Source organism: Nicotiana tabacum, chromosome 3 (genome assembly GCF_000715075.1).
Source record: "Nicotiana tabacum cultivar K326 chromosome 3, ASM71507v2, whole genome shotgun sequence".
Classification (NCBI taxonomy): Eukaryota; Viridiplantae; Streptophyta; class Magnoliopsida; order Solanales; family Solanaceae; genus Nicotiana; species Nicotiana tabacum.
The window spans coordinates 162,149,159-162,221,247 of record NC_134082.1 but is presented as its reverse complement, the minus strand read 5'-3'; the positions used below and the strand labels follow the sequence as shown (position 1 = coordinate 162,221,247).

The window sequence follows — 72,089 nt, the reverse complement described above, 5'->3', positions numbered from 1 at the left end:
GCAATTCTCCGTAAAACAATAACAATAAATATGATAATAAAAGCGGTAAAGAGTTAAAAATTTGCACATGAGCTCATAATTGTATACAAATCAGATATTTAAGCCAAATATGACAGTTGAGCGACCATGCTAGAACCACGGAACTCGGGAATGCCTAACACCTTCTCCCGGGTTAACAGAATTCCTTATCCGGATTTCTGGTTCGCAGACTGTAATATAGAGTCATTCTTTTCCTCGATTCGGAATTAAAATTGGTGACTTGGGACACCCTAAATCTCCCAAGTGGCGACTCTGAAATAAATAAACAAATCCCGTTTCGATTGTCCTTTAATTGGAAAAAACTCCTTCACCCCTCGCGGGGGCGGAAAAAGGAGGTGTGACAGCTCTGGCGACTCTGCTGGGGAATTTACCCAGAATCTCTGGTTCAGGGTTCAGAATTCGAGCTTAGATGAATTGTTATATTTGGCTTTATTTATTATTTGATCTTATTACATGTTTTGGCCTAAATGTGCAAAATGATATTTTTTTACTGCTTTGATATTATTTGAACTGTACATATAAACTGTGCCGAAACCTTCTCTTCTTACCTCCGGGGATGTGCTTACTAGTTAAGACTCCCTATTCTGTTAGTGTCATACCCTGAAATAAAAGAGGCTCGGAAAGTTTCTAAGCCGGCTGGCCTTTTGGTTCCCGGAAAGGAGCTCCTTCCTCAACTCGAGTTGTCCGCTCGGGTACACTGTCTAGAACACCGACACAGGTTTTGAACATAGAATAACGTGACTTCATGCTGTATCCCTAGTAGGAACGCTTATTTGCATCACGTTGCATTTGACTTAGGGGACTCAACACAGGGGTTGGGTCCGTCTAGGACTAGCAACCTGATATGAAAAGACCATCATGATGCATCCTATTTGTTTTCCGTGCATTTATTTGTCTTGCGCCCGCATGCTGACCAGTTTTTGAATATTAGAATATTGTGAAATTGAAAAAAAAAAAAGAAAAATAAATAGCGGTTAGGGAGTTAATTGGTTATTTTTTAAAAAACCAATGCCCAAATACCGTCGAACTCTGCCGAAATTTTGAGAAAACAAAAAAAAATGTTGTATTAATTTGTTTTACTAAAAGCAAAGGAAAAATAGAAAAAAAAGTCGTTGTTCTGTCTTGTTTTCAAAAAATAGAAAAGTAAAATAGTTTGTCTTGCCATGGAAAATGAAAATGAGAAAAAATGGTCTTATTTTTAAAATGGTTTTTTTAAATTTTTATGAAAATGCCCAAAATCGAAAAGGAAAAGAGTCGTGCTTTGAAAGTGGTTTTGATATTTGCTGCCAAAAATGAAAAAAAAAGAGTTTAAAATAGTTTAGTTAATTGCCCGAACTACGCGGGTCTGATTCTCACCGGATGTGAGATACGTAGGCAAACCTGTTCGGTTCTGGCCCACCATATTCCAAAAAATCAAAAAAAAAATATTTTTCATTACTCAGTCTTGTAGACCTCAAATTAAAAAAAAATATAATACAAAAATATTTCTTTTTAATTTCTCTCAAAATTCAAAATATTTGTTTAAAAGTTCAAAAGAAAAATCAAAATTCAAAAATATTTTTTCTTTTCTTTTGTAGTATTTCTTTCAGAAATCCAGGGTAATAGTCCAAAAATATTTCCTTTTTTCTTTAGAAGATTTTTTGAAATTTCCAAAAACAAAAAAAAAGGGGGAAAAGAAGTTATTATATTTTTTTTAGCCGTCGTTTTTTTTTTCAAAAAAAAAAATAAAATATATAAAAAATAAAAAAAAAACAACAAAAAATCAAAATCCAGAAATATTTTCTCTCTTCTTTGTAAGTATTTTTTCGAGAAAAAAAAAAAGTTAGCTTATTTGCTTTATTTCCGAGGCCCGAACTACGCTGGTTTGATTCTTACCGGATGTGAGATACGTAGGCAACCCTCATCGGGTCCAACCTCCCCTTTTGCTAAAATAACCAAAAATAAATAAATAAACAAAAAATATGTCAAAATTTTAATTTTGTCATAACCCTCATCGGGTTCAACCCACCTTTTGCTAAAATAGCCAAAAATAAATAAATAAAAAAAATGTCAAAATTTTAATTTTTGTCATAAAGAAGTCGGGTGACGCTGTTTTATCAAGACATAGCCGAATGTTCCAGAAGGGGAAGCCGGAAGGCTGACTTTGCATAAACAACCACTTTTGGGTCATATTTAAGATTTGGTCCAGTTGACCCACACAGCCTTAAAAATCTTCGTCCCCGAGGCGTTGAAAGGCCGTGTTTGCAATATTGAGTTTTCTATTTTGAAAAACGATAAAAAGAGTCATAAATAATCGGGTGATGTTGTTTTTGTCAAAAATAGCCGAATGTTCCCGAAAGGGACGCCGGAGGGCTAACTTTGTATAAACAGCCACTTTGGGTCATTTTTTTAGGATTTTGGTCCAGTTGACCCACACAGCCTTAAAAATCTTCGTCCCCGAGACGCTGAAGGGTCGTGATTGCAACACCAGGTTTTTATTGTAATTTGAAAAAAAAAAGAGTCAGCGGTCAGGTGAATACTATTTGGATTTTTAGTCAAAAATAAGCCGAGCCAGCTTCGGCCGCGTCTTAAACCGTTCTTGCCGAAATAGCCTTAGAGTATCTTTCAGTTGTCGAAAGGCTATTTTCGTAAAAGAACGGACGAGTTTGTAAAGTGTCATAAAATAATCCTCCCCGGCCTCAAAATTCATGTGAAATTTGGAAGGGGCCACATTTGCAAAAATAACCGTTTGGTTGCATTTGTCAAACGGAGAAAGGAAGCTGGCCATTTGTTTTGGAGTTTGTAAATCTTTTGATTAGAATATGTGGGCTGTTTGATTTTCGAGTTTGTAGGTCATCTTCAAACCTTTGAAACCCAGTTTGTTTTAATATGAAAATTGTGAAAAAAAATGTTTATTATTGTTTATCTTTTATTGGTCCGAACTACGCAAGGTCTGATTCATGCGGGGTCATGATACGTAGGCAATCTCCATAAGATTCGACCACAACAAAAAAAATGAAAAATGAAAAAGATGAGAAAAAAATCGAAAAAAAGAAAGAAAAAAAAAGGGAAAAAAATGTTGTTAATAATGAGGACCGACTGAGTCCATTCTAACCTGTTTTGCTTTGAATCACAAAGAAAGTTAAGGTGGTTGGTTTGTGGTAAGCCAGAAATACAAGACCCAGAAGCACACTTTGCGGGGATCGGGCCTGATAACAGAAGCACTCGAATCCTATTGGGACTTGTTGACTAAGGTTGATGATATTGAAGTTGGCAATGGTCTGGGCAATACTGACGCGAAGCTCAGTGGCTGAGATGCCAGTTTTGATAAAATGGGAGGACGCTCCGTTCCTTGGTTAGCAAGAGAGAAGCTTTTGGTGGCTTATTTTGTTGTTATTTCTGTTGTCCGGATTATTCTTAGGGTTGTAATCTGGATATTGTCTTGTGTCAAACTTTCTTATCTTTCCATTTTGTCATAGCGGTTTGGTTTAAGTTTTGTCCAGGCTATTTTAGGATTTTATTCTAGTTTGTTTCGTTTGTTTTGTTATTCAAACCATTTCACCGGTAGTCTAATACAAAATCCGATCTTTTATTATTTCCATTCTTCTTTTTGTTTGATCCTTTTATCATTTTGTTCAGCGCCGATTCTAGTGACATGACATGTGCGCACAGTTGGGCCTAATCTTAAAAGTTAATCATAAAACCCTGGAAAGGTGATCAAAACATTTAAAGGAAATAAGGACGGTTTGAAATTATTCGGAGCTCGAGTCATATGGAACTAGGGCAAGTAAAACACAAAGAAAACCGTTAAAAGCAAGATTCGCCTTTCATGATAATGAGAGTGAGAGTGTCGCCCAACGGTGCTTTAGAAATGACAAATGAAAAGCAAATGTTGAATATAATTATCAAGTCCAACACCATCAGAAGAGACTATAAATCTATGTTCAATTGTGTTGTTTGCACTTGGCATGTTTTGAAGACTGGAATGACGAAAGCATTTCGTTCTGCTACCTAAACACTTTATCCTTCGTTACCCCTTTTGAGCCTTGTTTATTTTTTTTTCTTCTTTCATACCCCTCTTTCGGAATCAGTAGCAAAGAGTAGAAACACAAACATAAAAAGATAAGAAAAGAAAAAGAAAAAGAAAAAAAACACAAAAAGAAAAAGAAAAAAATCAACAAAAACGAAAAAAATGATGAAAAGAAAAGAGAAAAATGATAACAAAAAAAACAAAAGAAAGTCAGAAGAAAACAGAGGAATTGGGAACTACGTTCGACCTGATTCTTCAAAGAGGATACGTAGGCGCCTCACGGCTCAGTCATGGTGTAATAAAAATTAAAAAAAAAATAAATAATCCCCAAGCAAGAAATTGGGGCAAGGGTTGCGCTTATTGTAAACAAATATGGTTCCGAAGGTTGTAATTTTGAACCTCAAATTGATTTGTTTTTGAGCCTTTAATATCCTTTCTTTCTAGCCTATCCAAAAACCCACATTACGGTCCAAAGAAAGACCTTCTGATCAGTCTGCAAAAGACGCCAAGTCAGACAAATGAGAGTCTTACCGGTGAACATAACACTCTGTTCCACAGCAGAAGGGATTCTAATCCCCAGCAGAGAGAATCATACCGGCAACACTCCAAATCCCCAGCTGGAAAGTGATACAAATGAGAGAGTCTTATCGGTGAAAATTTTCACGGGCACCATAAGGCGATGAAAGCTGAGAGAAAAAACAAAATGAGAGAGGCTTGATAGTGAAAACCCTTCGGGCACTACAAGTGGAATAAGATTGAGAATCAGATGGGGAATCGCCAAATGAAGATCTTGAAAGACGATTGACGGTAGAGGATAGGCCACATACGCATGTCATGACCATTAGAGTCGGTATCTGCGTTTGATAGGGTTTTATTTATAGTTTCTCTGGATGAAGAGTCATCTTTTCCTTTGTCTTTTATTCTGTTCCTTTTTATCTTTCTCCTTTCATAGAAAAATTCCCTAGTAAAGTCTGTTTGGTCAGAACAAGTGAGAAATGACTTCAAAATATGTCATCAGCTTTCCAATTATGCAAGATGAGATCTGACTAGTACATCCAAGTGGTATAGTCAGCAAGGAACAAGCGCGAGGCGAGTGTCAAGAAAGATATCCCCAGCAAAAGGGAATTGACAAAAGGATTGACGAGTGTCAAGAGGGATATCCTTGCCGAAATCAAAGGTTATAAACCTCAAGGCCAAGGCCGTGGACAAATCAAGAAGAGCAATGGGCATGATTTCGGAAATTCATACGAGACTAAAAGGTTGGGAAAATGACAGTTTCCGAACTATGCCACAAAAGAAGAGGGATATCCCCAGCAGAAAGGGATCATTCCCAGCAAATAATATCATCCCCAGCTAGGGCTGTATTTTGTCCCGGGCCCGGGCCTTAGTGGGCCTAACGGGCCGGGCCTCGCGGTCCCGGGCTTCGTGGTCCCGGGCTCTGGCGGTCCCGGGCCTGGCGGTCCCGGTCTTCGTGGGCCTAATGGGTGGAACCGGCCCGTGACGGGCCTAAGCCCACATGGTCCTGTGCTTAACGGGCCGGGCTCGTGGGCTTCGCGGGCCTAGCGGGTTTTTTTTTTTTTTTTTAAAGACAATTTCTTGTAGTATCATGGCTATATTAATATGTAGTATATATGTATATCTAATTATTAAAGTGCTTGACGAAAAAGAAAATAACAAAACAATAGTAAAACACTAAATTGTCATGCATAAATATCACTTCTTGATATTATATTGTATCTTATGTATATATATTCTCTTATATATTTTCTTTTAGTATATATATTGTATCTTATGTATATATTGTAGCTTATAAATATATTTTCTTGTAGTATATATATTGTATATTATGTATATATTGTAGCATAATATATTTTCTTGTAGTATATTATATTGTATCTTATGTATATATATTCTCTTATATATTTTCTTGTAGTATATATATTGTATATTATGTATATATTGTAGCATAATATATTTTCTTGTAGTATATATATTGTATCTTATGTATATATATTCTCTTATATATTTTCTTGTAGTATATATATTGTATATTATGTATATATTGTAGCTTATAAATATATTTTCTTGTAGTATATATATTGTATATTATGTATATATTGTAGCATAATATATTTGCTTGTAGTATATTATATTGTATCTTATGTATATATATTCTCTTATATATTTGCTTGTAGTATATTATATTGTATCTTATGTATATATATTCTCTTATATATTTTCTTGTAGTATATATATTGTATCTTATGTATATATTGTAGCTTATAAATATATTTTCTTGTAGTATATATATTGTATATTATGTATATATTGTAGCATAATATATTTTCTTGTAGTATATTATATTGTATCTTATGTATATATATTCTCTTATATATTTTCTTGTAGTATATATATTGTATATTATGTATATATTGTAGCATAATATATTTTCTTGTAGTATATTATATTGTATCTTATGTATATATATTCTCTTATATATTTTCTTGTAGTATATATATTGTATCTTATGTATATATTGTATCTTATAAATATATTTTCTTGTAGTATATATATTGTATATTATGTATATATTGTAGCATATAAATAATTCTAAGTATAGACAAAGAAATATTGCGAAAAGAAGCTCATGGGTAGAAGCAATAAATTTTATTACCAAAAAATGACATATCTTTCTTAGTCATCCTTCCCCCAATGGAATGAGCACAACAAGGTACTAATACCACCATTAGAAGGAAAAAAACTAAGGAAGATGTGCCAAAATACAAGTTACATATTATTCTATGTATTATCTCTAACAAATCTCATAAATCCTTCAAGGTTCGGAGGAGGTTGCGTTGGTGGTGGTGGAAAAGAAGCTTGTTCATCACCACTTCCGGGCGAAGCCGAATCCTCCGTAAGTTCCGCTATCATTTCTTCATAAGCTTCATCTATCGCCGGTTGTGCTTCTGCAATTCCAAAGTTTCTTCTTTCCGAGCGGATCCAATCTCTAAACAATACTGATTTTTCCAAGCTATCCCTCATAGACGCTCTATGATCACCTATTTGCAGTCTTGCTTGACTGAAAGCGCTCTCTGATGCAACAGTTGAAGCTTGAATTGATAAAATATCCCGAGCCATCCTTGCAAGAACAGGAAAATGTTTTTCCCTTGCCTTCCACCATTCCAAAAGATCAAAAGAGCCGTCTGGATTCTCCTTTTCAAGTCCCTGAGACAAATAAACTTGAAGCTCATTTAGATGTGAAGTTTCATCATAATTTTCACCTTGAGACCCCCTGAACTCCGTCCAAGATTTAAGAGCTTTTAAGCCCGCAACTCTTTTAGAGGATTGTGAGCTAGACGAAGTAGGGGTTGGAATAGTTGGCCTAGCATGCTCTAAGGCAAGTTGATAAGCATTATAAACTGTTTGAGCGTTAATCTTAATTGAAGCTTTTGCATCTGCAAGTGTCGCAATTTCCTCATTTGAAAGATCTAAAGCCTTATAAATATTTGAATACCAAAAATGAGGACCTCCCAATTTCATTGTAGGATTTAGCATTGCAGCAAGACCATAAATAGGAGGGATAGGAAAAAAATATTTTTTAAACTTTTGTTTCATTTCATTTATAGCAAGTTCATAAATATCCCCACCCTCACTAAATTCAACAAACAAATCAGATAGTGCTGCAATATAAACTAAACAGTTTGAAATAGTAGGATAATATTGCCCAGAAAATGCATTTGTTGCAATTTGAAAATGTTCTAAAAAATCTAAAAGAATTTTAACATTAGTCCAATCTTGAGTGGTAAGCATTTCATCATCATCTTCACCACCTACCCGAGAATTAAACGTTGCATTAATTGGGTTTCTATATTCATATGCTACTACTAAACTTTCGTACATACAATTCCATCTAGTCGGGCAAGGTTTAGGAACCTTTCTTTCTCTAAGGCCATATTCATCACATTTTTTAAAATACTCTCTAAGTCTACTTCTACGGTTTGAATAAAAAAGCCAATTAAGAGCCATTCTAACCTTTTCAATTTCTATGTTTAATATTCGCATACCATCACCGACAATTAAATGATAAATATGACAAATACATCTAACATGGAAAATATTAGTAAATGCAGGATTTAGTGTTGTTGTAAGCATGCCTATAGCACTGGTGTTACTAGAAGCATTATCCATTGAAATTGCCATTATTTTATCGCTAAAGCAAAAATATCTACAAATATCTGCAACAGTGTTAGCTATAAATTTACCTGTGTGACGCGAATTAATTATTCTATATGCAATTATGCGTTTTTGCATTATCCATTCTTCATCTATCCAATGACTTGTAACAGTTAGGTAATCACAATCATTACCACTTCTACCAATATCAGTAGTAATAGAAATCCGATTAGGTATATGAGTAAATAAATAACGCAAATATTGTTCATATTCATGTTTGAATTTATAAATATCACTCTTAACTGTTGCGCGAGGCCAACCTTTATAAGTAGGATTAAACACTCTTCTAATATAATGAACCCAATTAGGATTAGAAGCAAAAGTATAAGGTAAGCACATAACAGTAATCATCTTTGCTAATTCTTCACGATCTCTATTTGGATCGTAATATAAAATACCTCCAGTGACAGTGTTAATTCCTGGTTGAACTAGATTTGAACCTGTACTAGGGTTAATCGCAGAATCTACACTTGTCCCCTCTAGATGCGCTTTCATTTGAAAAAATCTAGCCTTATCTCTAGGGTGTGTTTTTATGTGCCTAGTCAAACTACCTGTGCCGCTACGGTCTCCTACATATTTATGCGACATTAATTTCCCACAAGTTTTACACTTAGCCTTATTTTTTTCTCTTACTTGAGTAAAAAAATTCCAAACTAATGATGTTTCTAAGCGTTTAGCAGGTTCTCTATTAAAAGTAGGAGTTTCTACAGGTGGGTCGACCGGTGCATCACTTGGGTTATTAAGAGGACTAGTAGGTGTATCATCTAAATCCGGTGCTTGAGTTTCATCATCATCCTCATTTTCCTCATTATTTTCTAAGATGGTTTCATTAGGATAAAGAGCATTCATAATTTCATCATCTAATCTATCACCTGGTGCAACATTATGATAAAATTCACTATCGGTAAATTGAAAACAAGGGTGATCACTATCAAGAATTACGGAAGGAGGAGGACGTCTAGGTTGGCGACTACTTTCAACTTGCTTATCTTTTCTAGGTCGGGGAGCCGGGGGAAGGGTAGTTGGTTGGCCACTACTTTCACCGGTTTTATCTTTTCCTTTACCAAACATTTTTTTCAAAGTAAATGCCATATTAATTATAATTATGCAAACTAAACCACACAAAAATATATTATAAAAACGTAAGAGTTGAAACGAGTTTACCGGATTGCCGAACAACTTCTTGAAAATTGAAAATCGTTGAACACTTGAAAACTTCAATTCAACAACTTCACAATTTTTCACGAAATTTCAACAATAAATTAAGTAATTGTAGTAGAGAGATTGAGAGAGATTGAGAGATATTGAGAGATATTGATGAATTGGTGAATAAAAATGAAAGAATGAGGGGGTATTTATAGTTGAGAAATGGGGAAAAGTGTAATTATATAAAGTTTGGGGTTAAAATAAAGTTTGGGGGCCAAATGGCCATTTTTTTAACTTAAAAAACGGTCATATTTTCAGCCCAAACGGCTAGATTTTAAATATGGCCGTTTGATTTTTTTTTTTTTTTTTTTTTTTTTTTTAAAATAGCCGTTGGGCCCGCCAGGCCCGCCAGGACCGGCCCAGGCCCGCCTGCCGGTCCCGGGCCAAACGGTCCCGGGCTCGTGGGCTCAACCATGGAGACCAGCCCGTGACGGGCTCAGAGGCCCACCAAGACCGGCCCACCCAGGACCGGCCCACCAGGCCCACCAGGCCCGTTAGGACCGCGGGCCCGGTCCGGTCCGGTTCAGGCCCGGCCCACCGAGCAGCATTATCCCCAGCAAGTTTTTGGAACGCAGAGCAGGGAAGGAGAAAGGGAAAAGTCATCCCCAGTAGGAGTATCACAACCAACCACCACAGTCGAATCTTAAAAGGAAATGGCATTGATGGCGGAAAGGCATGCCATAAGGGAGATTGTCAAACTGGGGCAGAAAATTTTCCTTTCATTTAGAAAATTTTCTGGAAGTCAGATACCCATTCGGGGAAGAATAAAGATAGCACCAGTCTCAAGGGAAGTGGTCTTTGAACCAGTTTTACCCCCAGCGTAACAAGTTTTAATAAAGGAAGTTGTTCCCCAGCGGACAGAACAAAAGGATGAAACTTGTGCTCGGAAAAGCAAAAGGTCAGTATCATTCCCAGCAGCCTTCAGAAGAGTGAAGCACTAGTTTTGAAGGAATCAAAATCCCTCAGCAGTGTTATCCTCAACAACGTTATCCCCGGCTGATAACATTTTATCCCCAGCAATGTTGAGAGAGAAAAGTTTTGAAGGAAGTAGCTTTGGAGAAAAGGGGAAGAAAGGAGACTCCCCAATAATATTATTTCCCAACAGGAATAAAGCAGCGCAAGGGAAAAGAAAAGAAAAGAAAAGAAGAAATTACAAAGGTAAGTTTCCCAAACCTTTGATCTTTACATTTTTCCTCCTAGGATAAAAAACTCTTAGTCCGATGAATCTTTCTCCAAAGCTCGAAAGGAGCTGGATTTATTTTTAAAGTATTAGAGTTGAGGTCAGGAGCCCGCCTGGAGAATAGAGGTGTTAAAATTTAAGAAATTGTTGAAGTCAGGAGCCCGCCTATAGAACGGAGGTTGTTAAATTTTAAGTTGAAGAAGTCAGGAGCCCACCTGTAGAATGGCAATTTAAATTTCAAGTTTTGAATTTGGAATACATTTCAGTCTTTACATTTAAGTTGAAGAAATTGGGTTCATCCGCCCTCGAATAGGATATTTTGGGTTCATCCGCCCTCGAATAGGATATTTTGAGTTCATCCGCCCTCGAATAGGATTTTATTTTCAAAGTTGTTGTTGAAATCAGGAGCCCGCCTGAAGAGAGGAAAGGCGTTTCATTTTTAAAAGTTGTTGAAATCTCGCCAGCCTAAAGAAAGGAAAAGCGTTTTATTTTTCAAAGTTGTTGTTGAAGTCAGGAGCCCGCCTGAAGAGAGGAAAGGCATTTTATTTTTAAAAGTTGTTGAAATCTCGCCAGCCTGAAGAAAGGAATGGCATTTTATTTTCAAAGTTGTTGTTGAAGTCAGAAGCCCGCCTGAAGAGAGGAAAGGCGTTTTATTTATTGAAATCTCGCCAGCCTAAAGAAAGGAATGACATTTTATTTTCAAAGTTGTTGTTGAAGTCAGGAGTCCGCCTGAAGAGAGGAAAGACATTTTATTTATTGAAATCTCGCCAGCCTAAAGAAAGGAATGACATTTTATTTTCAAAGTTGTTGTTGAAGTCAGGAGCCCCCCTGAAGAACAGAATGGCGTTTTATTTTAAAAGTTGTTGAAATCTCGCCAGCCTAAAGAAAGGAATGACATTTTATTTTCAAAGTTGTTGTTGAATTCAGGAGCCCGCCTGAAGAAAGGAATGGCATTTTATTTTCAAAGTTGTTGTTGAAGTCAGGAGCCCGCCTGAAGAGAGGAAAGACGTTTTATTTTTAAAAGTTTTGAAATCTCGCCAGCCTAAAGAAAGGAATGACATTTTATTTTCAAAGTTGTTGTTGAAGTCAGGAGCCCGCCTGAAGAAAGGAAAGGTGTTTTATTTTTAAAATTTGTTGAAATCTCGCCAGCCTAAAGAAAGGAATGACATTTTTATTTTTAAAGTTGTTGAAGTCAGGAGCCCGCCTGAAGAGAGGAAAGGCATTTTTATTTTTAAAAAAAGTTGTTGAAATCTCGCCAGCCTAAAGAAAGGAATGACATTTTATTTTCAAAGTTGTTGATGAAGTCAGGTGCCCGCCTGAAGAGAGGAAAGGCGTTTTATTTTTGAAATCTTGCCAGCCTAAAGAAAGGAATGGCATTTCATTTTCGAAGTTGTTGTTGAAGTCAGGAGCCCCCCTGAAGAACAGAATGCCGTTTTATTTTAAAAGTTGTTGAAATCTCGCCAGCCTAAAGAAAGGAATGACATTTTATTTTCAAAGTTGTTGTTGAAGTGAGGAGCCCGCCTGAAGAAAGGAATGGCATTTTATCTTCAAAGTTGTTGCTGAAGTCAGGAGCCCGCCTGAAGAGAGGAAAGGCGTTTTATTTTTAAAAGTTGTTGAAATCTCGCCAGCCTAAAGAAAGGAATGACATTTTATTTTCAAAGTTGTCGTTGAAGTCAGGAGCCTGCCTGAAGAAAGGAAAGGTGTTTTATTTTTTAAAAATTGTTGAAATCTCGCCAGCCTAAAGAAAGGAATGACATTTTTATTTTTAAAGTTGTTGAAGTCAGGAGCCCGCCTGAAGAGAGGAATGGCGAATTTATTTTCAAAGTTGTTGTTTGAAGTTGGGAGCCCACCCATATAATAGAGGAATACATTGCAAGTCAGTAAAGCAGAAGAATCCAACAGGAATCCCCAGCGGGAAACAATAAAAATCCCCAACACCGGAAAGCGGAAGGTTGCAACAAGAGATCTCAGCGCAAAATCAAGCGCATGAGTCAAAAGGGAGAAAAAACGCATTTTGAAAGAAGCGGCCTATGAACATTGCATTATGCCCAGCATAACAAAGCTTAATGAAGAAAGCCATATCTCCAGCGGACCGAACCAGACAATGAGAATTGGTATTCAGAGTAGCAAAAGGTCGGTGTCACCCCCGTCAGTTCTCCGAAGAAAGAAGCACCGAAATCGACGCAAGCCGACAAGAAAGCAAGGCATCAAGAACAAATGGAAGATAGATGAGATCTTGTAATCCGTAGTCTAGCCTAACTTCTTGATTTTTCTTTTAAGCATGGTGTAATAAGGAGGTCAGCAAACAGTAAAAGTAGCATGCAACAACAGTAACATTGCAGTCCCATGGTAGTCCCAACTACCAAAACTTCCCGAACTACATTGACCTGATTCTTGTTTAGCCCAGGATATGTAGGAAACCTCTAAAGCAAAGGTTCGGTCAAAGCTTTCAAAAAAAAATGCTTCACACGGAGTACTCGGATGTGCAAAAATCGCTCACTTTATCTTTGCACGAAAACCCTTCGTGTCTTCGGGCAAAGAGGGGCAACTGTAAGCACGTGATTTTTTCCCTATGAAAGAATTACTCCAAAAAAATTCAAAATAAAACGATTTTTCCTTGGTGTGCAATTTTTGAATTTTTGTGGTATTTTTGTATAATTATTTGTATTTTTGTCTGTGCATGTTTATTTGTTTAAATTAATAAAAATATAAAATATGTCGCATTTTCATTTAGTATTTATTTAAGTTTGTTTTACAAAAATGAGAAAATCATAAAAAAAAATAATGTACGTTGCATTTTAGCATTTAACGTCTAAATTGTGCGATTTTATCGTTAATTGCTATTTAAATATGCGATAATAGTTATTTGGAATTAATTAGTATTTTTTGATAAGTTAATTTAGTTTATAACTTAATTTAGAATTTTAGTTTTATTAATTAGAAAGTAGAAGAAAAGAGAGCAAAAAATAGAGAAAATCGGAATTGGGCCTCTTCTTCAAATTTGAACCACAGGCCCAAATATACCCAACCTTCCTCTACGACCCGGTCCATTCCAAACCGGGTCGACCCAGTCCATAACCCAAATATCCAACACCCCATCTCTCTATCTTATATTTCACAAAAACAAAACAAGAAAACCCTAAAAATCCCATCCGCCCCCCTCTCTCTTTCCCTCTTCTTCTCCAAAACTCTCCAAGCCCCTCCAATGGCTGCCCTTCCCCCCGTCCTTCACCTTCAACACATAACACACACCACACATCAACACACACACACACACTTACGCAACACACAACACACACACACATACATACACATAAAAAAACACACACACACAGGCAGCAGCCCGTCCATGGCTGATGCTTCTTCTTCTTCATTTGTCCTCAAACTCACTCCAAACAGCCCTCACCACTTTCACTCCGCCATGAACGACCAAACCAGCACGTTAAACTCCATCCGTGACACAGCCATACCCAGCCACCATCGCCGCTGCTCCGAGCTCCGCCATTGACGAGCATGTAGCGATGTTGCTCATTGTTTCTTCCAGCTCCTCCGTCGATGCTGTTGTTACTGCTGCTCGTTGCTTTTTCCAGCTCCTTCGTCGCCTGCTGCTTCATCTTCTTCAGTCGACCACCAACGTCCATCGACAAACGACCACCCCCGTTGCTGCCTTGGCCCGTCCAGCGGCTGCTTCTGCTGCGTTTGTTGCTGCCACGACGAGCAGCTGTTTTAAAACCAAATCGCAGCTGCTTCACTTTTGTTTTCGTCGCCCTCAGTCCAAAACCCAAACGAGACCTCACCATTTCGTTTATTCGAGCTTTGGTCGAGGTCGTCGTTTGTTGTTTTGAGTTCGTCAAGGTTAAAAGGAAGGTGGGTTTGTCGTTGAATTCAAGATCCGTTAGGTCGTTGGCAGTCTTGGTGCGACAATCGTTTCCGGACAGATTTGTTTTCATCCAAGTTCTTCGTCGTTTCGATCCGGTTAGTAGGTTTGAGTTTCATTTTTGTCCGTAATTTGTTTGATATTTTCGGATCTAAAATTAGATATGTTCGATATTAATTTCATGCTTATCGTTTTGTTATTTTCTTCAGTTTGTTTCATTTTTCTTGTTTATTTTTGTAGAAATTGTTAGTTTAATTATAATATTTTTAGATTTAAATTGAAGTTCAATTAATTATTTGTTTTCAGTTTGTTTTACTAATTTAAAAGGATTTAGTTTTAATATAAAAAAGTGTTAGTTTAAATCATTTGAATCCGTCATGTTTGTTGTTTAATTTAGATTTAATTCGTGTTCATTTTGTTTGAAGTTTGTTTTTAATTCAGTGATTTAATGTGAGTTTATGTTTTGGTTTTTAATTCTTTGATTTAGTTTGAATCATGTATCTTTGTTGTATTTTGTTGGATTTAATTTGAAGATCAATTGATTATTTGAGTTTAGTGATTTGAATCTGTTTATTTATTTTGTTTAAGTTTAATTTGAATTTGAGCTCATGCTTTGAATATATTTGTTTGTTATTGTTGGTGAATCTGAAAATAGATTTGTTGTGTAAAAACATTGTTCAGTCAAAATAATTCAAGTTGTTTCTTTGTTGTTCATCATATAGTTTGAGTTTGTTCATAAAATCTGATTAGGAATTGGTTATAGCTGCTATATTTTGGTTAGAATTGATTGGTTGAACTTGTTATAGCTGACGGGGTAGATTGGTAAATTACAATATTTTCAGGGTCAAAATGGTAATTTCAATAAGGTTAGAGGGGGTATTTTTGGAATTAAAATTCTAAAAAATTATTTATTTTGAGTGCTTTGTCCATTAAGATTAAGATAATATTAAAATAATCAATAATGGGGGGACAAGATATAATGGTGGGGAATAATGCAATTGTTTAATATAAGCATGGGAGACAAGATATAATGGGGTATTTGTTTAATGTAGTGGGGGACAAAACATTATGTAGTGGGATTAAAAGGGGATAAGTGGGAAAATAGTGGGTTTTGTGTTTAAAAAATGCTGAAAGATGGTAATAAATAGAAGGGATTTGATCAGATTTTGAAGAGAAGAAAAAAAGGAAGAAGGGGAGATAAAAAAGAGTTGAATATTGAAGATAGAGAGAAAAATTCCGAAAATACTAAGACTCCAAAATAAAAAGAAAAACATTCTGAAAATTCAAAAGAAGAATAGTATACACCTGATATACAATCTAAATATTCTGATATACGGATTTAGAAATTAAGGGTTGAACATTAATTAGTCTTTCAACTCTGAAAAGATTCTATTGGCTTCTGTCCGTTGATTGTTGTCGGTGTTTCTGGATTTTTATCTTGAGTTTTAAAATCCGTCACTAGTTTCTCATTGCTGGTTGTTGGGTGTTGCTGTTGTTGTATGCCACTGAATTTCTGCTGATCTCCCTTTTCTTTTGCTTCCAATATCAGGTACACGACTGTAACACTAGCTATTGCAAGCTAATAATGTGGAAGCATGAATACATATGAAGAACTGAATTTTGAAGTTTTAATGTCGCTTTTCTTTGTTCCTTTTATTGACTGTATTTAGGCTATTTCATGTATTACTGAATAATAATTGGAATAAGAGAAAATAACATAAGTTAGTCTTTAATGAATCAGTTTGGCAAAACGGGTTAATTCACTAGTTATGAAGGTTTTAAGATTATCAACAGTAGGTTAATCGTGAACAAGTAGCTAAATTTAGCTAAGGTATGAATTTAAACTGAATTTCGTGAATTAGGCATTAAAGCACGATTTGAGTTCGAACAAGATTAGAAGAACGTTTAAGTTTAATAAACTTTCTAATAAGCATTAGTAATTATGGTTAAATCTAGTTTCAAATGGTTGTGAATAATTAATCTCAATAGTTTTTTTTATAACAATGCGAGTTTTAATCTAGCTATATTTGATTCTTTTGAATATTAGTTGTCGAATTTTTATTTTATTTATAATTTCGAATTTTTGAGTAAAATTCCTTTTCATCAATATTTGTATTAATCTAGCAATTAGTATGCCATGCTTTCTTAAATAAATAAATAAATAAATAAATAAGCTCGTAATTAATTAGGATTTTCTTTCTTTATTTTAGAGACTAATTTTAATAGAAAAATGTAGTCGCTTTAAGATTTGTCCATTTAAAATAACTGAGACGAGCCTCGCCTAGTAAAATATGTAGATTGCGGGGCCCTCACAAATGTATGCATTAATTATTTAGAACATCGGAGTTGGCCGTCTAGTGAAATTTTACGGTCTTTCCCAAAACAACAATACGCTAGTCGCTTTAGGCGCGTCTTTAACAAATTATTTTCTTAAATATGGGTGTGCATTTATGTAACCCAAATCCAAATCTCAACAGAGTCGAAATGTATCGATAACCACGGGTGCATTAATTGCGACGTGGTTTGAAATACGTTTTCATAATGTTGCAATTCTCCGTAAAACATTAACAATAAATATAATAATAAAAGCGGTAAAGAGTTATAAATTTGCACATGAGCTCATAATTGTATAAAAATAAGATATTTAAGCCAAATATGGTAGTTGAGCGACCGTGCTAGAACCACGAAACTCGGGAATGCCTAACACCTCCTCCCGGGTTAACATAATTCCTTATCCGGATTTCTGGTTCGCAGACTGTAATACAAAGTCATTCTTTTCCTCGATTCGAGATTAAAATTGGTGACTTGGGACACCCTAAATCTCCCAAGTGGCGACTCTGAAATAAATAAACAAATCCCGTTTCGATTGTCCTTTAATTGGAAAAAACTCCTTCACCCCTCGCGGGGGCGGAAAAAGGAGGTGTGACACCAGTGACAACCCATAAAGTCTCTACGACATAAAACCTTATATACCTCCGTAGTTGACTCCCTTACCGTCATCTCACGGCACTATCTTACGCTGTAGAATTTTACAACCCTGATTAGGCGATCTTTTATCAGGGAAATACATGCCCTTTGCAAGCACAGCTCGTCTAGACTCATCCCACATCACTTATCGAAATTCATGCTATAACTACTTGGTATTAATTGAGAAGGGTTCACATCTCAGAAGGAGTACTGGGTTTTGACTTACAGACGCTTCGTTGGTATTGCGGTACTCGCCTGGTTGATCGACTACTGATATTCAGATTTTGCTATGTGGCACGGAAGAATTATCGAATTATTCCTTATGGGATGTCGTGTATGGGAGACGTGTTAGACATTAGGGCAGTAGAGTTGGGATCAAATATGGTGATTCGTGTGTTCTATGGATTTGAGACCAGGAGTTCTTAGAAGCAGAGTATTTCGTGATTGTGGAATGTGAAGATGTGGCCAAAGCTAGCCAGATGATAGTATGTGTTATGGTTCAGTCATTGTGGACTTTCGGAGGTTTATTTATCTATTTGTGGATAACTAGGGTTGATCTGGGGGCCCATTGGTAGGACTAATGATGATTTGTATCCTACACCAGGTTAGATTTGTTGACTCAACACAGTTAGTATTGGGGGTGAGTTAGTCAGTTAGAGTTGAGCTTGTTCGTGTTGTGATATGTTCTATGAGTTACTCTTTTATGCTGCGAGGGGTTATGATTTGTTGGTTATATGCACACAAGGTGCAGTTCTGTTTGGGTCTTGTAGCAGAATTCGAGCGGAATGGTTATCGGGGATGGGGAATGGTTGATTGCACCTTGGTTATGGTCCTTTCGGGTTGTGTTATTGTGTTATTTGCTTATCCGTGATTACGATCATGCACTTTGGGTACTTGATGTCGAATTGCGTGTGGTCTTTGATTTTGAGCATTGTGGCTTGAGGTATTTCATATGGACCAGTGTTTGGATGGGGTCACGCAATGTAGCCGGGTTATGTCGGGATATGATCCTTTTTGTTAGATTCATGTGTCTTGGTTCTACTAGGTATGATGGGTTCAAAACATTTCGGTTGTGGTGGTATTTGTTGAACTTGCGGGATGGTTCTCTCGTTTGGGTCATTTTCCATGATTGAGTACATTGGATTGTTGCTTAGGGGTGCACGGATTGCACGAGTATGGCTTTAGGTTGTATTGATGTGGCATGTCACTAGAGTGGTTGTGTTGGGTGATATAAGGTCATTGGACCTAGGATGGAAGCTGTCGGATTTGATTACAGCATGTATGGAGGAATAATATCGGGAGTCCGACTTAGAAGTTGCCTATAACTCTTGTCGAAGGAGAGGGAGCTCCATGATTTGTTGATCATCATCCCTTGTGAGGGCATCCACGTTCGACATACTTGGCAAATTATCAAGGTAGGGAATATTCCGCTCATGAAAAGGCACGTGAAACTCGTACACTCTTGGTCTAACATGAGGTGGAGGAGCATGCTCCCTCGTCAGCTCAGGTTCGGCATCCACTTCCTCCTCGTCATCATCCTCATCATAGAAGGGTGTGTCATCTCCAGACTCATCAACATTGTTGTCATAATCACTATCATCTTCCTGACTCTGCGCATCTGCTAAATCACGAGTCAGTACGTCGTCTATGGGCAACTGTGTGAGGTCAGGAACATCAAGTTGCTCGTTTTCACTGCACAAAAATAACAAAATGATAAGCTACCCAACTAGATAAATACTTTACATATAGCTATATCACTTTACTTACAAGTTGTACTGTGTTGAGGTTCTATGATGGATATTTTCTTGTTGGTGATGACTCCCGGATGGACCACCGTGATCCAATACACCAGAACTACGCATATTCCAACTAGGGGCAGGGTCATAACTTGTAAAATTCATATCCGAACGGTACCCCCTATGAAAAATAAGAGTGTTAATACAAATTCAATTAAAACATAAAATAAACATCGCTAAAGCGTAGAAAAATTGAAGTTTACCAGTTGTCTTGTGGATTATATAAAGTCAAAAAATTATTTTGTGGCTGCTCATTCGCCGGTGGTGACAAGTTTAAATCAAGGCAAGCTCTTTCATTAGCAATCTGTCCGGCAAAAACTGCTTCAGAATAACCACCCGATGACTGGGGGTTATCTCTACTATGCACACCCTCATTATTGGGAACGTCTTCAACCTTGACGAACATTTCCAACAATTTTATTACAATAAATTTCCTGTATTCATTCGGAATCCACAAAAAATCTCTAAGAGTTTCATCACCTTCGATGTTAAACTCAGAATAATAAGCAAACCCATGCGGAGTTACTAAATACGGAAATCTACCGATTACTTTAAGGTTCACCGAACGTTTCCTTACATTCATTTTTTACGTAATAACGATACCAATTTATCGTACTCCATTGTAAGCACCAATTTAACATGACACTGTGGAGGTGAGCTATACCTCATAGAGTCATTCTCCATTACAACCTCACCCCAATATAACGAAACCCTTATTTTTAGCTCTTCAGACATTATAAAAAAATGTTTGATAAGAAGAAGAGAGAAGTATGAAAGAAAGTTTTGAATGGATTTTCATAAAAATCAAACGCCTTTAAATAAGGCAAGTCCGAGCTTGGGTGCAGAGTTTTTTTTTATGTAAAATGTAGTATAATATCACGTTTTATGTATTTGAATTATTGTTATGTCAGTTATCCGCAGAATACTTATTGGTGTGTCCAAAAATTAGTGTAAAACGCAGTATAATACTACGTTTCAGTGTAAAACGTAATATTATAATACGTTTTACACTAAAAAACAAATATTCTATGCAGTCTTGAAGAACTCTTATTATTGGTGGGCCCAATTTTATAGGAAAATGTAGTAAACGTAGTATTATACTGCGTTTCCCTTAAAAAAATAATTTTTTAATAAAATGCAACGCAGTATTATACTGCGTTTAACTTTAACGGCTAACTTTCCATTAATGTATAATGCAGTATAATACTACGTTTTAGTTAGAAATGTAACTTTTTTTTAAAAAAAAATTATGTCCAAAAAGCATCCAAACAAAGAGCCCGGGGGTTAGAAAATGGAAAAACCCTGGTGGCTCCAGAAACGCCATAAACCCCAAATTTGAAGCAGAATCAGAAAATCAAAATTGACACATAAGAAAAAACTAAAAAGCAATAATAACAAAGTACCCATGGATGATGGAGAAGGAGGATTAAGCTTTGACTTCGAGGGCGGACTAGACACAGTGCCAACACACCCAACTGCATCAGTACCAGTAATACAATCCTCAGACCATTACAACACCACTACCACTGCGGGCCCCGCCCCGAGTGCCTCTACTGCCTCAGTACCTACAGTCGGACTAGGGCAAGGCCAATTAGGGGATGGTTCGTTTGTTGGGAATCGTAGAAGCTTCAGGCAGACTGTTTGCCGGCATTGGCTGCGGTCATTGTGTATGAAGGGTGATGCTTGTGGATTCCTCCACCAATATGATAAGTCTCGAATGCCTATTTGCAGATTTTTTCGACTTTACGGCGAGTGTCGTGAGCCGGATTGTGTTTATAAGCACACCAATGAGGATATTAAAGAGTGTAACATGTGAGTTTCTCCCATTGATCTGTCCTCTACTTTTTTTCTTTGCGATGTATTTATAACTGCAATATTTTAACTCATGCTATTTTCTGCGTGTCTCTGTGTGTGTGTGTGTGTGTGTGTTTGGGGAGGGGGGGGGAGGGAGGTAAGATATATATTTGCATACTTACATCACTAGCATGCTAGTAGGGGAAAAAGCTTTTGGATTGGAATCAAACTCATACTTACTTCAATGAGATTTGAATTTGAGACTTGTCTGTTAAGTTTTGGCCTAAGAAATTTGTGAAAATCAGGGTCAATTATCCAATTTCACAGCTTATCTGCCTTTATTGTAAATGATGTTGTAACCTGGCTAGAATGATGGCTCTAAGGTCACTGCTACACTGCATACCCAGTTTGGGGTGCATTGCCGGAAAGCTTAACCAGTACTGTGTTGCATGTTTGGACGTTTCCTTGCTGTTTTATCTTTTTGCTCTATTGTTTTTCTCTTTGTGATCCTCATCTGATAGTAGTTCTGCTGATTTGTTTTCGTTCAGCATTGCTCAATCTATGACTGCATGATCATTAATCAGGGTGTAGGTAATTTGATCTTTATAATAATGATCGTTGAGTTGCTTTCTCTAAAGAAAAGTAACTTAAACGAGGAAAAAATGACCATATTTGTTCTTTTTTCAGTTTTAGCACATAATCACCTGCCTTTTAATGTAATTTCTATAATGACAGGTATAAATTGGGATTTTGCCCGAATGGTCCTGATTGCCGATATAGACATGCAAAGCTGCCTGGACCTCCACCTCCGGTGGAAGAAGTTCTTCAGAAAATCCAGAATTTGACATCCTACAACTATGGTTACTCAAACAGGTTTTTCCAGAACCGCAATGCTAATTATTCAACTCAGGCAGACAAATCTCCTACTCCTCAAGTACAGAATGTAATGAATCAAGCAGTGAAATCTACAGCTGCAGAGCCACCCACTGGGCACCAGCACCAGCCGCATCAACAACAAGTTCAACAGCCTCAACATCACGGCGCCCCAACTCAAACACAAACTCTTCCCAACGGCCAGCAAAATCAGGCGGATAGAACTGCTATACCCCTGCCTCAAGGAACATCTAGGTGTGTTTGGAGTTTCAAGGTCTTTACTTAGGTCGTGTAGTCAGTTCATGTACTTAAATAGGTGACAATAATTTGGAGTCTTCCATGTCAACTGTAATTAGTTTATTCAGAGCCTTGTTAGAATCATAAAGGTTCCACGTATTTTCTGTATTTTCTTTATTAATTCACTTTGTCCTATTCTTCATTCCGCTGCATGCTCAGTTAGCATGCCTGAGGAACTGATACAAACTATTATGAACTCATTTTATGAGAGTTATGCTATAAATAATATATATTGTTGGCTGGTAATCTACATGCCTGAAGCACCCTACTATGTTGGGAAGTTTTACAAACCACCCAGTAGAATGATCCAATGTCCATATCTCTATTTTTTACTGTATACTTATCTGATGTCCTTGCATGGGATTTAGGTACTTTATAGTTAAAAGCTGCAACCCTGAGAATCTTGAATTGTCAGTACAACAAGGAGTTTGGGCAACTCAACGAAGCAATGAAGCTAAACTAAATGAAGCTTTCGATTCTGTGGAAAATGTCATTCTAGTTTTTTCGATCAACCGGACTAGACATTTTCAGGTAGTCTGTTTTTCACCTATCCCATGAAAAGTTTTTAGGTTTTACTTGTTATTTAACAATGCATTGTTTGATTGTAACTTGTGATGGAAGGAATGCGTCTTAGAATTTAGGACTAATTCATAGAATTTAACATGTGTATTGTTTGTTAGGGTCTTGCAAAAATGACATCTAGAATTGGTGGTGCTTCTAAAGGAGGAAACTGGAAGCATGAACACGGAACTGCACATTATGGACGGAATTTTTCAGTAAAATGGTTAAAGGTACTTTTAATTTCCTTACCTGCCCCACCTATATTAGTATTTCTTTCTCTTTTAGTATTCTTGCTTTTCCAATCAGGTGCCTTGCATGGTTGTCAGCGAAATATTTTGTTTAATTTATTAGATTCTGTTCCAGGTAGAGCTGCGGTGACAAGAAAAGATATCCGGTCCCTCTTTCTGATTTATGCAAATGCTAATTGGAAGCTATTTCATGAATGAATGTTCTGTATTTCAAGAGGATTAATGACTCCACTTATATCCCTCAAGGTTTCTGGTTTATCTCATAAGCTGTTCACATGTCAATTGACCTCAACAAAGGTTGTTTGACCACGATTTAGGCTCAATCTCCCCCTCTTTTAAATTCATAGGACTTACGGAGAGTTGATTTGTGTGGTTTAAAATTGTTGTCAGACTAGACAAGTGACTGTTGAACTAGTTAGGGCAGCCGGTGCACTAAGCTCCCGCTACGCGCGGGGAAGGACCAGACCACAAAGGTCTATTGTACTAGTTAGATGAGTCACAAATCAGTGCAACCAATTATTCAACTCCGGATTTTCTGTTAGATGATTTGCTGGTTTGGCTGATTAAAGAAAAAATGTCATTCAGAACCTCTCCCCTATTTAAATTACGCTTGAAATATTTCATGTATTTAAAATATGCATCACCAGTTATGCAATCAACTGGCTCCTTTAGCTTTGCAAGCCATCGGCTAGATGAATTTTGATTTTATTTTCTGTCAGTACTGCAGGATGATCTGATGAGTACATTGGTATCTTGATCAATGATTTGTTTAACTCGCTGTGTAGTTGGAGCCTGGAGTTCTTGCCTCTTACCTTGTTGCAATATAAACTGATAAAACTCTATGCATATAAGTACCATAGGAGAGAAATCCTTTTTCTTTTTGTTACCCCTTCTGTTTCACTCGAGGACTTTTGATCATTTTCCAACTCTAACACTTACCAGTTATCAATCAGTGGCAGAGGCTTTTAAAGTCTCTTCTTTTTCTTCCTCCTTTTCTAAGTGGAATTGCTTGCATACATGAGGCTTAAAGTTCACAGATTAATTCTCTTCTTTTCTTACCCCCTTTTTACATCACAGAATTGCTTGCATACATGAACTAACTCTGAGGTTTAAAGTGCAGCTCTGTGAACTGTCCTTCCAGAAAACTCGCCATTTGAGGAATCCATATAATGAAAACTTACCTGTGAAGGTATATTTAAGCCTTTACTCATTGATTATTTGACATATTTCAACAATTCTAGTTTCCTCTGTGGCTGCTCTGAGCATGGTGATGTCCATAGATTGATTTCTAATGGACATTGGCAGATCAGGGCAGGACTTTGAATGTTGTTATCTGTTATGCTTACTGCTTTAATTTGCAAATTCTTCATTTATAGATGCCACTCTAGACTTCACTTTAAAGACTTGATGGACCTGACAGAACCATTTACTAGTCGAGTTTTCCCTCCAGTCAGAAATCGCACATATTGCTCTTGTCAAGTGACATCCTTAATATTTTTTTCCAGCAAGACTATCCAGCTCCACCAGAACTTCTTTGACTACCAAAAGGTCTTTTTGTTAACGACAAAGACCTTAGTACCTTGAGGTTTGGGTTTCCAGGGTTACAATTTTTTCTTTTGGCTCTTTTCCCCAAAGTTGATGCTCCACAATTTGAAGCCTTGTACTGTTGAGCAGGGAAAAGGCGAATAGTGGAGAAATAGCCGACTTACCATTGTGCTTTGAGTAGAATTATTTGAAGATCCAATTTGTGCGTAGTCAATTGAATTTTGTGGGGTAGCATGAAGTTGAAAGAAATCATAAAATAACATGATTATATAGATAATTGAAAATTAGCACCCAAAGGTGTGAGCCAGTGGTCAATGAAGTTGGTTGAAAACTATGAGGTCTCAGGTTCAAATCCCAGTGGAGACAAAAAGCACTAGGTGATTTCTTCCCATCTATCTAAGTCTTGGTGGATAGAGTTACCTGGTACTTGTTGTTGGTGGGAGGTAGCAAGTATCCGGTGGAATTACTCTTGGTGCGTGCAATCTGGTCCTGATGCTGCAGTTATAAAAAAATTAAAAATGGATAATCAAATATTAATATCTTTGGATAAAATCTTCAAATTGCAATAGAAGCATATTCTGCATGATCATGGAGGCAAGATGCGGTTCAAATACATTCTAGTGCCTATCTGAGGAGTCTCCTTTTCCCTTTCTTTAAAGCAAAAGTTCTGTTGAAAATGGAGGCACTTGCTTAAGTGCCTCGTTTTGCTCCATGAAATTCTTAGCACTAATGTTCCATTACAATTGAGAAGACCTCACAAATCCATAATTCCAGTTGGTGCATTATGTCATGTCTGCTTTGCTCTTTTAGAAGAGGACTCTGGCTGAAATGATCAGGATTGTGATGATCTTTTGTGCTTTTATAATATCTCAGCTAGTTATTAACGGTTGAAGGGGCTTTGGTTGCACAATGATGGTAAATTCTCTGAAGAGGATTTTTATATGCTGTTCAATCTGCATCTGATTGAAGAGGACACCAGAATGTTTGGAGGTCATTTTCTCGTAATATATGTTGATTTTTGTGTTGAGAGATCCATCTCATATCTATGAGCCCGTTTGGATTGGCTTAAAAAAGTGATTTTTCAACAGAAATAACTTTTAAGCCAAAAAGCAATAAGTTGGGTTAACCAGCTCATTGCTTTTGGCTTGTTTTAAGCAGTTTTTAACTTATTTTAAATACTTTTTAACTTTTCCAAACACCGAAAAAAGCTAAAAAGAACTTAAAAGCTGATTTGACCAGCTTAAAAGCCGATCCAAACACCCTCTATGTGGTAAAGCAATAGGGCTTCCTGACAACCGTAGTCAACATTTTGGTGATTGCCCAAGTGCATATCGATTGAAGTAGATTCTTCTAGGTTACCTTGACCAGTCCTTAACAAGATTGGACGGGGGCTTTCTTATCTATGCAGTTCTTTCTTAGGCTGAGGACATCTAGTTGTCTTTTTATACTCTCCCTCATCAATGGTACTTTTCTTTTCTTATTGAAAAAGAAAAAATGAAATATATATCTTAAGTAAGATACTTTACCTTTTAGCCGCAGCCTATTTTAATGCCATGGGTATAGCAACTCAAACTTTCAAATTATATTATAGAAAATAATGACAAATTACACTTCATGTTATGAAGAGCAAGTTTTTATTCCTTTTTGAAGAATAGAAATCAGTCAAATAGCCTCTTCGAATATTAGTTGCATTTCTGTTTGAGCGACTGTGCAAGTATTGCGTCAGATAATTCTCTGCTTATATGTGAACATTCTCTTTTACTGTTGGAATGAAATCATTGGTGATTGTTGCTTATGATTCCAGAGACGTGGACTTTTACTTGTCAAATTCAAAATCTCCTGTGTTTTGTTTGTTAATGTTAAAATTTGTTGCATACTATCATAACTTTCAGTCACCTTTTACTGCCATTGTTGCAGATAAGCAGAGATTGTCAAGAATTAGAGATCTCTGTTGGAGAGCAGTTAGCTTCTTTACTCTGTCTAGAACCAGACAGTGAACTTATGGTATTCCTTTTTCTTCTTTCAAACGTTAACTTAGCTTTCATTCACTAGATGGTAATTTATCCATTTTCTGGAGCTTTCAGGGGTTGTTTCCATGTTTTTGTCTAGGTATGGTACATTCAAGTTCAAATGACTAGTTCAGCTATGATACTAAAAATACTATAGTTGGGATTGAGTAACTTACGTCAATCTCGTATCCTATATTCAGTTATATACATACATTGGCTTCAATTATAGGCTTTTCTGGCTTGTAATGTCTGGTGCAATTGTTGAAAAAAAAGATCCTTACACAGAGAGGTACTTGTTTACTTTTTTTCCTTTTTATGATAGGTTTCTGTACTTATAACCCGCATATAGTGTAGTACTTATTTAGCTTGATTTGATAGTGATTAGGTTCTGCCACTTTGCGGCTTATGTACAATCAAACATGTTGTGATGAAATTACAAAATTTGGCTGCTTATGGTCCATTTGCCTTTGATACGCTCTTGGTAGTCTATGGAGCATCTATTAGTTGGAGTTCTGATAGAGGAATGCACATGGTGGATACACACACACATATGTGTGTGTATATATGTTAATGGGTATATGTACATTCACAGCACATGGTAGCTATTGGAACTTCAAAAATGACTACCTAATGCAGTTGGACTTTCTGTACAGAATTCTGATTAGCAATAAATTATTGCATTTCAGGCAATCTCAATTGCAGCAGAATCCAAGCGAGAGGAGGAAAGAGCAAAGGGAGTAAACCCTGACAATGGGAATGAGAACCCAGATATTGTACCTTTTGAAGACAATGAAGAAGAGGAAGAGGAAGAAAGTGAGGAGGAGGATGAGAGCTTTGGTCAAGCTTTTGGGCCAGCTGCTTTTGGCAGAGGAAGTGGTGGGGGAATTGTATGGCCTCCTATAGTTCCTTTTGGACGTGGAGCCAGACCTTATCCTGGGATGCGGGGCTTCCCTCCAGGTATGATGGGTGATGGATTTTCTTATGGATCAATGACACCTGATGGTTTTCCTATGCCCGATCTTTTCGGAATGGGCGGCCGACCTTTTGGACCATTTGGCCCTCGATTCCCAGGTGATATAATGTTTCACAACCGTCCTCCAGCTGCTGGTGGATTTGGGATGATGATGGGTCCAGGAAGGGCCCCTTTCATGGGTGGAATGGGTCCTGGAGCAACTGGCCCACCCAGAGGTGGTCGACCAATAGGAATGCATCCATCATTTATTCCACCTCCATCACAACCTTCTCAAAATCCTAGGGTCAAAAGGGATCCGAAAGCTCCAGTTAATGAAAGGAACGATAGATTCAGTTCAGGTTTAGATCAAGGTAGGGGTCAAGAGATGGCAGGCTCAGTTGGTGGACCAGATGAAGGAGTACGTTATCCACAAACTGGAAACAGCTTTAGAAATGATGAAAGCGAAAGCGAGGATGAAGCACCTAGAAGGTCCAGACTTGGGGATGGAAAGAAAAAGAAGCTTAGCATGGATGGAGATGCTACAACTGGCACAGAAAAGTAAGTTCTGTTAGAAACCCCGAAGAAGCCATCTTGCCTCTGCAATTGTCTGACAGATCCCAAAACGTGGAAAACACATTATAACTAGTTTTGGAAAGTGAAAACCTAGCAATTAGTGTCTTTTGTATACTACACTACATATGATATTCCATTCCGGAGCTCACTAGTTCTTTGCTTGCTTGTTCAAAGAGCACCCCTGCCTGCAGTATATTGACCCAACTTATGAAAAAGCCAACTTAAGTATATGTCAGTGGTGTACAAGTTATTCGGTCATTATTTCGCAAACATATTTGCTTCTCTAATTGTAAAACTGATTTACAGTTACAGGTTAGGCTAGATACAGCAGAGCTGGGCTTTATTTTTTTGGCAAGGTCCTGCCTGTCTGTTAATGGAGCATTGAAATGTTGATGAGAGGTCCTGTAACATGATTAGAAGTTGATGCATTAAATCACTTTCTAACTATGATCTATTGTGGTTTCTGATCAATGCAAAACCAGATTAGCAAGTTTGTTTCTTTAACTACTTCAGCCCCTTTGGAAGTTATATTTGTTTCCATAGCATCAAGATTGAGGCCCCAAGATCATGTCTCCAGTTTCTTCTTGGTAGTATTTAGAACGTATATATATGTCTTTCTATTAAGTATTTTAGTCTTCCCTTGTGGTAACTTGCTGTAACACTGCAATCTAATGTTGCTATTTGTGCTTCCTAACCATTCGCAAGAGAATTCTCTCTAGAACAGTTACCTTACCAGCCATTAGATAATATTGCAGAAACAGGAAACTTGAGGCTGTGATAGTGTAATTACTATTCATAATAAAATTATGCTCCCACTTTGCTATTGCTGGACTGGATATATGGCAGAATTACTAAGATTTATCAAGCCAAATGAAATTCAAGTTCAGTAAAAATTTGGAGGTAAAGTTAGTGACTTTGTAGTTAACAAAATAATCTAATGACTTTTGTGATAGTTAAGTAAATCGAATAACTTTTGTGTTATAAAAGATAATTTAGTAACTTTAGAATAATAAAATGAAAAATTGAGTGGCGTATGAAATTACAGCTCGTTAGGATGATTGTTACCTATTATATTGTATCGTATTGTTACTTTAAATACAATGTTTATCTTGATTGTTATTTAAATTTTATTGTATCGTATCGTTAAATCCATCGTTACGTTACGACGAAAAATGCCACTTTATGAAATAACCGATTAAGTGTGGTCACGTTGTTATCTTATTTTTTCCTCTCATCTTGGTCTTTCATATTATTAAATAATCCTATTTTACTCTATACCTAACTCTTTAATATAATAATTTTATTGTTCATATTATTGGGGCACGAAGGCAAACAATAGGCAAACATTAATAAAATGATACAGTACAATATATTTGAAATGATACCTAACAAGCATCCAAACAACCACTTACTCTAAAAAGTGTACGTTGGTCATTTCACAAAAAAGGAAAAATACGGTGAAGAGTGGTTGGATAAGAGGCGACAGTGGAGTGGCATAAGGGAGGCTTTTGAGAGTTCTCTCTAAACGTAGCAACTCTTGAAATGCTAATTGGCTCGCACAGCTTCTTGGCGCCAACTCTCTTTCACTGTAACCCCATAGGAGCCTTGTTCAATTTCTCCTCCAAAAGAATCATCTCAATCAATAATGGGTTTCGTTCTATTACTCCAATTAGTCTCTTTGTACCTGCAGGTTTTCTTCTTTTTGTACTTTTGCCGTTACCTGTGTTGCTTTTTCTATTTTCTAATTTTTTGTAGCTCTTCTTTCCCCCCCAACTTTCCTAGCTAGTTTGAAGAGAGATGAAAATAAGGAGGCAGATGATTTTGCTCAACTGAAGGAGAAAGTGGAAAATGTGGGTATTATATGCTGCAATTCTATTATCCCTGGAGAATACACTCGATTAATCTGTCCCAAGGTATACGTGTGACATTTTATTTGGTGTTTTTCTTGATTTGTTGCCTTCCTTTTTCTTTTTCCTTTTCTTCTCTATGAGTATCAAGTGGTAAGAATCCATTAACCATATTTAGCCACACCAACTAGTTGAAAATCCCTACCTTCTAGCCCACACACACAGTAGTAAAGAAAATACTAAGAGCTGAGCCCCCTGGGCTCTGGTCTAGTGGTAAGGGTAGAGGTGCCGGCTCATTATCAAGTGAGTTTCGAACCATGCACCAGAGGCCCTCAGGGCTCATTAAGGTTTATGTTGTGCTATGGAATGTCAGGGAAAAGGTCGAAACATTTTTGTTGGAACACATGGCAACTGATAGAAAAATAAATTAAGTTTTGCCATGGATACTCTCTCTCTCTCTCTATATATATATATAATATAAAGCTAGACATGAACCCCTTTATTGCTTGATGGCAAATCGGGAAGGAGCACAGTGGTCAACTTTTCTGAGTGAAATAGACATGATTTTACTTCAGAAATTTGCTTCTTTATAGTTTGTGTTTCTCGGTATTCAAGGGGAAGTCGACCCATTATCTACTGAGATTCTAACCTTATTCTGATTGATACATGTTCGTCTTTCATCAAACATGTTCGTCTTTCATCAAACCTTTACATTAATGATTTAGATAAAAAGATCCGATTCTATACCTTTGTATTTATTTGTTTCTTCTGAAATAGTGCAAAGGTGGTCGGTCGATGGAAAGGAGTTTATCGTTTCATATATCCGGGAAAAGGTATCATAGTTCCTTTGTTCAGTGATGCCCTCCTTTTACAAGCAACTAACGTTACGTCAAACTTGATTTTGTGGTCATCAAGGAATTTCGCATTATGGAGGTGTTTCAATTTTGAATGTGGATGGGCAGGCCAGGTAGTTTAATTTATGGTTTAATAAATTTGATCACATTAATTTCGGAGAGCTAGAAGTCAAATCACCTCATTGGATGTTAATTCTGGAGACAGGTTTTCGCACACAACAGCACGACATCAGAGGGGGTCGATCAACTTGGCAGAATGGGTTCTCCTCGGATACTTACGGAGGAAAGCTTGAAGTTAGAACCATTAGGTGATATGGTAAGGAAACTTTCTTTTGCTAGCAGCTCATCACTTCTTATTATAGATGAAGTCCATAAGAAAATTCTCAACCATGCATACTCTAAATCTGGTGGTAGCATTTTGTATTCTAAATCTTTAGCACCAGGCAAAAGATTTTCGACAATGCGTTCTCTAAGCTTGATGTAAAGCAAGATCCCCTTTTCATTTATTTTTCTAGAGTAAGTAAATTTATTAACAAAAGAAACACCTTCTAATAGAGACTAAGCTCCTACATAAGCTATAAGGAATCAATTGCATTCCTTGTTTTTGCATTTTTCATTACACCACAAAGCTAATTTTTGCAAACATCTAAGTTTGATACAATGGAAAACGGTCTTCCCTCAAAATGTAGTTTCTTTCCATTCATACTGTTATGCACATTGGCGTGGCACTTCAAATGGTTTTGAGTTGTCTCAGAACTCTTGATTCTCTCAAACAGTTGATTGGAAATGTATATTTCTTATGTTACTATTTGATAAATTCATCATTATTAGGCCTAATTAGAGCAATCAAATCAAATCTGTAATAATTTTAACAAAAAAAAACTGATTTTTTTGTTAAAAAACAAGACACCCTTTTTTGTTTATTACCTATGACTTTTGGGTGTATTGCAGCTGGCTGCATATTTTGCTGAGAGAATGATATCAAAGGATACTCTGAAGAGAAATCATGTCATGCAAATGGCTGGTGATCAGGTCAGGCAATGTTATTGCGTTATGATTCGGTAGAGCTTTTGATTGTTAAAAAGGTGCATCCAAATGCACTGGGCACTCATGAGAACAATGGACAATGTCATTGCATTATTATGTGGTAGAGCTTTTGATTATTAGAAAAATTAATCCTGCACGTTCAATGGGCATTAATGATATCAATGCATATTTTAGATTATTTAGTTGCTTAACATGTATACATGGACAAAACTCAATGTTTTCAAGAATGAAGCTTCTGAAAAACTGCACTGAAATCATTAATGGTTTTCAGTGCAACCTATGTACTGATTTTTATAATATATACAATAGTTACCAATTCAAAAAAAAAACTGCACTGAAATCATTAGCTTTACGATTGCAAGAATCTTCAATTTATCTTTTAGCACATTCACCTGAGTCCAAGGTAAAAACATGTATTTGTAGGGGAAGATTGACATGAGTATATCAAGGCAACAGATTGATCAAGCTTTGACTTAAAATATAGAAGAGCAAGAAGAAATACTATAATTTTCGGGATGTTAATAGTGGCTAAATTATGAGTCAAAGAACAAATTAACAAAAACCATGATAAGGTTCAGTAACATGGAAAACAAGTAGGACTCAAGAAACATGAAGTTCATATGAATGGCTTCCAAGCCAGCATACTTATCAAGCTGAACTTTGACGGAGTTTTGTGACAGTAACTTAGCAGTGTATTGTCTTCTTCAATGGTTTCTTGATGCTAGATAGGTTATTATTTGAGGGATTCATCACTTGTTTCGAAACTGGAAAGTATTATTTTATGGCTACATTGTGGGTGGAGATATGAATTGTGTGCCAATATTTGGGTGATTGCAGATCATCATTGCCTTCACTTATACACAGAACGGTATGCTCATTGGCTGCAAGTATCGGACTCTTGAGAAAAGGTTTTGGCAGGTACATTCGTTCAGTAAGTTATAGTTCTGACTGTCTGCATGGAATACTGGGGAAGCATGTGAAAACATAAGTGCCATTAATGCTTAACTATATGCAATGCATGCTTCCCTTTCTTAAGCTAAATTAGTCTTGGAAAGGTAAAAGGTTTTTCGATGAGCAAACTCTTTAGCTTTGAATCCCTTTTAGTTTAAAAAAAAAGAAGATATTTGAGGCCTTGGACGAAATTAACAGTATAGGATCTTGCAACAAGATGGGGATTGTTTGTCATGCTAATATATATGACACTTAGGATTGTTTCGCAGTAATATTCATCACAATGTCCATAGTTGTTCCCTTACTTTTGGTTTGGGACTCTTTTGAATGAATTTAGTGTATCCTCTGTTCAAACGTTTCCGAACATTACATTTTGTGATGTCAAGTTGAGAGTATTTTCAAGCTTCCAGTTAGATCTGCTGCTTTCACCACCATTCAATTCTCTGAAGGAAAATTGGATACATTCTGGAAAAGAAGCTGTTACTTTTCCTTGTTTTCCTTGTGCTTTATTAATCAACTTCTACTTTCAATTGCCAGGAGAAGGGTACAGATAAGGCACTTTATGGACTGGATGATGTAAGGGAAGCAGATGAGATCATCATTGTAAGTTTCAAAACTCTTGTTTCTCAGATATGTATTTCTGGCTACTGACTAGATTTATATTTGTATTGCTGACCAAAGGTAGAAGGTGAAATAGATAAGCTTTCATTGGAAGAAGCTGGATTTCTTAACTGTGTCAGTGTTCCTAATGGTGCACCACAGACCATCACATCCAAGGAACTGCTACCACCGGAAGAGGTTTGTGTTATTACATAAATGTTTGGGCATAATGTGCAGAATCAATGGCATTCATGAAGATATTTCTCGCGTTTCTTACATCATCCTTTGCAAAGAGTTTTGAAATATATGTTTTCTTACTGAAAGCACCAGCTCATATTATACATACCATGTCATATATCCCATTTAAATCTTAATAAATTAAGGGAATGTTCATACATTTGGAATAAATTACATGTTTTTGACCTTAGAAGAACTTTAGAAGTTCGTTATGAATTGTCTCTCGTTCTTTCTTTGTACTTTTTGCCCTTAGGGATTTCTCTGTTATAAAATAAGGAGCAGGTATGAATGAAATAAATATTCAAGAGCAACTTATTAAAGTATCAAATCATCTACCTTGCTGCAATTGATACATCACAGAACTCTCATCATCTTGCTTCTTGAGAAGTACTTTTCCAACAAGAACAGGATTCAGTTAGATACTAATGTTGTACTCTCCGTTGGGAAGTAAAGGGTATGCTAATCATCTTAGAAGCTTTGATTTCATTATGTTTTCTACTTTTCCCCTATTTGATTATCCTTTACTAATTGCTTGAACAAAGGAAGAAGAATACAGTTGCATTTAAGGCTATTGGCTTAGAGTTCTGTTTCTACTACTCTTGAATTGCACAGTTTATGACGTGTTTATCACGCTTAGCTTTTCTGTGGTTTACCACTTACTCTTAAATTATCTGAGATTTAGGATTATACTTTCCAGCTTAATTTTTCTTCTTGCACCTGAAGACAGGATACCAGATTTTCATACCTGTGGAACTGCAAAGATTTCTTGGATAAGGTTGGCATTTTTGATGCTTGCATTGAACTGAGAACACTCAGCAAAATATATGATTCTAATGTCCTTGCTCATTTTCTTTTTCGTTTTACCTTAAATTCTGCTCAGGCGTCCCGGATTGTGCTGGCAACTGATGGTGATTTACCAGGCCAAGCATTGGCTGAAGAACTTGCCCGCCGTCTAGGGAGAGAAAGGTTTTGTTCCCTCTTTCCCATGTGTTTATATTGCAGTCCTTTTCTCTATGTCCCAGAATGTTGTCTACTTTCTTAAATGGAAAATTTCTCCTTGCACTATTTGTCTTTGTTGGGTGAAATGCACAGATGCTTCTACTTGTAACTCTCATTTCTTCAATCCGTTCATCCAGACCAAAGCCTTTATTCTTCATCGACGGGTCAGCAACTATTCAACATTAGTTGACTTCGCTTGATTTTGCAGGTGTTGGCAAGTATGTTGGCCTAAAAAGGATGAATTTAGCAGTTATAAAGATGCAAATGAGGTGAAGCTCTTTTTTCTTTTCTTTTTTTCTTTAGGGTGGTTGTCATCATATTTCTTTCTTTCTCTGTTTTGATGATGCATTTCATCCATGTAAATTATTTAATTATTATTTCCTTATAGATGTACTGCAGGAAATTTAAACAAGGGTCAAGAAGAACAATGCCCTCATTAAGACAACTACATGAAAGATTTGAACATTAAGTGTATAATTATGGTCTGCATGTGGTCGAAACATAGATTTCTAGAGATTATGGGTTGTCACTCATTTAATGTTGTCAATTTGGCCTACATGTTTTTCCATAAGCAAATGAATTTGTTGGAATATCATCCTGGGGACCGAACCAGTATACATCAATAATATGTTGATGCATGGTGTACATTAGCTGCTTAACCAACTACCATTCAGGTTAAACATTGGCCAACTTATCCCCTAACATTACCATATCCATACATGTGACCAAGGAGAGGTTTCTCATAGAGATAAAGCTCAGAAATGAATGGGAAAATAGCATGCTTTAATCAAGAAGTTATCTGGTTAGCCTTTTGAGTATTGGCGCATCAGAGTGAACTTTGATAGGTAAAAGGATTTGAAAGGATATTGGAGGTACTGGTCATGACTACGAACATGCTCGGAGATCTTACTTATCCAGTAGATATTTCGAAATACACAAAATAACTAGGAAAGGAAAAGAGCAGGAAATGCAGTTGACATCCCACTAAAATTACGGGGTCCTTTATTGTTCACTTTGTGGATGGTTGTAAACAATCTCTCTGCCCTTCCACGGTAGGGGCAAGGCTGTGTATATCTTACCCTCCCCAGACCCCACCTGTGGGAACTCACTGGTTTGTTTTTGTTGTTGTTGTTGTGGATGGTCCGCAGTTGTCCTAGTCCAGTGTTTTATTTAGGGATTTCATGTGCACATTGAATATTCAAGCAATGCTTTACTTATTCAATCTGGTTCACATCAGGTAACTATGTTACTGGAATTAGAATATTGGAGAAGTTTACTGAAGTTTAATGGTTAAGAATCATATTTGTTACTGTTATTTTTATGGGTGTTTTCTTCTATGTCCCAGAGAAATTAGGCAAATTTTTTTAGGTTAGACATAGTTAAGGAACATGCTGTCAAATTTCTGTTATGGTTTTGGTAATCCAGTGAAACCAGTGTTGTTTTTCCCCTTTTGCCAAATTCAAGACCTCTGCTATCCATTTGCTAATGCATTACTGCTTCTGTTAGGCAAACTACATTTAAAGCTTTCAATAAATTGTTGTAGGTACTTGTAAATCTGGGAGCAGAAGCTTTGAAAAAAGCGATTGAATGTGCTGTGCCATATGAAATGCAGGATTTAAACTAATCCCCCAAGCTCTCTAGTCTTAAGGTAAGTGTTCCAAATTTGAGACTGCGCTAACAGTTGTAGTCTTTCCATTATTTTTGCTGCTCTTACTTTCTCTACTTCTTTCTACTTTTGTCCTTTTCTTAATCAGGATAACAACCAATCAAAATATTCTGATAGAAAGAAATCTTTTCAACAGTACCTGACTCTCTCTCCACAAGACTATGTGTCTACTGTATATGTAAGTAAGATTACTGAGGATGAAAACTTGAAGCAATTTTGTCAACATTTACATTTCCCTTTTCAAAAGTTTTGTATTCTCCTTTAACTCTTGAATTTGAATATCTCGAAAGTGTTCAAATAGAGGGCAGGTTGGTAGATGTACCCAACACCTCTCCTGTGCGGGCCTAGGTCCAAAACGGACAATATCACTAGTGGGTTGGGCTGTTATAGTAGATGAACGGTTTTTGTTCTCTACTTGGAATGAAGGTTTTTGGGACATCTTTACAAGGTAACTTGTTATATGATGCTTTCCAACGATCGAGGAATGGAATTGACTTGGATACATGTTTAACACTGTTGGGGAGATGGATTTTCTTATAATGTATATTTTTTATATTTTTATTTATTTATTAAAATAATGTTAGTTTATGTCCGTAACTCCTAAAGAAGTAACAACCAAACGTGTAACCAAGCACTTTATTTTGAAATGGAGGTGATATATCTACACAACTGAGTTGTATTATGGAGGTGTTTACAGTAATCTACCCAATATTAAAATTTGCATCAAATAGAGTTCAAAAATTGAAAGTGCGACATCTAATATTGCTTATCAAATGGATTTTTTTTCATGCTTATCAAATGGATTGATTGCAAAAATTCCCAATTCCCAAAATACTTATCTGGAATCCTATTTTGGCATCAACGTATCTCAGAATAAATAGATTTTGAAAGTTTGGTCAAAAAGATAAATTCCCACTTTTGAAAAAAATTATAACGTTAACTGTGATATACTGAAGTACCAGAAGTTGCCTAGTAACCTTAATCATGCTAAAGATCCTTTATCATTTTAAAATAAAGCTTTACCGAAAATCAGAGATAAATCTAATGTTATGATAAAGTTGAACTTTTGTCGGTATTAAAACAGGTTCATATTTTGAGGCCAATCAAAAATATATAAAAAGGGGCAAAAAACAGAAGTGAAATAAGCAATTCATGTCTTTGACTAAAGGCATTTGTTTAAAGCAGGTGCCGACGAGCACCACGTGAATATCTATCAGTTGTTCATCACCGTCAGTGACAAGGGACAACAAAGGAGTGACATAATTAATTAACCAACCTTAAACCCAAACGGAAACAAAACAACAAAACAGAAGGAAGGTATGACCTTAAAAGGCTAAATCTGTGTATAGCCAGAGTGAAGAAAGTTACTTTGATCAAATCGTGAAAGTTTCTATCCCGTTCGAGTAACCATTAAGGCGATAGATAGACGGAATTTGAAGTATGATTTTCAACTCTTCATCGAACTCATAGCTTGTCTTAGTTATTGGATTTATAATTAAATTTTTTATATATAATTAATAATTTTTTACATGATCTATCGGGAACAGTTTCTTGACCTTCGCAAGGTAGGGGTAACGTCTCCATATACTCTAGTCTCCCTAAACCCCATTTTGTAGGATTGCATTGAGTTTTTTATTGTTGTAGTAATAGTTACATTTAATAATTTTTTTAATAAAATATTGGATCTAAGCAAAATCTATTGGGTTCGTTTGACTCAGCAACTAATACTCTAGCTCTGCCCATTACGTCGAATGAACATGGAGTTAAGTCAATTAGTCAACATAACTTGTAGATTGAAAGGGTACTGCCGGGGGAGCAAGTAACAGCTTGAACGTTAACTTAATGTGTCGAGCTTTTAAGTCGGCCATTGTCAGTTGAATTTGCCAACTAATGATTCCCAAATGAAAGTAAACGATAACACCTTGAAAAAATGTACTCCATATTAAGTTATACGATAATAAAATAGACCTTAAGCTAATTAAATTAATGAACCTCGAAGGTAACAATGTACAAGAAACTACATCTAATTAATATTCACATTAATGTTGGACTTCAGCCCTCTATACCTTAGGTTGAAAAGCTATAACGAAATAATGAAGTATTAAAGTTTATAACTTACTATGGTGACTGTTTGACCAAAAGATGTCAAAATCTTTTTGATTAAAACAACTAATGAAGATGATGAGGTCAATCTTAGTCAAGCACAATAAAATCTGGATCAAATGGTGGAAAGAGTAAGCAAGATGAACGATGTAATAAGTATGTTCAAATCGAATAAATGCTCATAAATGTGAAGACTTAAATGCACAAGAGAATCTTAACAGGCACAATTGGTGTAGGAGGGAACAAGTATGAGATGATTGGGGAATCTTAGGATCTTTCTCAGATGAACAAGACTACTTTTGCATTCACTCTCAGATGATTCTTTTACAAAGTGTTCTTGTCTTTTTTCTCCCGCCCCCCTCTTCTTTACTCACCCTTCCTATTTATAAGGGACAATCTCCCAAAAAACCCTAAAAAGTACAACATAGAGAATATTCAAAAAGCATATTCTTATTGTCTCCCACTAAATTTACACTGTCATGGATGTTATGCATCGACTGACCGCCCTTAGTCGTTACCTTTCACCACGACGACCATCAGACGAGTTATCATGATAGCATCGTTCCTCGTCCTACATGGTAATGGTCGTGGTTGCCAAATTTGGACCCATGTAGTTAGTCCCTCCGCTTGTTGAGGTCGCGACCCTGTGTGCCCTTGATAAGCGGACGTCGCCCATACCCGCAGAGAAATTTGGCGGTTAGATCGTAATGGTTTGATCAATAACGAAAGAACGATGCGTTCCACAACATCCCAAATAGTGTAGCCTATCGGGAAATGACGTCACTCCCACGTGCGTCATCATTATGCGTCTTCCCGAGACAGAGGCTGATTGGCTTGTCGCTTTGGTTTTGGTGCCACTAGCAGCCTTTCGCTTCGATTCTGGCGCCATCCAACCTTATAAATAGATGAAGGTTTGGCTCTTTCAAGAACTTTTGGTCATTTCCTCTCTAGTGTATGTATTATCTTCTTTGGCCATCTCTTCTTGTATCTTCAGCTCTACTTTCGTGATTTTTCTTCTCACCTTCTTCCGTTCATCGTTCTTTGTTATGCGTTTTATCAATATACCCTCTGCCATCGAAATGCCTAGACCACGTCATTCCCACGAAAAGATTTCCGACGCCACCCCGCTTTCCATAGCGCCTCCCCTTGGTGGTGAGGATATAACAGTAAAGGAAGGGGACAACTTTCCCACCACGGAGGAGATACTACCGAGAAACCTCATGTCTCGGAACGACTTTCCTAAAGAGCCTGTTCCTTCTCCTACTCCGGCGAATTCTGAGACTGAGCAGGCTCACATAGATGACATTCGATCTACGTATAACATTGCCTCCCATGTTGAGATGGTTCCGGCTGGGAGTGACTTCGTAGATTTCCACAGACCGGGTTATTGTGCCTTTTACATGTACCCCTTTGTGATCGGCCACTCCCTCCCTTTTCTTCCGTTAGCGGAGGAAATCTGTCGGTTTTATGAGGTCTGTCCGGCGCAACTTTCTCCGTACACGTACAAGATATTTTTGGTATTGATGAAGTACGCGGAGTTGGCGGGGTGTGAAGTTGGCCTTCATCACTTCTACATTTGTTTTCCCTTAGTTTTCATAGGGGAACTATGATACATTTGAGGCAGCGTGGGACCAGGGGGCTGGTGGTCAGAACGGACGACCGGGCAAGCTGCAGATTTTGGCATAAATACTTTTTTGTTAGAACCAAACATCTGGTGTCGGACCCCACTGGATTCCCAAAACGGTGGAATCATAACCGTAGGTGTTGGTACTTGTAGTTTACTTTTGTTCTTTCCAACTTTGTACTTATTTGTAACTTTCCCATGCACCTGTGAGGCATATACCTCATCCCATCACCAGTATCGAGGACTGGGTAGCCCGCTTATTACCTCACACAGTGGAAACTCGAGATTGGTCCGCTTTCATGAAAATGCTTTGGGCCGAAGGTTCCATCTGGTAAATGTTTTTCATTGTTTTGACCTTTTGCTGTTTGCCACCGTTTATTGATACGACTCCCTGTGATGACAGGTCGTAGGGATTCTAGGAAGAAGGCCCCATTCTCTGCATTTTGCCAGGCCGTCGCATCAGTGGGGATGCAATTTATCTTGGCTGAGTCTGTCCGAGGGGGCCGTGCTCAGTCCGTACAGGCTAGAGACTCCTTTCGTGATATGATTGTTCGGGATGAGATCTCCTCCCGACTAGTCTATCACCTTATGGACGATCCCTCTATTGGGGATGAATCTCCATCGAGAAAAAGGAGGAGGGTAGAACTTGGGAAAAAAGTTGCCACTGATGTTGGAAAGAGCAGAACTGGTGCGTCTGAGAAGACACCGATACCTGTTTTTATGGCAGATGCCATTTTGGCAGGAAGGTGTCCTCGGACCGAAGGAATATATCAAGGAGGGGGATCTGAGTTCTCTGTCGAGGGTGGAGCATCATCTGCCGTTGGAGAAGGCATACATGCCGAGGGCGATGGTTCGGGTTCGGATGTCGACCCAGAAGATGTACGAGAGTTCTTGGACCATCATACTCGTGTAGAAGTAAGGACGGAGGGTTCTGACCGACATATTGTCGTTCCTGGATACTACGACTTGTTGTCAAATAGTGAGCAGGCGGCGTTGGTGTTTGCCCCCTTATGCGCTGCTTCTAAAAGGGCGACACTTAAGGCGATGAGCGACGCGGAGTTGTCACGGAGTGTTTCCGGCATGGCTCTACGGGTAAATGCTTTGTTTTTTTCTTTTTGTTTTTGGTTCTGTTTTGTATCCTTAGCCCATTCTTTGTTTTGACTTTGCTTTTTATACTAGACCCTCATCATGGAGATCGAGCGTGAACACAAAGATAGGTGGAGGACGGCCATTTATGGGAAGATGACCGCCAAATATCAAGAATACCGCTCCAAGCATCGTACGTTGGTCGATCTCTTTACTTAGGATAGTGACTTTCAGCTATTCCGTGACGGGCTTAAACAAAAGGAGAATTAATTGGCGCAGCAGGTCGAAGAGCTGAGGGAGAGAGATGAGGAACTGATGAAGTCCATTGCCCGTTGTAGTGAACTTGGGGCGACTCTTCAGGCCAAGAAAGATGAGCTCGAGCTGAATAAGGGGGTGGTGGCCGATGATAGCAACTAGGTTGGGAATCCAAACTATAGTAAGAATTTGAGAAGTAAATCCGGAAGCAATAACAACAAGGAATTGAACAACTAGAATTAAAGAGACGAAAATAAAGGATATGGGAAAATTCAAGGAAAGAATTTCCAAGAACTTCCAAGAACGCAAGTTCTATAGCCTTGACAAGATCAAAGTAACAACGTCTTGATTTATGGAAGAAATCAAACGCCTTTACTTAAAAGCAAATCAAAACAATAGATTCGGATCTTGACCGCTTTACGAATAACTTGAGACAACAATTAATAACTAGTATTAATCACCTTCTAAGAATACCACAAAGGAATCAAAGATATCACAAAAGAGAAGTAATCTTACTACCTTGAACTATGAACTAGTAAAGGTTGAAAGATAAATCTCAAAGCACAAGTAACAAAGGTTCAAAAGAACTCTCAAAGTATGATATACATAATCAATAACGTCGTCCCTTATGAATGAGAAGAGCTCCCTATTTATAGGAGTACTAAGGCATAAAAGTCCTTAAAATTAGGTAGGGTGATTGCTAAGGCATACAAAGTCATTACAATTAGGTAGGGTGGTTGCTAAAGAGTAAGAAAAGTCATTAAAATTAGGTAAGGGAGGCCAAGACCCTTTGGGGCAGATTTGGGCCTTAAAAAAACTAGTTTGGGCCATTGGTTTGGACTCCAATTGGGCTCCTTTTGTAACCCCTCCTTTTGGACCTCTTTTAAGCTCATTTTGAGCCCATTTGGTGGACTTCAAGGGCTGATTTGGTGACCCAATCTTCTTTCTCTTGGACTTCAATTTGGACCACCATATAATTGTAAAACTTGGACAATTCATCTCCTTTGGTCTTGAGCTCTTCCTCTACAATTAAAAACTTCTTTATTTGCCACTGAAGTCTAGCAACCTTAGTTTGCAGCTCTTTAGCTTGAGATCTTGTATATGACCTTGGAGCTTCCAAAACTCTATCCTTGTCCTTGATGCTATCACCTTGTTTTGTAATTCTTTAGCTTGACATCTTGTTAAAGGCCATCTTTGAGATTCTAAAGGTTTAGCCTTGTCCTTGAATAGAGTTGAGCTTCCTAGGATGCTATCAGCCGAGAATGCCGACCTCTAGGCAAAGGTGGCCAACTTAGTTACTGAGCTTGACGGGAAGGTGGCGGAGGTCGTCGGCCTTAAAGGCGAGCTGAGTGTGAATGCTGGTGGATTGGCTTGTGCTGAAAGGGATAGGGCAACTGCCATCTCTAAGGTAACTGCTCTAGAAGATGCCATTCGTGTTTGCAGATCAGAACATGACAAGGAAGTGGAGGCATCTGCACTTAAGGTGGCGAGATTTGAGGAGCGTATCCGAGATCTGGAGGCGGAATTGTCCACATTAAATGAACAAGTTGCTGCTTTGAAGGCAGATGACGTACAATGACAGTCGCAACCTTCTATATCTCATGCTTCGACCGACCCTGTTATGCCTCGAGATTTATATGAGCTACGGGTTCATGCCGAAGCCAAGCTTCATGTATATAAGTCTCTTCACGCTAATTGGGAAAATATCTGAGGCGGAACTCCGAGAGGTACGTATTAAAGCACGTGCCACTCGAGAGGCGTGTGGTTACGACCCCGACATGCATGGTGGAGACGATGTCGATTTTGACGATGCGGACAAGCTCGCCTTCAATTCTTGGTACAATGAGGAGTATGCCATGAGGGGTGATGTGGCATAGGACTTGGTTGTATTTATTTTGCTTTGCCATTTTTGTGGGGGCGTTCTTGAGCCCTTTGTAAAAAACTTTGGTAATATAACAGCTGTAATGGAGCAGTTACTTTTTATTGTGTACCTCTGAATTGTTTTCTTGTTGTGTTTGTTTATTTGGCGACGTCCTTTGTCATAATCGTGCTTATTTCGAGTTGTCGAAATGTTACTTATTGCGTTTCGAGCGATATTGCTCTTATGTCGAACTTTTTCCTTTAGTAACGGCCTTAGCCATAGGGATGTTGCTTTTGATCTAATGTCAAAGTGTTATCCCGTCGTGGTTCGAGCAATATCGAACTCATTTCTATGGCGATAACCTTAGCTGTGGGGGTGTTATTTCGACTTAATTGTCGAAATATTAACCTGTCGTGGTTTGAATGGTATCGAACTCTTTCATGGTGATGGCCTTAGCCGTGGGGTGTTATTTCGACTTAATGTCGAAATGCTAACCCGTCGTGGTTCTAGTGGTGTCGAACTCTTCTATGGCGATGGCCTTAGCCGTAGGGTGTTATTTTGACTTATTGTCGGAATGTTAACCTGTCGTGGTTCGAGTGGTGTCGAACTCTTCTACGGCGATGTCCTTAGCCGTGGGGTGTTATTTCGACTTAATGTCAAAATGTTAACCCATCGTGGTTCGAGCAGTGTCGAACTCTTCTATGGTGATGGCCTTAGCCGTGGGGTGTTATTTCGACTTATTGTCAAAATGTTAACCGATCGTGGTTCAAGTGGTGTCGAGCTGTTCTATGGCGATGGGCTTAGCCATGGGATGTTATTTCAACTTATTGTCAAAATGTTAACCCGTCGTATTTGCCGGGGGATGATGAAGGGTAATATGTCTTATTTTATTCGCTGGAGTGTCGCGTATGCCTGTTTCATTCATACATTGGAGATACTTTGTCAAATTCGTACATTCATTAGAGTAATTTCATTCATACGTTGGAGATGCATGTCGATTTTGTACATTCAACGGAGTAATATCCTTGTATCTAGTCCCTTTATTGCTTGGCCTGGAGATGCTATCGGCATGCTGGGCGACGAATTATATCTTGAACATCGATACGTCCCCCTCGTCGCCTTCTTAAAAACCTCCCTGAGAAAACCCATTTGGGACAAAACCCGGGTGAGGGAAAAAGAGTACGACTTAGTTTGCATCACTTCTCAGAAATGAAAATATTTGAGGTGGGCGACATTCCAGTTGTTTTGTAGTAGTTTTCATTCCATTATATCTAATTGAAATGCTCTTTTACTTGTATCTGCTGTGATTTTATATGGTCTGTCCCAGTTTGTTCCCAATTTTCCTTCATTTGGGTCTTTTGTTGCTTGTGTTTTGGCCTTGAGGACGTAGTCCCCGACTCTGAGTGGTCATACTTTGGCCTTCTTGTTGTAATACCTTTTCGCTTGTTGTTTTTAGGCTATCATTATTATATGAGCCATATCCCTCCGTTCTTCTACCTCGTCCAGGTCTTGTATTCTTTTTTCGTCATTGTTCGGTTCACTCTCACTGGAGTATCTCAGGATGGGTTCTCCGACCTCAATGGGTATGATGGCGTCAGTACCGTAGACTAGTGAATATGGAATCTCACCTGTGCTGGTTTTTGATGTGGTGCGGTATGCCTATAACACCTCTGATAGTAGTTCCAGCCATAGCCCTTTGGCGTCCTCGAGCTTTTTCTTTAATATATTCAATATTGTTTTGTTGGAGGATTCGGCTTGACCGTTGCCGGCGGGGTGATATGGCGTGTAAAGTATCCGTTTGATGTGCCATTTTTCAAAGAACTCAGTCGTCTTTTTCCCGATGAACTGAGTTCTATTGTTACAACTGATTTCTTTTGGGATGCCGAAACGACATATGATGTTTTTCCAGATGAATGCGATGACTTCTTGTTCGCGCATGTGAGCGAATGCACCTGCTTCCGCTAATTTGGAAATGTAATCAGTTAAAACCAAAAGGAAGCGTATCTTAGCTCGCCCTACGGGGAGGGGTCCGACGATATCCATCCCCCATTTTATAAACGGCCATGGAGAAGTGACGGAGTGCAGGAGTTCGCCCGCTTGGTGTATCATATGGGCGTATTTCTGGCATTGCTCTCAATTCTTGACATAATCCATGACCTCTTTTTTCATGGTGGGCCAGTAGTATCCTGCATGAATAAGACATCTGACGAGGGCCCGGTTACCTGTATGGACGCCGCAGTGGCCCTCGTGTACCTTTTCGAGCACACACCTTGTTTACTCGGTCCAAGGCATTTGGCCAAGGGACTGCCGAACGTCCTTTTGTAAAGGTCGCAATTTATGAGGCTGTACCTGGCCGCTTGTATTCAAAGCTTTTTGGCTTCTTTTTTATCTTGTGGGAGTGTTCCCTCCTGCAAATATGATATGATGCGGTTGCGCAGTCCCAAGTTAAATTTATAGAATGTACCTCGACTTGGTCTATTGATGAGTGTATGAGGGTGACCACGTTTTCCTTGGTCATATTCTTAGTTGTTGCTGCCAGCTTGACGAGACCGTCTGCTTCGATGTTTTGCGCCCAGGGTATTTGGTCAAGTCGGCATTCGTCGAATTCTGGTAGCAACTTATGGATTTCTGTAGCCTTTGCTCCTTGATCTGGAAAGTCCTAGTAACTTGGTTTACGACGAGTTGAGAGTCGCAGCAGAGGATGACTCGTCATGCACCATATTTGAGGGCCAATTTTAGTCCTACAATTATGGCCTCATACTCGACCTTATTGTTAGTCATTTCAGGGCACCGTATGGATTGACGAATCACTTCGCCCGTTGGGACTTCGAGTATGAGTCCCGGTCCATATCCTGACGCGTTGGATGCACCGTCGGTGTAGAGGACCCAGAGGTCGGGTCGCCCAGGGGAGGCGCAAAGCGCTTCTTGCTCGACCTCAGACAATATTTTTGGACTAAAGTCAGCGACGAAGTCGGCGAGTACTTGAGATTTTATCACAGTTCACGGTTGATATGTTATATCATGCTCGCTTAATTCTATGGCCCATTTGGCCAATCTACCCGACAACTCAAGCTTGTGCAAAATGCTCATGAGGGGAAAAGTTGACCACCTTTATGGGGTGACACTAAAAATATTGTCCGAGCTTACGTGAAGCTACGACCAACGCCAGAGCTAGTTTTTCGAGGTGGGGATACCTCGTTTCGGTGTCAACTAAGGTTTTGCTGATATAGTAAATCGGAGATTACGTACCTTTGTTTTCGCGGACCAAAATCGCGCTTACCGCGACTTCAGAAATGACTAGGTAGATGAGGAAGCATTCGCCTGGATCTGCTTTGGCGAGTAACGATGGTGAGGACAAGTAGGTTTTCAATTTTTTCAGGGCATCGACACACTCCGAATTCCATTGGAGCCCGTTGTGTTTCTTTAGCACACTGAAAAATTTATGGCACCTGTCTGACAACCGTGAGATGAACCTTAACAGGGAGGCTATCCGACCTGTCAATTTTTGCACCCGTTTTTTTGCTGGTTAATAATTTTGGTATTCCGTCGATGGCCTTAATATAATATGGATTGACCTCGATGCCTTTTTGCGACACTAGGAAATCGAGGAATTTGCCCAAGGTTACGCCGAAGGCGCATTTTTTGGGGTTTAGTTTCACGCCGAATTGCCTTAGTATGTCAAAGGCTTCCTTCAGATGATTGATGTGGTCTTCTTTTCTTTTTTCCTTAACTAGCATGTCGTCGATATAGACTTCCATTGTTTTGCCGATCTGATCTTTGAACATCTTGGTGACCAATCTCTGGTACGTCGCTCCTGCATTCTTTAGTCTGAACGACATGACCCTGTAGCAGTATGTTCCTTGGTGAGTGATGAAAGTGGTTTTTTCTTGGTCTTCTTCCTCTATGAGGATCTGGTTGTAACCCGAGAGGCCTTTAAGAAGCTAAGCAACTCGTGCCCTGCTGTTGCGTTGATGAGTTGGTCGATGTGTTGCAATGAAAAGGAGTCTTTTGGGCATACCTTGTTTAGGTCTGTGAAATCCACATACATCCGCCACTTTCCGTTTTTCTTCTTTACCATGACCACATTGGCGATCCACTGAGGATATTTTGACTCTCGGATGGAGCCATTTGCGAGTAGCTTATCGACTTCTTCGCTGACGGCTTCGTTGATTGCGTCATTGAACTTCTGCCTTATTTGCCGCATTGGTGGGTAAAGGGGGTCAACATTCAGTTTGTGCGTAGCGATGTCTTTCGGGATGCCTAGCATATCTACATGGGAGAAGGCAAACAGATCAATACTGTCAGCTAAGAATTTATGAAACTTACCTGGTTCCAAGAGATTATGCCCGATATAAGCCTTTTTTGTGCTGTCATTGTCGTATAGTAGTACGGGATCAGGATCTTCTATTGTTGACTCGGATGTTTCCACGATGTAGGGGTCCTTGATAACGTCTGCCGTACGTCAACTTTGGTTCCCGACATCGCTGATTGCTATGATCCTGCACTTGCTCCTTTTAGTTGTTAGGTGTGTGCGCAATCCTGGGCAATGTGATAGCATTCCTGTGCGGTGCGTTGTTCGCCCCGGATGCTGAATACCCCCATGAAGTAGGAAACTTGATTAGTTGATAGCGACATGACGGGACTGCTTGCATGGCGTGTATCTACGGGCACCCTATGATAGCGTTGTAGGCTGTATCTTGGTCCATGACGTGAAACGTCATTTCTGAGGTGACCCCTCCGGCTAGGACGGGTAGCACTATCTCTCTAGAAGTTCGCTCGACTGCATTATTAAAACCTGTTAGTGTTATGCAATGCGGTATTATTTTATCTTCGAATCTCATCTGTACGAGGACTCGAGGATGGATAATGCACGCGCCTCTTCCGTCATCTACCATTATTCTTTTTACATCCGTATCTGCAATATGTAAAGTGATAAAAAGAGCATCATAGTGAGGGAAAGACAAACTGTCGGTATCTGATTTATCGAAGACGATACTATTTTCGAGGTCATCATACCGTTCGTAAGTGATCGACCGTTTGAGTTTATGTGTGGTGGCGAACTTTACATGGTTGATTGTTGTATCATTGCCTCCGCCGATGATCATCTGTATAGTGCGAGCGGGAGAGGGTGGTTTTGGAGGTCCCTGGGGTTGTTCGCGTTCGCGGGCAAAGTTAGCCCGTCCTCGATTACTAAGCATTTCTTTCAGGTGTCCCTAATTTAGCATTCTCACGACCTCTTGCCGCATCCCTATGCAATCTTCGGTTTTATGACCCCTTTCCTGGTGGAATTCGTAGAGAGCGTTCAACTTCTGAGTGCTTGGGTCGAACTTCATATTTTTTGGCCGTTGCACCTTTGTACCGAGTTTCTCTAGTGCGTACACTATTTCTAAAGGAGAGGCACAGAAATTGTGAGCAGATAAGAGTGGGGGCATACCTTTCTCGTGTCGGTGTGGCACAGCAAGTCGAGAAGGAGCATCCGTATGCCGCGGAAGAGGTAGGATAGATGTCCAGATGTAGGGCTGATACCTTTCTTGGCCGAGACGGGATCCCAACTGATCTCTTCCACCGTCTTTGCGATGACCTTTCCTTGCTTCAGCTTGAACTGACGTCAACCGTTGGATTAGACCGTTGAGGTCATTTTCATCGGCTCTTACCTTGGCGCAGTAGGCGTTGTGGATTTCTTCCCAAGCGGTTGGAGGTTATTTTATGAGCTTGTTTAACAATTTTCTGGTCGCTCTCGACCCATTTCGGTTTAACCTATTCTGGAAGGCCGCTACCGCTATTCCCTCTGACATGTTTGGCAAGCTCATTCTCACCCTGTTAAACCGAGCTAAGAAGTCCCTGAGTCCCTCGCCGTGCATCTGCCTAACGATAAATATGTCGTTTACCCTGACTTCCGCCTTTTTGGCTTCTGCATGAGCGGTGACAAACTTGTCCGCCATTTCTTCGAACGTTGCTATTGAACGTGCCGGTAGTTGTGAGTACCGGGTCAGGGCTCCCCTTGTTAAGGTTTCACCAATTTTTTTTCAGTAACACCGATGGCACCTGCTCTTTCGAAAGATAGTTACCTTTTACGGCTGTGACGTAGTGGATGATATGATCTTCTAGGTTGGTAGTACCGTCATATATCTTCAGGTACGGTGGAATTTTGAAGGTTTTTGGAATGGCATGGGGGGCTGCTTCCTCATTGTATGGTTGCTCGATGAATCGACCAACGTCCCGTTTTGGGAACAACTTTGGGGCACCTGGTATTTTGTCGACCCTTTCTTGGTGATCCTTCATCTGGTCACTGAGTGTCTTATTCTCATTTTCCATTTCCTCCATTTTCTTTAGAACGGCTGCGAGCGTATCATCACCTGTACCAACAGTAATGTGAGTGTTACCTGTGCGGGGATGTCTTGTTCGTCAGCGATCGTCGTGACATCTACGTATGCAATGTCTCTATCATCCCTTCGAGCGGGTTTATCAAGTATGTTGTTCAGAGTGCTTGTTAGACACTCTTACAGTAGTCTTCTTACTACCGGTGGTGCCTCTCTTGTTGCAGACGTGGAGGCTTCCTTCTCGTGCGAAGCAGTTATACTTTCGTGCGGGGGAGGTGAAATGTCTTCCCTGGGTGTGGTGTTTAGTGTCACGCTTTCGTTATCTTCCCTGTTGTCTTCGTTGATGGTGTTTAAGATGTTGGTTGTGACACCTGCTATTGCTTTTAGCCTTGCATCTCTTTTTCCTGCCATTGTTAGTTTGTGCAAAGCTAGGAAGAGGTGACTATCCCTTTCTAAGATCTAGATGAAACTGAAATCTAAACCAAAGATGTCCCCACAAACGACGCCAAATTGTTTGACCAAAACATGTCAAAACCTTTCTGATTAAAACAACTAATGATAATGACGAGGTCAATCTTAGTCAAGCACAATAAAATCTAGATCAAATGGTGGAAAGAGTAAGCAAGATGAACTATGTAATAAGTATGTTCAATTCGAATAAATGATCATAAATGTGAAGACTTAAATGCACAAGAGAATCCTAACAGGTGCAATCGGTGTAGGAGTGAACAAGTATGAGATGATTGAGGAATCTTAGGATCTTTCTTAGATGAACAAGACTGCTTTTGCATTCACTCTCAGATGATTCTTTTACAAAGTATTCTTGTCTTTTTTCTCCCGTCCCCCTCTTCTTTACTCACCCTTCCTATTTATAAGGGACAATCTCCCAAAAAACCCTAAAAAGTACAACATAGAGAATATTCGAAAAGCATATTCTTACTGTCTCCCACTAAATTTACACTGTCATGGACGTTATGCATCAACTGATCGCCCTCAGTCGTTACCTTTCACCACGACGGCCATCAGACGGGTTATCATGATAGCCTCGTTCCTTGTCCTACTCGATAATGGTCGTGGTTGCCAAATTTAGACCCATACAGTGACTTTATAATTTCATAAGAGTGATTTACGTTTTAGTATTAGAAGTGCTTTTGCAACACCCCATCCCTCGTTTTGAATAAGAGATGATGTCCACGCCATGGTACTTATTATAATAGCTTGTTTGGCCATGCTTCTAAAATCAACTTATTTCAAAAAGTATTTTTTTTAAAAAAGTGCTTTTCAAAAACATATTTTTGGTGGGAAGCAGATTGTCTAATTAATTTGAAAAATACTTTTGAGCGGCAATTGATGTTTGACCAAACTTTTAAAAAGTGCTTCTAAGTATATTTTTCTCAAAAATTATTTACCGTAAAACAGTACAGTTGAATTTGTTACGTGGTTTATAGATAAGAGAATTGATTTGATCCAAAAATGATAATGAAATAATATTAAAAGTAAGACTTAGCAGTTAGAATCAAGGGAAATGACAAGCTTGGCTCCGAAGGCAATTCCTCCAAGGATAGAGATAAGAACAATATAAAGAACAAATAATAAAGTTATTTTATTTGAGCTTGAGAATGAAATGTAGCATAAGTTTTGCCAAGGATTTCGTCGCTTTACAATGGCTATTGAAACTGCTATTTATAGCTATACCTAGGGAAACAAGATCTTAGGATCAAGCCCCTCTTAAATGACAATAAATGGGTCAATGGGCCATTGATGAATATGTAACGGCAGACTATGAATGCAAATATTCTTTGCAATGACTTCCCATTTAATGCTAGGGAATATTCTTCATTGATTGCCATCTGGTGACAAACATTCGATCCACTCCCGTTGATTGTGCTTCCTTCGGAGTCTATCTGATGCCAATTACAGCTGTTGTTCCCGGTACTGGCTATTACTCGATTTATCTTCTGCCTGTCTTCGGTTCCACGCGTCACGCTACCATTCGATCATTTAATATAAACCAACTTTATCCTATACAAAAAATACTTTTAAAAAAATACTTTTGGGGAGAAACTACTTTTTCTACTTTTCAAAAATTACTTCTACTTCTACTTAAAAGTATTTTTGTTCCGTCTGAAAGCGTGGTCAAATATCTTAACTGTGAAAAGAAATACTTTGGTAACAAAAAGAACACTTTTGGCCAAAAAAAGCACCACCAAACAAGCTATAAATGGTTAAAATTTACCTACACCGGCTGCTTACACTCAATTTAGTTAAATTAACCACACAAGACATACTAAGGTCTAGAGGCATAATTTAATAAAGTAAGAACCAAAAATTAAAAAAAAGAAGGGAAGTCAGTAGCGTAACAATTACAATAGTTAGGGCTGCCGTCACCGTCCATTCTTCTAGCGTTTTGGTATGTTCTAAAGCTATGGATCATTCTTTCTTCTGTTTTTTATTTCTTGATTGCAACTCCAAACCTACAACTTGGTTGGAATTTTTCGTGTTGAATGATTTGACACTAGTATTTTGAAACATTTGGAAAGATAAGCTTATCTTTTGAATTTTGATGGTAGAACGTAACTTACACATTCAAGAAAATCCTTGATTGCTTTTGTAGGCTAATAAAACTTTTGTAGGAAACTCTTGAATGCTTTGTTGGCTAAAATGGCCAATTACATAATCAAAGTTGCGCTCTAGACTTCCTTATATTGCTTGTCGAGTTTGTGAATGAAGATGTATTTTAAGCTTTTTGCCAGAAAAATTCCTCGATTTGAATGATTTCATCCTTCTAACTACTAGTTGCACACATCCTCATCTTACGAAAATCAAACATTGTTATATTCATATATATGATGTATGAGGAAAGAAATAAATAGAAGATTCGATATTCTAACATATTTCTGAAGTAGAAGGAAGGTGTAATAGCAAGATTACCCTGCATTTGAGATGGAATTGACATGATTTGTGTTTGCAAGAAGATGATTTTCTGTTGCCTCTCTACAGTTGAGGTGTTGTTGCAACAACAATGCTGCTTTCTAAGGCATTGTCATATGATAATAGATCCCACAATTTTTGATATTCTTATCATGAGCTTCTTTCACCATGTGAGGACTTCTTTTATCTGTCAAAAATCCATCTATATGGGTATTCATTTTTGGCAAGTGTCAATAGTATGGTCGTACTAAAAAGCTGCGACATTATGATTATTCTTTTTCGTCAAGCATTAAGGAACATTCACAACACCACAAAATATAGCTGGCGTAATCAATTTCTCATATTATTGATTGTAAAACGAAAAAATAGATAGCACCTAAATAGATAAATAGCAAACAATGATAAAGAATGTACTTTTAACACTTAATTTATAGGGAAGTTACTTCAACCATAGATGGAAAACAAGAAGATGCAATTGATAAATAGTCTAAATTATTCTCGGCCTTCATCCCCAATTATTCATGATCTTTTGTTCCATAAGCATACCCATTTAAAATATATATATTCAGCAAAAACATTCACTTGTTAAATTGAAAGGGTGTAAATTTTACATGCCGCAAACATTCACTTGTTAACATGGTCTTTTAAGATTTGCTCCTTTTTTTTTATTTAGGTTTCGTTAGTTTATCGTAATTTTTTTTTCTTTTTACTAAATCCTTTTTTATTAAATAAAATGAGGGTAATATAAGCAAAAAAGGCATAGATGCTAAAGATTTCTTCCGAAAGAGTTACTGGCCCACCACTGTTAATTAAATAACTGGGCACTTGTTAGCATCATTTACAGAAGCAGTGGGCAATTTTTCTGTGTGGTCATTGTGTCGAACACATCATGGGCGCCAAAATAAGCATATCATGTTCGTTTCCCCCCAGAATTAAGTAATTAGGACAGATGAAATGAAAATGCATATGAGGAAAGTATAGAAAGATTAAATAAAGAGGCTAAATAGTGTATTTCTTCCCTCATTTTGCCTTTGCTCTGAGTCTTAATGTTCATTCAAAGAATAGAGAGATTAGCAGAGAAAAGAGTAAACCAATAAGTTCAACAACGGTGAAGCAACACAATAAAAATAAAAAGTTAACAATATCAGATTTGAAGAAGAAATTTTGGATCAGAAGTTTCAAGAGAAATGCACCTTTTAGTTTTCGATCGAAGAGTTTTTTTTTTTTTGGTAAAAAGAAGAAAGTTACCAACTTCAGTGTATGAAATGAATCTCAAATTCAGATTACCGGTGCTGCAATTTTGATAGTATCATAAATGGATTTTCGACAGTTGGATCAACTCTTGATGAATTATAAAGCAAATACACAGAAGGGTACAATGCGAAGTTTATCAAAATTAGAAGTCAGGAATACATGAAAATTTCATGATAAAAGATGAGAAAATAACCTTTTCTCATGGAAGAGAGAAGAAAGAATCAATATGTGTATTTGATGTCTCTCCATGGTGGGCTTTTTCATTATCAATTTAGGGACTAAACAGCCGTAGAAAGAGACGGTGGTGTTTCTCAAGCGGTGTCAATATGTCATCATTTATTTTTTTCACGGTTGAAGTCAAGGAAAAAATGAGAAAAAATGTAGGAAAAGATAAATGCAAATCCTGCTCGCTAAGATTGCCACGTCACCGGGCTAATGGCCTTCAATTATATATATATATATATATATATATATATATATATATATATATATATATATATATATAGAATATCAAATTTTCTCACACAAATTGTCTCTTAATTAAGTAGCAGAGTAATTAGCAGTAGTAATATAGAATATTCCATGATAAATCCAGTTTCACAAGAAAAAATTTGGAAGAAACCAAGAAAAGAAAAATATTCTAACATATAAACAAAGGTTACCAATCTTGTCGTCTTCTTGAGTCGAGGGTCTCCTGGAAACAGCATCTCTGCCCTCGGGGTAGGGGTAAGGTCTGCGTACACATTACCCTCCCCAAACCTCACTAGTGGGATTACACTGGGTCGTTGTTGTTGTATAAACAAAGGTTACTAACTCGAACATCTCTCTAATTTACAAAGATAAAAATTTACCCGCACCGGGTGTTTACATCTGACTAATAAATATTTACCACATGGCACTTTATTTAACTGCAACTATTAGTGATTAACTATCGTATATTTTGCACATTATATTAGACTCTTAAAAGAATTAACATCTAAAGGCAACTAAATAACGGCAATTTATTTCACGCGGGTTTGGTTATGTTTTCGTTCATTCTGTTATGCTCATGATATCTTGATGCATACTCAGTTATCCACATACTCTTGGAGTTTCCAGTAGTTAAAACTTTCCCTTGAAATATTAAATCTCATTAAAATCATGTGCCACTAAACTCTATCATTACCAGAATGAATATGAAATTACGGCCATTCTAAGATTAGTTGACTATGAATTTATCATCATATTCATTTATCATAGTTCTATTTCATTTTCAATACCCTAACGTCAATCTAGTTAAGATTATGATAAGTGATAGGCGGCCAATACTCCACTTGAATATAACAACCAGAAATTTGCAATAACGGTTTGATTTTGGTAAGATGAGAATGTGTGCAACTAGTAGTTAGAAGGATGAAATCATTCAAATCGAGGAATTTTTCTGGCGAAAAGCTTAAAATACATCTTCATTCACAAACTCGACATTGTTATATTAGTCTATTTATTTTAGCATGACTTAGTACTTTTAGATTATGTTTGTTTTTATTATGACTTTTTTAATTAGCAATATTTATATTATATAATTTTATTGTCTTTATTGTTGAATATTTTAGGATAATGCCATGACACATCTCATATTTTTTATTATTTTCTTGAAAATACTTTATATAGTTGTATCTTACTAGGATTAAAGAAGTATTTTGAGCATACGTTATATGTTTTGTTATACGAAGATTTTATCGAAAAAAAACCGAAAAAACCCGAGAAAAATCGAGATTGAAAAACCCGAGTTTTATTGGTTTGGTTTGGTCTTTAGATTTAATAACCCGAAAAAATTGGTTTGGTTTGGTAATTGTAAAATCCGAACTAACCCGACCCCTACTCTATCAATTTAATTTTTTCCATGCGGTAGTACTTATTGTCGAGTTTTTCCCCCATCGGATTTATTTGACAAGGAATAATGTGGTTCATGCTTTTTCATTTTTTTTTAAGTTAAGCCCCAAAACTGTAGTAATACTCATTTATGTTTCTTCCTGTATTATGTGCAGATATCTGATCAAGCATCTTAAACCAAACTTTTTAAAGTTCTTAAGTGCAACATTTATCATCAAGAACCAAACTATAAACTGAGAAACCTATTATTGTTGCACTCATGGTCTCTTGATAAATCTTTCAATGCTTATTTGAATGTGAACCAGGACTTGAAAGCTAATATATTCAACTCTATTTGTCAAGAACAATAGTGTAATGTGATTGTTGTAATTTTGCTGCTTGGACACAGTTAACATTTGAATCCCTCTAAAATTCCTTTCAAGTCAATTTAGTATTTGACTTTGTTAATTATTAACTACTTATTATTTTTCTTACATTTTTAGATTATACAGCTCAGATTTGATCTTTAAATAACTTGGCGTCATTTTATATGATTTTTTAGTAATTATAGCAGCTAACCTGCATTTAATTTCTTTATGATGAAAGATTATACTATGGAAGTCATCTGATATGTATCGAGATAATGCCAGCCTATTCTCTTCTACAATGGTTTTAAAGCCACCAGCAGATTTCCACAACTTAGCTTAATGTCTTAGTTGTGAATCAGATATCAGACATACTTTTTGTTAATGATAGCGAGGATGTATATGAAACGGCATATGATTTTGGAGACAATATGGAGGATTACCGTATTACCAGTAACTTATTAGGTAAAGATATTATGTGGTAGTATACCGATGACATAATATCTTTAACTCATTTAAATTTACTTTCATTATTCTCCTGTCTTATTTATGTGTCGAGGCATGTACCTATTGTTTTATATATGTAGACCATTTTATGTGCGTAGCTGATTTGGATATTTATAGTGGTAATATAAAGAATGACTCTGTATAGTTTATATAAAATCATATACTGTGAGAAATTTAGTTGAGTGAAGAAAAAGGAAAAAACGTACACGTAAATTTTCTTTTAATCAAATTCTTGGTGTGGCATTGAACACCATGATATTGAATGGGGCTTTGGCTACTAGATCCCAAGAAGAAGAAAAATTAACTAGAGTTGTGGCTGAGAAGTTATTTATATATACGTAAAAAATGGTCTTTTATTTTTGATATTCATCGATAATTTACAGCACGATAGATATTGCTACAATGTAAAATATATTAAATTGCCTAAAGGAAAATATATTTACCTTTTTTAACTTCATGTGTTGTTTTATTTTGTTCTTAAAATCCCTTATTTAGTTAAACTATATTGATTTATTTTGGAAGTGTGTTTATGACAAGAATTGCATATTTCTTAACACCTAACTTTTTAGTTCTCATTTTTTATGAGCAGATTCCTAGATATTGCTCAGAATGCATTAGCCATTAATTTTATTTTATTTTCCTTTCCCATGTCCACCTTTTGTTTTTTCTCTAGGAGTTCCTTGTGTGGATGATCTTTTATCAAAGTTGGATTCTCTTTTTCATGCAGGTGGTTGGACAATTGTCCTTATTGCTTGCTCAATCTCCCAAGCTACACAAATACTGATCTTACACTTGCTCACCGTGTTTATTGTAGTTGGTAAATATCTTAATTATGATATTTACTTGCTTTTGTTTGCCCTCTAATATACTATTTATATGCCTATCACCTCTGTTGAGTTCAAAATTGAGTAGTGTGCAGTTAATAGTAGTATTCACAATAAAACAGTCATATATTCTTCGACGGAGATATAATTTCTAAATTTTACTGTTGTAAATACATAAAAAGTTATGGTGACCATGAGTTTTTTCATTTTTTTTTATATTTTGTTGTTTATATGTGTATCATTTTCTCATTTTATGACTTATGATCTTTAACTATGTTTCTCTTCATAGTTTGAGCGTATAATCATAGTTACTTCATCAAATTACTTAGGTTTTTCTTTCAAGCGTTCTTCTTTTCTGATCTTCAGCTTAGGCTTTGTTTGTAGAGTGAAAATATATATGTACTCTCTGGCAATTAGGGGAATTGCATTTGCTTCGCTTCATCGGAACAACATATAATTTCATAAATTCTACTTACAGTCTTTAAAGTCAGAGGCGGATCCAGGATGTTTGAAGGATGGGTTCACTATTACTTTTTAAAAAAAAAATTAAACCAAAAAGTTGGTAAGAGATTTGATCCCCTGACCTTAGGTTATTGGAAATAAGAGACCAAAACCAGTGCACCACTTAGTCTCTTTTGACCATGGGTTCCATCAAGTATATATATCTATCTTTTCCAAATTATGTACATCATATCCATACTTTAACCCGAGGACCACGGGTTCACGTGAACCATGTTTCACATGGTAAATCCGCCTCTGTTTAGAGTTATAATTTGCTTCAATTTGATCAAGTAAAATTTATTCCCTTTGGTTGATTAAAATTTTATAATCTTTATTCAAAAAATTTATATTTTATACTGGAAAAATATTATAAGGTGTAATTACCTTATAAGAGAATAGACTCCCAGACGTTCACATGTGAAAATTTTACTTTTTTAAGTACTGTTTTGTTTCTCCTCCCTCCTATTTAAAGTCCTTTTTGTAAGAAGTTTTTTTTCCCTCTCTGATGCTTGCATTGTAATTTATGTTTATGTTCAGAATCTCATGATTCTATTCCTTATATTTGTGTTACTTAAATATTTAATCAAAAAAAAAATAAAAATTCTCATAGCATATATTATTAGCTTCTTTAATATTTTAATTCATGAGTTTCCACTACTAAGATTTTCCTCCTCCAATTTCTTCGCCCTTCTCTCTTTAGTGATTTTGTCGGTTCATTACTTTAATATTTTTCTGTTGTCTTTGAATTCCTTTTTAGGATGGTGGATAGCGGGATCGATCTCTCATTCGTGATACTTATCCGTTCAAAGTGTGAGGAAGATCGATGGAGTTGAATGCGACAACTCTAAGAAAGGATTTAGTACTTTAATATGTCCGTGATTGTTTTGAGTATTATTTAGCTTATGCAAACTCCTTTCGCTCTCCGTTGTATCTTTGTTGATTCGCAACTTTTGCCTTTGCATTATTCTTCTTATAATATAGCTAATGACCTGAAGATTTAGAAATTGCCTTTCCTCTATTCTGATCCATCTTCTATTAATAAATTTTCTTGGCGTCAAGTGTTTATCATTCGGAAAATCTACTCAAACCCTATGTTAGAAAAATGGTATAAGCATAACTTTGTATAGTTTTGTCATGTAAAATACCTCATTTGGCCATGTAAAGATACAGTGGCCAACTGCGAATAAGGCTGGATGTTAACCTCAATAAATAGTCATACTACAAAAAAAAAAAAAAGGAAAATACGAAAAATAGTCCTTAGCTTATGAAATTTTTTGCTTTTAGAAATCGATAAAAGCTTAAGGGGTACGACAATAATACATGTATGGAATGGGAAAGCATGGAAGAAATAGAAAGAGAAATGAAAGAGGAGAAAGTTCAAAACTAACAAAGTATAACATCGGCATTATAGACAATAATTGTACTGTTAGGAGAAAAAGAATACTTATTGTTTATGCTCTCTTTTATGAATGCTTCAAAAGGAATACTGTTGTTATTTAATACATATGTTTGACATCTCCTATAAATTGACTAAAATTTTAACCTAGTTTCTTAAATAAATGTGGGACTTGGACCAAGTCAAATGATTAAGCGTTTACGAATAAAATGTTGGTTGTGGGACCGACCATAGAAATGATTAAGACAAGCAACGTTTGCTGGAATACAGCCTAGGAAAAAAGAATCCTCCAACGGCTCTAACATGCCATGCGGTCTGCGGTGCGGTGTCACCCAACAAATTAAATTGACCGTTTTGGGCCCCACGCATACTTTGAGATTTTCAAAAAAATATATAACCGTTGGAAAACCCCTCTTCGCTTCTCATCCCAAATACCTCGACAGAGCCATTGTGAGAATTGACAGAGAGCAGCTCATTCAAGTCCCTAAGGTGAATTTTAACTTCTCTCTTTCTTTTCCCTTAATTATCAGAAGTTTGCTAGTCATTTTTTCCTTTTCAATTTACAGTTTTTTCTCACTATTTGTTGTTGAATTTGCTGATTTGTTAAACGGATATGTTTACAGTAGGGAGTAGGAAATTATCATGTCACGTTTCAATTTTCTGCTTCTGAATGAAATCACAGGAGCTGCTTCTTTGTTTTTTAGAACAATTTGTAGTAAGAAAAATTTGTGACATTTTCTTTATCTTTTACAGTGGTTTAGAAGGTTGTTGACGAGATTCAGCTAGATTGTCATAAAAAATGCCATTTTCTACCATCATGAATAAGTTTTTGTTTTTTGTTGGGACTTTACAGAGGAGTATTTCCCACAAATTTCAACTACACCTTGTTAGAGATTCTTATGCTAGTAGGAGATATTGAGAACTTCTAGTATTTTTATTTTATAGCATTTAGCTTGAGATGGATTTAAATGGGGAACATGATTAGTCAGGATTTATATAGCCAATCCCAACTTGTTTGGGACCGAGACATAGTTGTTGTATTATGAGTACTTTTTTGGCTATTTTTAGGGCATTTGATTGGGGTCCCAAATTTTCTCACACTTTCTTTAATTTTCAGCTGTTTAGGAGGTGACTGCCAAGATCCAATACTTTGTGTTATTTATCAATCAAACATGACAGTAGAGGTACAATCTGAGGCAACTCAAGTAGCTGAGGTAGTTGTTCCAAAAGAAGAATTAGAGGCTAAGAAGATTGTTGAGGAGGTTGAGAATGAGAAAGTAAAAGAAGAAGAGGAGGAGGAGACCAAACCAAAGGCAATAGAGAAGAGCTCTTCTTATAGAGAAGAGAGCAACTTTCTCTCTGATCTCAAGGAGAATGAAAAGAAGGCTTTGAATGATCTCAAATCAAAACTCGAGGAGGCCATTCTTGGTAACACTCTCTTCAAAAAAGAAGAGAGTGCCACCAAAAAGTCTCCAGAGAAATCACCATCAGGTGAGGAGGAAGAAAAGAAAGATGATGAGAACAAGGTTGAGGAGAAAGTAGAAGAGGAAGAGACAAAGAATGAGGAAAATTGCGATACAAATGGCGAGAATAAAGAGGAGAAAGAGAGTGAGGAGGAGGGGGCTGATTTAGATGTTGATGGAGTGGATAAAGTGATCTCCATTTGGGGGGTACCACTATTGCCTAGCAAAGGGGATGAGAGAACCAATGTGGTTCTTTTGAAATTCTTGAGAGCAAGGGATTACAAAGTGAATGAATCTTTCGAAATGCTCAAAAAAACACTCCAATGGAGGAAGGATTTTAAGATCCAATCAATCTTGGATGAAGATTTAGGGTCAGATCTTGCTCCAACTGCTTACATGAGTGGAACTGATAACCAAGGCCACCCTATTTGTTACAACATTTTTGGAGTTTTGGATGATCAAGAGCTGTATAGCAAGACATTCGGGACGGAGGAGAAGCGTAAGCAGTTCTTGAGATGGAGAGTGCAGTTAATGGAGAAGGGTATTCAACAGCTTGATTTCAAGGCTGGAGGTGTCAGTTCACTGCTTCAGATTAATGATCTGAAGAACTCCCCTGGACCTTCCAAGAAAGAGGTCAGGGTTGCTACAAAACAGGCTGTTGATCTTCTTCAGGATAACTATCCTGAATTTGTTGCCAAAAATGTGAGTATTCTGTTTTATTTTCCTTGTTTTTACTTTCAGTTAGTGAGTTCTTAGAATAAAGTGCAAGCATATATAACTGTGAACTATGTTGGTCGGACTCTCTGAAATTATTGTTACGTGTCGGATCCTCCAAAAATAGTACATTAATATAGGTTGTGAAAATATAAATTGCTAATGAAAATATTACTATAAATCTTATGTGTATTGGTCTGACCATTTCACCTGTTTGTCTTCTTCAGATATTCATCAATGTTCCATTTTGGTATTATGCTTTCCAGTCATTGCTCTCTCCTTTCCTAACTCAAAGAACCAAAAGCAAATTTGTTTTTGCTCGTCCTGCCAAGGTCACTGAGACCTTGCTCAAGTAAGCTCCTTATTTCCAATTCTTTAAACTTCTAACGAGTTCAGTTTAAGTAGCACTTTTAGTCCCTGAATGCGAAAGTTTTATTTTTTAGTCCATTGGTTGCTACTGCTGAACTGTTTGGGTTGAGCAGGTACATTCCAATCCAAGAAATCCCAATTCAATATGGTGGACTCAAGAGGGAGAATGACTTTGAGTTTTCAGTCTCGGACTGTGAAGCTTCAGAAATGCTCCTTAAAGCTGGATCAACTGAAACCATTGAAATACCTGCAGCAGAGGTAACTTTGGGAATGAAATGTTGGTTATGTTGAGACTTTATCTTTCCCTTCTATATATGGTGATGCTGCATTTCTTTTGGCACTTAAATTTCTATTAAAATTATGTCAGGTGGGAAGTACATTTACCTGGGATGTTACCATTGTGGGCGGGGAAGTGAGCTATAAGGAAGAATTTGTGCCAGAGGATGAAAATTCTTACACAATTATAATTCAGAAGGAGAAGAAGTTGAGCTCGTCAATTCGCAACACATTCAAGAACAATGAAGCGGGAAAGATTGTGCTGACAATTAAGAACACTTCTAGCAAGAAGAAAAAGGCGTTTTACCGACACAAGATCAAGAAATCAGCAATTTAAGATCACAAATATCTGTTTTGAGTGAAGATGAAGATAGAGTTTTATTTCAGTTTTTTTTTTTCCAGCAGTATAACTTTTTTTGTGGTTCATATCTTATTATTCTTTTGGCCCAATATTCATATTGTATATGTTGATTTATTCATTTTTCTCCCTATAAGGAACATGATCTCTGGATTTTTTAACCCATCTTTTTTATTGGTGTTGAGTTGGGATGGTCCACTGATGCTTACCCTCACCTCTTTTATCAATTGGTGCAATTTTCAGAAAAGATGCATATCCTAAATTACAATGTCTATGAACTATTGAATCAACAAAATTATAATAATCATCCGTTCTATTATTACTATTTAAAGAGTTATATTTTTCTGTTTGTGGGTGACAAGAAGTAAAATACAAGACTTGGTTCCATACCATGACCATATAAATCTTAAAGTATATACAAATCGACCAAAAACGCTTAAAGACTCGGCCAAAATTAAAATCACTAGCATACAAATTTTATGTGACCAAAACCTTCCAACTTAGCATTTAACACATCAATCAAGGCATTAATATTTCATAAATAGAGATCGGCAATCACATTATCTTTTCCTGGTGTGTGTAGCGGATAAACGTACGGAATTGGTTTTATGAGCATGCCTTTTGTTCAGCTTATACAGGCTTTCATGATAAACTATCCTTGTTAGTTTGGGTCTTGGGTCGCTTTATGTGGGCTGGCTTGACTGTCATGACATGAGAAATGCAAATAAATGAAAATGTAGCCAAGGGAGCTCGAAGCTGAGAGGAGAAGTACATGAATAACTAACACTGAATCAACGGTCGTGATTGATTTTTATAATATGCTTCAAGGGCTCAGATGTTGCCAGCTGGACGAGTTTGTTATAAAGCTCAACAAACTAGTTGAGCAGGGTGATTTTTGAACCAACGGGAATTTTTCCAATTCTCTCACTCTTCTCTTCATCTCTTTCTCTTCCTTTCTCTTGTAATTCTGCTTTTACAGATCTATAACCCAGCTATGAGATTCTGATTAGCTTAGTTTCTTTAGTTCTTTTTCATTTCGCTTAGTAGTTTGTAATCGCCGTTGTTTCAATTTCAATATAAACAGAAAATTGTCCCAAAATTTGAGTGAATTTCTTAATTAATCAATTGAGATCCTGACATTTGGTATCAGAGCCATCGAGCCTACAACCTGTGGATTAAACGATGGTGGATGGTACGAGGATGCAAACTATGGATGCCAAGATTACTTAACACGAGGAGGTGCTAGCTGGGTTAACTGCCGGGCAACAGAACTTACAGCAGACAAAAATGGGCGTTCAAGAAACCTTGGAATTGATATTGGACAAACTAAATGGAGGAGAGTTGCTTCCTCTTCCCGTGCAGGAGGCTAGGCCAAATAGACAAGCTGGATTTTCAGTCCCACCTCCTAAATGGGAATTGCCTAGTTTTGAAGGCAAGGAACCCAAGGTATGGCTTCCAAAATGCGATCGATATTTTAATTTGTATAAGACTGCTGAGAATTCTAAAGTTGAAGCTGTTGCTCTTTATTATTTGAATGGCTTAGCCGAAGTGTGGTTTAATTCCTTAACTGTGATCAAAGGGGTTGTGATTTGGGAGTGATTTAAGGCGGAATTGTGTCTTAGGTTTGGTGAGACTTTGATGGAGGATGTTATAGAAGAGTTTAATAAACTCCAACAGAAAGGGTCAGTTGAGGAGTTTCTGGGAAAATTTGAGGAACTCAAGGCCCATATGGGCCGTCAAGGCCTCTGACATACTGTACATAATAAACCTGTATCTACAAAGCCTCTAAGATTACTTGACATCAAATGGGACAGGGTATTGGCCTACCCATAAGTCTGTAGCAAAGCTCTGACACGATGAGTCATAGACTCGGCTGCACTCCGAATGAGGTGGAGTCTTACCGATCTTTCGCTGAATGCTGACCTCGTCTACTATAAGGGCTCATCAAATTGATTATCTATACCCGCAGGCATGAATGTAGCGTCCCCAATAAAAGGATGCCAGTATGAATAATGTACTGAGTATGTAAGGCAGAACTGAAACGCAACAACAAGTCAACATTAATTAAAGACATATAAGAATCAACTTGAATCTCTGAAGTGCCACCTTATATGCATACTTATCATACTTACATATATAATGCTTCACTTTGAGACTATTTCTATTATCCATATCGTATGATGCATGACCGTCCAACTGATTAGTGGTAACCACCCGACCGGCCGTTGCACAGTGGTAATTGTATGACTGCCCAACCGGTGGTAAATAATAATACATAACTGCCCAACTGGTAGTAACTGTCCGACCGACCGTAGCCCGGTGGTAAATACATGTCTGCCTAAGCGGCCGTAGCATGATGGTAAATGAAGATGCATGACTGCCCAACCTGCCATAGCACGATGGTAAATATATAGCTGCCCAACCGGCCATAGCACGATAGTAAATGAAGATGCATGACTTGCCAACCGGCCGTAGCTCGGTGGTAAATGTATATGCATGAAGATGCATATATCACTGTATTATAAACATTAACATCTTTATCAAATACCTCAAATCCTCAATAGGAAACTAGATACATACTTAGACATGCTTGAATATCACTTTACGGGAATGAATAACATAGACATCCTTAACCGCTAAGAGTAGAACCACTTATGAAATAGCATTACGTTTACGTAACGTTAGGTGGATCATGCCAAAAGAAAGAAGAGATAGCCTTAACATACCTAAGATGATTCTCTTGTTAATCCCTCTAATACACGCCTTTTGCGAAAATATGTAATGACGGATCGAAGTAGGAAAAACTTGTAACACCCATAGTTTCATCTCATTTTGACAAACTTACATGCTATAGCGTCCGTATTATACTCTTCAACACAAAATCAAATACTAGTTGTAACATCTTACCACAAAAACATGTGATAGAAAGTCCAAATTCATCGGCTATGGACACAATTCACGTACCATTTAAGGGAAAATAACACAAGAATTAGAAGAGCAACAACAACAACAACATCGACCCAGTATAATCCCACAAGTGGGGTCTGGGGAGGGTAATATGTACGCAGACCTTACCCCTACCCCGAAGGGTAGAGAAGCTGTTTCCAGGAGACCCTCAGCTCAAAAAAGCAACAGGAGACATTATATTAGTACCATAAAAATGCATAATAAAATAACAACAATATAAGTGTCACGACCCAAAATCCCAACCCGGTCGTGATGGCTCCTCTCGTGCGGACAAGGCCAGCCAACAACAAAACAATACATCTCTTTATAATTACTTAGCAGGAATAAGTCTAATTCGCAGATAATATAATCACAAGTGCGAAGTAAACATGATAGAATAATGGAAACCATCTCGACTCAATCCGAAATCGGGGTGTCACAAGCCACGAGCATCTAAAGATCTAAATACTAATACAAGACCAGCAATATACAGAATGGAATTTAGAATCAATGAAGAAATACAGTGCCGTGAACGCTGACTGTCACCTTGCTCAGCTACAATAGTATACCTTCAGTCCGCTAATAACCCGTGTGAGTACGTGATTTTCGCCCTATATGAGAATCACTCCCAAAAATTCAAAATAAAACAATTTTCCTTTGTGTGCAATGTTTTTATTTTTGTGGTATTTTTGTATAATCATTTGTATTTTTGTCTGTGCATGTTTATTTGTTTAAATTAATAAAAATATAAAATATGTCGCATTTTCATTTAGTATTTATTTAATTTTGTTTTACAAAAATGAGAAATTATAAAAAAATAAATGTACGTTGCATTTTTAGCATTTAAACGTCTAACTTGTGCGATTTTGTCGTTAATTGCTCTCTAAATGTGCGATAATTATTTTTAGAGTTAATTAGTTTTTTTTATAAGATAATTTATTTTATAATTTAATTTAGAATTTTAGTTTTATTAATTAGGAAGTAAAAGAAAAGAGAGCAAAAAATACAAAGAAAATCAGATTGGGCCTTTTCTTCAATTTTAAGTCATAGGCCCAAAGAGACCCAATCTTCCCAAACGATCCGGTCCATTTCAAACCGGGTCGACCCAGTCCATAACCCAACACCCCCATTTCCCTATCTTTCAAAAAAAAAACCATAACAATCTTTTCTTTCACTGTTGAAGCCCCCCCTCTCTTTCCTTCTTCTTCCTCAAGCTCCAAGCAAGCCATCAATGGCTACCCTCTTCACCATCTCCACACACACACACCCCCTCACCCCGTCACACTCTCACACACACACACGTCAACACATACACACACATACACAATGGAAAACACACACATGCAGCAGCCGTTCATGGCTGCTGCTTCTTCTTCGTTCTTCGTCCAAACGACCAAACGACCCTACTGTCATCGCGCAGCTGCTGCTCCGTCCAGCCAGTCACACACAGTCCGTCGCATCGTCGACCACCTTAGATGTTTCTTCGTCTCCGAGCAGCCATGAACGAGCTCGAGCTCAAGCTTTCATGGTTGCCGACTTCGACCATGGCTTCGTCCAAACGAGCATCGTCGCTGCCACCAGTTGAGCAGCGTTGCTATTGCTGCTTCGCCCACCTGCTGCTGCTCCAACGAACTACTGCTTCCATGTCGGACGACAGCATGAATTCATGCCGCTACTACTGTTTCGTGTTGCTGCTACAGTTGAGCAGCGTTGCTAACTGCTTCGTTGCTGCTGCTGCTTCGCCCTTCATCCTCGTCAGTTTGATTATAGCTCGAGCTCGAGCTCTCATGGCTGCTGCTCGTCGTTCCTCAATTTCAATCCGTCGAGGTCGTCGTTTGTCGTTTTGAGTTCGTCGAGTTTAAAAGGAAGGTGGGTTTCGTTGAAGTCGAGATCCGTTAGGTCATTGGCAGACTTGGCTCGAGTTCATCGTCATTCTGATCCGGTTAGTTGGTTTAAGTTTCGTTTCTGTCTGTAATTTGTTTGATATTTTTCGGATTTGAAATCAAATATGTTTGATATTAACTTCATGTTCATTGTTTTTTTTTATTTTCTTCAGTTTGTTTCATTCATTTTTCTTGTTTATTTTAGGTATAAATTGATTAGTTAATTATAATGTTGCTAGATTTAAATTGAATATTCCTTTGATTATTTTTCAGTTTGTTTTATTAATTTAAAAGGATTTAATGTTAATATAAAAGAATGTTAGTTTAAATCGCTTGAATCCGTTGTTTGTTGTAGATTAAATTCGTGTTCATTTTGTTTAAAGTTCGTTTTTAATTCAGTGATTTAATGTGAAGTTATGTTTTGGTTTTTAATTTTTTGAATCATGTATCTTTGTTATAATTTTGTTGGAGTTAATTTAAAAAGATCAATTGATTATTTGAAGTTTAGTGATTTGAATATGTTTATTTGTTTTGTTTAAACTTAATTCGAGTTTAATTCGAATTTGAATAAAACTTGCTTGTTATTGTTGATGAATCTTTTCATTTATGTCCATACTTTGTTTGATTGTTCTTGAATCCGAAATTAGTATAAGTTTGATCTTCTTGTTTGTTGATTATCATTTTTGATTATTTCTTCAGTTTGCTTCATGATTTTGTTTAGTTTTAATATAGAAATTGTTGGTTGTAATGTTGTTAGATTTAATTTTAAGTTCAAATGATTATTGAATTTAGAAATCTGAATATACATGTTTGTTGGTGTTGAATCTGAAAGTAGGTTTGTTTGTTGTTAAAAATATTGTTCAATCAAGATAATTTTAGTTGTTTCTTTGTTGTTCATCATTTAGTTTGAATTTGTTGTTAAAAATTTGTTTAGAAATTGGTTATATTTGTTGTATTTTGGGTTGAAATTAATTAGGTGAATTGGTTATAGCTGATGGGGGTAGTTTGATAATTTGCAGTACATTCAGGGGTAAAATGGTAATTTCAGTAAGGGCAGAGGGGTATTTTTGGAATTAAAATTCTGAATAATTATTTATTTTGAGTGTTCTTTCCATTAAAATTAAGATAATATTAAAATAATCAATAATGGGGGGACAAGATATAATGGTGGGGAATAATGCATTTGTTTAATATAAGCATGGGGGACAAGATATAATGGGGTATTTGTTTAATAAAGTGGGGGACAAAACAATAGGTAGTGGGATTAAAAGAGGGATGAGTGGAAGATAGTGGGTTTTAATTTTTTTAATGCTGAAAGATGTTAATAAAAGGAAGGACTTGATCAGATTTTGAGAGGACGGACAGATAGAGAGAGAGAGAAAAAAAAAGAGCTGAATATTTAAGAGAGAAAGAAAAATTCCGAAAAATATTAAAATTTTCAAGAAAAAAAAAAAGAAAAGAAAAAATACAAATAAAAAAGGAGCTGAAAATTAGAAGAGAGAGTAGTACACACCTGATAAATATTCTGATATACGGGTTTAGAAATTAAGGGTTAAACATTAATTAGCTTTTCAAATCTGAAAATTCCCTTGGTTTCTGTCCGTTGTTTGTTGTCGGTGTTTCTGGATTTTATTTTGATTTTCAAATCTGTCACTGGGATTTCTGTTGACTGGATTGCTGGTTATTATTGTTGTTGCTGTGTTACGTACTACGTGGCTGACTTTCTTCTTCTTATATTGACAATACCAGGTACACAACTGTAATTTTGGCCTTTTGTAAGCTGAAATGAAGAATGGAAGTTTAAATTTTTAATTTAGCTTTTTTCTTTTTTTATTAATTGTATTTAGATTATTTTATGTATTATTATTCTGTAAATCGCCGTCGTTTTACATAACTAGACATATTGTAGCGATGTACTAAATAATGCTTTGCTTTAACCTGATTATTAGGTAGTATATATTTAAGCAGGTTTATTATTGATTAAACTGTCTAATAATTAGAATGAGAAGAAAATAACGTAAAAAAATAACTTTATGAAATCAGTTTTGGCAAAAAATTGATTAAGTTCACTATTTATAAGGGTTTTAGTATCACCAACATTAAGTTAATCGAAATCATGTAGCTAAATTTAGTTAAAACATGAATTTAAATTAATTTTGCAGATCAAGTATTAGGACATGATTTGAATTAAAACAAGGTTAGTTAAGGTTAAATTAATTAATTTTTACAAATACGGATTAGTAATCAAGATTGTTTCTAATTTCCAGTATTTGTAAATAATTAATTTCAATAGCTCAAGTCATCTAACAATATGATTTTAATCCGGCTATGGGATAATTAGTTTCTTTTAAAAAAAATTAATTGACAATTCCATTGTATTTATAATTAGAATTTTAGTAATATTACTTTCCGTTAATATTTATTTTAAACCAGTATTTAATATGTTATTTTTAAGTATGTAGAGATTGATTTATATTTATAGACAAACTTAATAATAAAAAAAATGTAGTCATTTTAAGATATTCATAAAATAAGGGAGGATTTCGCTAAAAAATAAATAAATATAAACAATACAAAAATTTGCAGGGTTCTCCAATCTTATTATTATTTTTTTTTTTAAAAAAATACTTAGATCCAGGGATGGGCGGTTTAGTAAATTTCACGGTCCTACCTAAAAGTATGACAACGCATAGTCTTTAGGCGCGTATTTAATAAGGGTATTTTCTTAAATATGGGTGTGCATTTATGTAACCCAAATCCCAATCTCGGCAGAGTCAAAATGCATCAACAAATCACGTGTACACTGGTTGTGACGTGGTTCGAGATGCGTTTTCACGACGTTGCAATTCTTGTATAAAATAATAAGAGGAATAATGATAAAAGCGGTTTTAAAAGCTAAATTTGCATATAAGTTCTTAATTATTTAAAAAATCAGATAAATAAGCCAAATATAATAGTTGAGCGACCATGCTAGAACCACGGAACTCGGGAATGCCTAATACCTTCTCCCGGGTTAACAGAATTCCTTATCCGGATTTCTGGTTCGCAGACTGTAATACAGAGTCATTCTTTTCCTCGATTCGGGATTAAAATTGGTGACTTGGGACACCCTAAATCTCCCAAGTGGCGACTCTGATATAAATAAATAAATCCCGTTTCGATTGTCCTTTAATTGAAAAAAACTCCTTCGCCCCTCGCGGGGACGGAAAAAGGAGGTGTGACAGCTCTGGCGACTCCGCTGGGGACGTGGGCCCAGAATCTTTGGTTCAGGGTTCAAGAATTCGAGCTTAGAATAATTGTTATTATTTGGATTTATTTATTTATTTAATTTTTATTTACATATTTTGGCTTAAATGTGCTAATTAATTGCCTTTACTGCTTTGATATTATGTGAACTGTATATAAACTGTGCCGAGACCCTTCTCTTCTTACCTCCGAGGAGAAGCTCGCTGGTCGAGACTCCCTATTCTGTTAGTATCAATTCCTGAAATAAGAAAGAAGCTCGGATAAGTTCCAAAGCCGGATGACCCCGCGGGTCCCCGGTACGTAGCCCCCTCCTCGACTCGAGTTGTCCGCTCGGGTAAGCCAGGTCTAGAACAAAGCCCAGTTTGAAACTTAGTAAAACATGACTTCATGCCGGATCCCTAGTAGGAAAACGCTTATCTGCATCACGCTGCATCTGACTTAGGGGACTCAACACAGGGTTTGGGTCTGTCTAGGACTAGCAACCTGAAATGTAAAGACCATCCTGCTGCATCCTGTTTGCTTTATGCATTTATTTGTTTTAGACTTGCATGCTGACCGGCTTTGGAAAATCAGAAATTTTGAAATGGTGAAAAAAAGGGACGAAGTAACAGTGTAGAGAATTAATTGCCTATATTTTTTTTTAAAAAAAAAAGAAAAAAAGAAAAAAAGAAAAAATAATAGTTTGTATTACCCTGAAAAAAAAAGTTTTGTTTTTTTATAAAATGATTTTTTTACTTGTTTATTTATCTACAAAAATGCCAAAAATAAATAATAAGGAGTCAGGCTATGCCATGTTGCAAAAATAGCCGAACATTCCCTAAAGGGGCGCTAGAAGGCTGACTTTGCATAAGCAGCCACCTTTGTTTTTTCTTTACCAGTTGGCTGGTAAAATCCCTACAGCCTTAAAATCTTCATCCCTGAAGAGTCAAAAGGCCGTATTTAAAGAATCAATTTTTCTTTTCCTCAAAATTAGGAAATAGGAAAATTAGTTTTTGAGTCAAATAAAGATTTTGCTTTTTGTCTAAATCCCTTAATAAATGTGCAGAATGAGCACGAGTAGGAATTCATCTGAGGCCATTGTAAATGGGATCCCTTCAGGCTTTCGCATGTGGTGGAACGACTTAGAAGAATCAGAGCGAGATACAGTCAAGATGTACTTAGGAAACTTAGTTGGGTTACTGGACATTGTTCCAAGAGGGGACAATATAAGGGCGCTAATCTCATTCTGGGACCCAGCACACAATGTATTTCATTTCTCAGACTTTGAACTCACACCGACACTGGAAGAGCTGGCAGGGTACATCGGGAGTCCCAAAGTCCCTATGAGAGAGCAATATATTATTGCACCAAGGACCGTGACCATACACAAATTTTTTGACACCGTGAAGATCCACAGAATTATACACAACCCAGAATTATCTGAAGGTTTTTGTAGTTTTGCATTCTTGTACGACAGATACGGTCATTTTGGAGGGTTCAACAATCCCGAGGGAAAGATTTGCAGCGGGGAAAACCAGCTGAAATGGGAAGGACATAGGTGTATTGCTTTCATGGTAGCCTTTCTGGGCCTTCTGATATTCCCTAGAAAAGACGCGA

General features: G+C 37.2%; 2 protein-coding genes and 1 long non-coding RNA gene across 3 annotated transcripts; 2 read left to right on the top strand and 1 right to left on the bottom strand.

Annotated features, from left to right (window-relative positions):
* The first annotated feature begins 20,591 nt into the window (after positions 1 to 20,591).
* On the top strand, positions 20,592 to 36,972 carry LOC107823224 (30-kDa cleavage and polyadenylation specificity factor 30). Its single transcript, XM_075250138.1, has 20 exons — positions 20,592 to 21,119; positions 21,837 to 22,229; positions 22,640 to 22,802; positions 22,952 to 23,062; positions 24,201 to 24,269; positions 26,543 to 26,629; positions 27,321 to 28,144; positions 29,946 to 30,072; positions 30,784 to 30,839; positions 30,922 to 30,973; positions 31,066 to 31,176; positions 31,812 to 31,892; positions 32,745 to 32,825; positions 33,396 to 33,461; positions 33,540 to 33,656; positions 34,423 to 34,470; positions 34,576 to 34,661; positions 34,903 to 34,963; positions 36,238 to 36,342; positions 36,449 to 36,972. The coding sequence occupies exons 1-19, from the start codon at positions 20,713 to 20,715 to the stop codon at positions 36,316 to 36,318; spliced, it is 3,021 nt and encodes a 1,006-aa protein (XP_075106239.1). The 5' UTR covers positions 20,592 to 20,712; the 3' UTR covers positions 36,319 to 36,342; positions 36,449 to 36,972.
* A 14,216-nt stretch (positions 36,973 to 51,188) lies between these two features.
* On the bottom strand, positions 51,189 to 54,151 carry LOC107824424 (uncharacterized). The gene is made up of 3 exons (XR_012704345.1): positions 53,988 to 54,151; positions 52,541 to 52,727; positions 51,189 to 51,631 (listed from the first exon to the last, which is right to left on the bottom strand). It is a non-coding gene; the product is annotated as an uncharacterized LOC107824424 (long non-coding RNA).
* Positions 54,152 to 59,599: 5,448 nt separating this feature from the next.
* On the top strand, positions 59,600 to 62,581 carry LOC107815177 (patellin-4-like). The gene is made up of 5 exons (XM_016640702.2): positions 59,600 to 59,727; positions 60,356 to 61,403; positions 61,643 to 61,767; positions 61,898 to 62,042; positions 62,152 to 62,581. The coding sequence occupies exons 2-5, from the start codon at positions 60,411 to 60,413 to the stop codon at positions 62,395 to 62,397; spliced, it is 1,509 nt and encodes a 502-aa protein (XP_016496188.1). The 5' UTR covers positions 59,600 to 59,727; positions 60,356 to 60,410; the 3' UTR covers positions 62,398 to 62,581.
* Positions 62,582 to 72,089: the final 9,508 nt, after the last annotated feature.

Bases quoted from the DNA above. Each gene is read 5' to 3' on its own strand.
- LOC107823224 (XM_075250138.1), top strand. From the start codon at position 20,713: ATGGATGATGGAGAAGGAGGATTAAGCTTTGACTTCGAGGGCGGACTA. The intron at 21,120-21,836 runs GTGAGTTTCTCC...CTATAATGACAG, and splicing joins GATATTAAAGAGTGTAACAT to GTATAAATTGGGATTTTGCC. The intron at 34,662-34,902 runs GTTTTGTTCCCT...TTGATTTTGCAG, and splicing joins CGCCGTCTAGGGAGAGAAAG to GTGTTGGCAAGTATGTTGGC.
- LOC107815177 (XM_016640702.2), top strand. From the start codon at position 60,411: ATGACAGTAGAGGTACAATCTGAGGCAACTCAAGTAGCTGAGGTAGTT. The intron at 61,404-61,642 runs GTGAGTATTCTG...TGTCTTCTTCAG, and splicing joins CTGAATTTGTTGCCAAAAAT to ATATTCATCAATGTTCCATT. The intron at 61,768-61,897 runs GTAAGCTCCTTA...TGGGTTGAGCAG, and splicing joins GTCACTGAGACCTTGCTCAA to GTACATTCCAATCCAAGAAA.